This window comes from Strix uralensis, chromosome 1 (genome assembly GCF_047716275.1).
Source record: "Strix uralensis isolate ZFMK-TIS-50842 chromosome 1, bStrUra1, whole genome shotgun sequence".
Lineage (NCBI taxonomy): Eukaryota > Metazoa > Chordata > Aves > Strigiformes > Strigidae > Strix > Strix uralensis.
This window is the reverse complement of record NC_133972.1, coordinates 149,136,578-149,189,600: the sequence shown is the minus strand read 5'-3', so window position 1 is coordinate 149,189,600 and position 53,023 is coordinate 149,136,578. Positions and strand designations below refer to the sequence as shown.

The 53,023-nt window shown below is 43.6% G+C and overlaps 1 protein-coding gene across 2 annotated transcripts; it reads right to left on the bottom strand.

Moving 5' to 3' along the window:
• Positions 1-27,694: 27,694 nt before the first annotated feature.
• PLEKHF2 (pleckstrin homology and FYVE domain containing 2) lies at positions 27,695-49,413 on the bottom strand. 2 transcript variants are annotated; one of them, XM_074884892.1, is made up of 2 exons: positions 49,290-49,413; positions 27,695-31,123 (listed from the first exon to the last, which is right to left on the bottom strand). In XM_074884892.1, exon 2 carries the CDS (start codon positions 31,107-31,109, stop codon positions 30,360-30,362), a length of 750 nt encoding a protein of 249 aa, XP_074740993.1. In that variant the 5' UTR covers positions 31,110-31,123; positions 49,290-49,413; the 3' UTR covers positions 27,695-30,359. The 2 variants fall into 2 exon arrangements, with proteins under 2 accessions (XP_074740993.1, XP_074741002.1); XM_074884901.1 differs by having other exon boundaries at positions 49,260-49,377.
• Between the last annotated feature and the right edge of the window lie 3,610 nt (positions 49,414-53,023).

The following is a 53,023-nucleotide window of genomic DNA, read 5'->3' as shown; positions in this document are numbered from 1 at the left end:
CTCCACTTGATTTTTGTGTGACTTCATCCAAATGGTCCTCAAGTGGTCCTTGACAATACTGAAGCAGATTAACTTTTTTAGCTGCCAGCTAAAGAAGCATAAAAACGTGTGTGTGTGTGTGTGTGTTTCTCCTCTACTAACATCAGTGGAAAAACTAAATTGCTTCAGGATTTACCTTTCACCCTGCCCAAATTAATTTTCCCTGAAAATGTTAAGTAGTTTTGGCAAGTAGAGGTTGTGTATGTTAGGATCTTCTAATGTTCAGTACATAATTTATATGGCACATCACCCAAGACATGAAAAGATTGCAGATCTTGAAATAGTAAAAGGCTGAGATTTAGAAATACCAAAAAAATGTGTCTATGTAGGAAAGCAATGTAGACCAGAGATGCTGCAGAGCAGTCTGAGAAATAGCAGAATCATCCAGAGACCTGCACCCTGCAGTTCATCGGCTGTGAGCCGTGGCTAAGGTTTCAGTGAAGTCTCACGCTCTGAATTCTCTTCTGGTTCTTTGGGAATGCAGTAAGTGTGAATGTATAAAGCAGATTTATAGTGGAGGGGAGTAAATGTGATCTCTGATAATCAGTGAAGTTGTGTCTATTTCTGTAGAAGTGATGAGGTGCTTTTAACTAGCAGCATAAATATATCTAAACCATGAAACTAGAGTTTGCTTATTTTACTGGTAAAATAGGGAGCATCATCTAAATTTAGTCTAGTTACACCATAGGTGAGGTCTTTCACGCTTCATTTTTTACTTCCTTCCTTCCTTCTAATAGGAGAAATAGTTGAACAAAAAGTTTAGTAGAGAAAACAGGAACAAGCAAGGCTGAGTAGCACACTGTGAGAGGTTGCATGCAGAAAAGTTTTGTGAAAACATTTTTTCATGCAAGAAATAAGCCATTGGTTTTTGTCTGCTTCTAAACTAAAGATGGCACACCTAAGTGAAAGAAATAAAAATAGGGAGAAGCTCAAATGCCCACAATTTGCCAAAAGCAAGGAGAAAGCTTCATATGGGAAGTGTCCTTTCTAGGAGCCTTTAAGATTGCAATTCCAGGGGCTGGCCCAGAAGATGGGGGTGAATGCACACCCCCCCCCATCCACTGCCCTTCAGTCACTTCCATCCCAGGAATCTGAGCTGTGTAAGGGAAGCAAAGTGCAGGAGGCGTTTCATCCACAGAGGGTACCTGCTTGCTTTACACATGAGGATGCTGTGGAACACGTGAGCTGAGTATGTTCATTTGGGTTTGGGGTTTTTTTTCCTCTAGAGTCTGTGAGAAGGGTTTCCTGCAGTATTTTGAAACCTGTTTTCTGGTGATAGGTTTTTAGATACAAGAGCTAAGATAGTCAGATATTATATTTAGATATTATAGTCAGATATTTAGATATAAGAGCTAAGATATTCAGGGCTGCTAAAAAACTCTTAGCCAGTGGTTTGTAACTGTTATTCAAATATAAGCAAATGATCTTGACGTTTTTCACGAGAATTTAGTGAAACTGAAACCTTTACAGCCTCAGAGCTTATGCTAAAGAACTGGGAGGCAGAGAGGAGGAAGACATTTTCATACTGGTCAAACAAATGCATAATATTCCAGCTCCAAGTACCTTAAATACATCTATTTGAAAATGTAGTTGTCTACAGAGGGAAAAAAAATGTTACCTAGCTCTTGAATGGTGGTAGGTTATTTATAAAGTATCCATAGAATTTTTCGATCTCTACTTAAAGGCAAGCAATATGACCTTACTGTAAGACAATGCAATATATGTGGTAGTAATGAAATACAGTGAACGTATATCTTTCAGCTAAATGCAAAGAAGCTTTGGGACAGTCAGCAAACTGACCGTGCTTGGAAGCCCATGTCCTGACTGCCCTGATGTAAACAGCATTCACAGGAAGATGGAAGCAGCTACCAGAGACAGGAAGGTTGAATTTAGCATCAAACTTATCTAGGCAGAGCGGGCTGCTCAGGATGTTGGTAAGAAAAAGTGTACAAATTGCTACAGCAGACTGTGATAGCTGCCTGGCCCTTCCTGGGAAGACCATTCACATCGATGTAATCAGGGTACAATCTTGCGCATGCAGATGGTTTAGGAAGAGATTATATCCTGGGGCCAGTTATCCAAAATAATGGTTACCATGGTGTATTACAGTCTCATTCACTCTCAGTTACCGTCACTTGCAGGAAGAGATTGATCTGCATGATGAAGTAGGAGAGTGCGTGTTTTTTAAAACTAAAATTTTTATCATAGTAAGAGTTATTATTAGTCATATTAGCACTAAAGAAATATAAGCCTTTCCTGAATCCTAATACGCACTGCAATATCTGGTTTATATCAGAGGTGGCACAAGTCTGATTCCAACACTTTAGAGATAAAAGCTGTTGTAGCATCAGTTTATGTGCTTTGAATCATTGAGGCATCTTGTTTACAAGTGGAAGATAAACAGCTTCAAAACATTCTTTGCAGTGTTATCAGTTGCTCATTAACGTATGATGCCGTTTCCTTTTGATTTCTGTGTGTATCTTGGGAAATCCATCTGCTCTGAGCCTACAGCGCAGCAAGGCACCATTCAATCAATACATGCTCCTCAGTGGCTGAAATGAAGAGTTAACACAAAATTGTAGTGTCCTCTGTATTGATTTTCCTATGAATGATTACTCATATCTCTGGTCTTCCCTAAAGTATACTGCAAAATTATTTCAGATTTTCTCAAAACTTTATTCAAGCTAAGACTGAGACCTGGAAACACTTTAAAGCAGTCTTTTAGTTGCATCTTCCTACATGTCCGAAACACCTCTTTTCATTTTTATTCTTTTTTCCATGCTAGATATATATTTAGTTCAATTCCCGTGAGGAAGGCTGGAAACAATTAAACTATGAAAAAGGAGAATGGTATAAAGGAGTCTACCCATGTCCTGAAGAGCAATAAAATAGATCTGTCCTGGGTAATTGCAAATTCTGGATTTGAATTGCTGAACAAGTTAAGCCAAAAAGATATTGAGGCCCATCTGTTGTGCCAACTGAATGTGGGTACTGCACATCACCAATCTCCTGAGCACAGGAGGATACGGTGATACAGTCGTCAGCAGTCTTAGCACCCAGAGTATACAGCCAGGTGCTTCATGCCAGGGTTGCTAGTGTAAGCTAAAATCATTAATCGCTCTGTTTTTGCAAAAGACTTTTTTCCCCCATGGTGTATTGGAAATCCCTCCTAAAACCTGGAGAGCATTACTTCTTTGTAAAGAATATGTTTGTAAAGTGGATAATTTCCAGATGTCAAATCCTTACTCAGACCTTGCAATAACAATTCACTACTTGGGGTTCTCGGCCAGTGCTGGGCATGTGGTTACCTTGGGTATTTTCAGGATCCATCGTAAGGCAAATGACACCTTTAAATAGGGGAAAAACGAACAGCCTAATAGGCACCTCATGGCAGAGAGCACCTCATCAGGTTTGTCCCAACACATTCTCACGTCATTGTTCGATAGGGTAACAGGCCATAAAAGAACTAAGCAGCTACTTTCCTTTTCTGTCAGATGTTGCAAGTTACTCATATTTCCTGTTCTGCTATTTAAAGGACTAACGGCTGAAAATGGGAGTTCATTAACTTGTCTGAAATGAAATATTTTCCCATCTTTCTACAGCCACACTTGAATAAATGACATAAACACAGGTCTGGAAGGCATCTCCGAGGAGCGGGTAGTGCCTTCTGCCCTGAGACAGGACTGCCCCTACTGGAAGCTAAGGCTGAACCCTGGTGCAGGTTGCCACCAGAAATCTCCCTCCACTCTGCAGGGCAGATGGACATAGTATACATCAAAGAAAGAGAGACCACAAGCTTCCATGCCAGCTGTCCAGGGTGTCCCAGGACAGACAGAAGGAACATTCCTCTCTCCCTGTTGCTTGATGTGTTGGGTTGTATTTTAGCCTAGAACAGAAGTACATGGGAGAAAGCGGGAGAATTTCAATAAGCTAACACCAGTGGGATTTAGGTACTTAGTGGTACTTTTGACAGTCTTCCCTTAACTGAGCACATTCACACTTCAACCATTTCAAAATAAAACATTTCTTCCCACACTTTTTTTCTTTCCTGTTGGCTGTTGTTTTCTTTACAGACATGAAATTATGCTTATTCATCCTTCAGAAAAAAATCTTATCTCGGTCTGGACAGCCTGGGAAAAGCTCAAGGCATGCTTGCAATGCAAACTTTGAGGAAGTAAATTTAGTTTCTCAATGAGTCTAACCAATTCAACTGCCACATTTGACAACCATCCTTTCAAACTTTTGATGGAGAAAGAGCTTGCTGCTCTGGGATGTGCGGTCTAATGTTGTGGGCCCTTAATGTAGCTTTGGGCCCCAGGAGGTTACAGGCCACATCTGAGAGGCCCGAGAAGGGTAACTAAGAAAAGCAAGTCTGTTGTCAGCAGTCTTAAATTTGCTGTGCTGGAGTCTGTACTGATGAGGGGGAAAAAAAATAGGGCTTTGCAGATTGAAAGAAAGGTCTGAGAGCAAGGCCACAAGTTGGGCAGCAGCAGCTGTTGTGTTTTTGAAATACAGAGGCAGATTCTTCCTGAAATGCAAAGATATTTGCAGGAAAATCTTTTCATTCTAATATATTCTGACTCAGCACCAGTATGTAAACTACGGACCATGAACACCTTTGTGTACAAATATCCTCACATGAGTTGCTGGTGTGGGTGAGCACTGAGGAGCCTGCTCACTGGAAAAGCACATCTGAGGAGCCCCCCTCGCTCTGCTGATTATACTCTAGGAAGTTTCAATGTACAGCACCAACCATCCTGCCAGCCACTGGGCTCCATTTTCCTTTCATGCACTTTAAATGCAAAGAAAGGGGCTCCCAGCAGGAGCTCCTTGGTTGTTGCTGCCAAAAGAGTAGCAATGGGTTTGAAAGGGGAAGGAGATGGAGGAGGATGCTGAGAGATGAAAGTCCTTCTACACAACCTCCTCCACTAAATCCCACACAGGTAGCAGGGATTTGGGCCTCTACCTTGTAAGAAGAAGGAGTCTGCCAAGCCACGAGTGCACTGAGCCTGGGGAAGGGAGATGTCAGCAGCCAAAGAGCGGAGAAAGAGGAGAGGAAGGAGGCAGGCTTCACTTTTTTAGAAGTTCAGGGAGTTCAGACAATGAGTAGTCAGATACATTGCTTACCTTTTAAAATCTCTCCATAAACTGCTCGCCATTAAAACAAAAAAATAAAGATCACACCTTTTAGTGAGGAAACCAAAAAAATATAAAGAACGTAAGAATTAGAATAAGCTACAGCCACACCCTTAAATCAGTGTAAATTAAAACATGATCCTGACGTAGAGATTTTTACATTTTATAGCCTTGAGAAGTTGTCTCCATTTGATTCATAAAATAAATCAACATGATGCAAACAGCATCAGGAATTTATAGTTCTGAGAGGACTTGATGCTAAAATAAGGTATGCAGGCCCTGAAACGCCTCCCAGCAGGATGGCCTGATGTGTGGTTGTGTAATGGGGATAAGTACAGTACTTCTTTGGAGCATGAACCTGAATTAAATGATGAAGTAGCTGGGCAGTGATCAAGCGACACTCCTGGTCACTGCTGAGGCCTTGATAAATATTAGAGAAATTGCAAGACCATAATTTAAATACAGAAACTCACTGAGGAGCGCCACAGTTTTCTTGCAAGGGATTCTTCTCCCTGCAGGATCAGACCATCTCTCAGGGCAGCCATAGCTGGGAAGGAGAGGGGTTCAATGAGGGGTTCAGCATCCCCACCCCATCACGTCTGCACCCAGTGCTTGGAGGGCATGGCTCTGGTCTGGCCCTGCTTACTCCACAGGCTGCAGTGGCTCTCTGCAGAGCCAAGCTGTGCTTTCCAGGGATGGCAGCTGGACAAAGCATTAGGGGCTGATGCAAAACCAGTTTATTGTGTCTATTATGGAGCTGCGTCAGGAGTTACATACCTAAATCCCTGTGCATCACAGCGGGGGAATGCTCCCTTGCAATGCTGCTTGTTGTCAGTAATCCTCTCAACTCACTGCTCAAAATACAGCACGTGGCAGTTGCTGCCGCACCATGGAAAAAATGGAGTATGCACCAAAGTCACGTAGAGCCTGATCTTCATCTGGGGTCAGGCCGTGTAAACCAGAGCAATGCCTGCCACAGCCGGTCAATCCACTGGAGGCATTCCTCCCCATGAGAGCGGAGGCAAGGCCATACACCAACCGAAGGCACTGCTTTAAATCCCAAGCCCTTCAACAGGATTATTCCAGATTTTCCTTGGGGAGCTAAAATCTGAATTTAGACAATAGCACATACACAAATGCCATTTGAGTTAAATCCATCAGCTTTGCTTCAGTTTGAGTGATACCTCCAATGAACAAACCTGTCCATGTGCTTTGTACCTTGAAAATGGATTTTAAGATGCTACTGCCTGTGTAGGGCCTGTAACAAACCGTGCCCTCGCAGAACTGCCTTGTATCTGGCAAACAGCACAGACTTAACCCTCTCATCTCTGTGATAACATACTAGATAGGCTTACTGCAAGGGGTGCCCACCAGGGTAGCCTTTGGTGAAGGGAAGACTGGTCCCTGTTTAAGTGTATTATATTCTGGAGCTAAGAGAAGAACGACAGTCAAAGGTCTTGCCCACTAGACGAGGATTTTGAGGGTCCCAAGTGTTGGCTCACTCTTTTTCCATATTGCACTAGCAGCTCCCAGCCTGTCAGCATTCCTCTGCTGATGATGTTAATGCGGCTTCATGGTTTTGTTGCGGTGAAGTTCATGTTTATAACTTCTTGATGGATGAGCAGGGCTGGCACACACGTATCCCCTCAACCATCATCACTGCTAGCTTTTGGAGGCTTCTGCCCTCAAAACTAGCTCCCAGAATTGCAACAGAAAAAGGCCCGAGTCAAATGGTGTTAAGATGTAATTGCACATCGAAAAAAATCTTCCTTTGCCACTGATTAAAGGCAACATGAAGACATTTGGCTGATGTGTTCCCCTAAACTGATCATGTGTCTGAGCATTAAAACATCCTATAACTAAGCAAGGCAATATGGCTCTAGGACAGCTTCCTGCTAGGACCAGTTTAGTGTGTGCTGGGGAACAAGTGATGGTGCCTTCACTTGGTTTAGAGCATGATGGTTACATCAAACCAGCTGGGAAGATTTTGCATCATCCCTTTCAGCTCTGTCTAGAGTTAGGAAGCCAGAAATAAGAAGAGTCATCCAGACTTTGATACACTCCTAAGAAAACTAGTTTAAGAATCATACCTCAGGAGCTTATCTGAATGTAAAATTGCATTCATTCAATGGAAACAATTAAACTAATTGAAGCTTTTGCAAAACGTTGTACACATACTCCCGCTTGCATTGCAAACAGGTGTCTTTCATATCTGCCTCCACCATCACTTGCTCCAGTGGTTTTCAGTGCATGTTTCCTCCACCTTCAGAGAGGTCACAAAAAATAACTGAGAAAAGCAGTTTGGCAACAGGTTTGAATTCCTCTGAGGTAAGCACTGGAAAGTATCTGGGTGAATGACAAATTTTAAAAGATCAAAAAACCACCAGCTTCTTTAGTTAGTTAAATGTATGTGTAGCTAAAGCCTGGGGATAAAACCCACCACTCCCTCAGACGATGAGGCCTTGGGAGCAGCCTGGCCAGCACGCATGGCAGCAGGGGCACAGGTGCCGCGGCAGGCGCTCGCTGGCGATCGAGTAGCTGCAAAGTGGGATCTCACCCTGTCACTTATTTTCCTCATGCTGGGTGCTTCAAAAATAAAAAATCACAGCCACTCACCACCTCACCTCCACTAAGCCCCGTGCTGCTCAGGTCCACTGTGGTTTCCAGAGCATTGCTGGCTAGCTGCAAACCTGGTCCTTGCTCTTGGGCAACCAACCCCCAGCACACACAAGGCACTATGTGGCACTGCCCTTCCCACTGTCCCCTGCCAATAGATGTGCTCCTACACACAGGACTGCAGAGATGTCCCTGCACCGCTGCAGTGAAGCGTTCCAGGGAGCCCTCAGCCTTGCTGGTGGGTGGCTCTTTGGGGTAGATTTTGCATGTGTGATTTGTTGTTCAGTACTTCTCACAGCTAAAATACAAAACATTGAGGCTGAAGGGTTTAGAGTCTGCATCCATGCTAAAATGCACTGATTATTTTATAGAATTATTACTGTATGAAAGTGCACACTTCAGATTCCCTCTAAGGCAAATTCTGGGGAAATGACACATGGTGGGAAAGACAAAGGCTTACTGGGGTTTCATCCCTTTTCATTCTTTAAACCACATTTTCAAATTATAGAAATCACATCACACATCTGATCAGATCCCAGACTGGCAGAACCATTCCCAGCAGAGCTGTTCTCCTTAAAGTGTTTAACCTTTAGAAATAGAGATAAGCTATAGATAACTTCTGCCCACTGAAATGTCCGTTCACTTACCATACACTCACTACTTTCTCAATTTGACATTTTTTTTAGGAATTGTTTTTGCAGAGGCAAGAAAGTAGCATAAATAATCAAGTAGACTTTCATTGTCTTTACTTGCTTGTAAGTAGCCGAACCAATTGATATGCTTAAATGTAGCTAAGGAATATGAGAAATAGAGGGGAAAATCTATCAAGAAAGAGAAACTTTGGGGTGTTTGTGTATGTATATGTCCTTTTACCAAACCAGTATTTAGATATGTCATAAAAGAGAGAGTCTGGAGCAAGGAGTTCACCCATTCCTGCAGTTCTTTAACATTCATTTAAAGCATCATGCATTTAAAATGCAAGAGGATCAGCTCTATAACAGCAAATATCAACCTGCAGATGTTTCCTCTGGTCAGTGAAAGTGCCTGAAGCTCACAAACTTTTCTCTTGACATCAAAGCAGATGGGCATTAAGGCAGATGAGAGACTTCTTATTTGACACAGAAATAATCTACCAGCAGCTGTGCTGTCACTAACACCTGCATTTCACCCACAGGCACTTTTTGTTGGGAAACAAGTGATGCTGCAATGAGGAAAGGTGACACTGAGGAGCATAGAGCATCACTAGCAGCCAAGTAGCAGATGGGGGACTGACTATAACTAATGAAGAAGCTTGAGGAATTAGCACATAGCAGAGAAGAAGAGCTGAAGTGTGCATTGGAAGCGCAGGACTGATTCATCTTTCCAGAGGAAACACAGGGAGGGATGGTGGCAAATATTTGTTCAAAGGAAACTGCAAGGGACAGTGATGGATGCAGCATGACAAAGGGTGACCCTGCAGCTTGGCAGCACCCACCTTCACACACCACAGAATATCTGGAGATCTGCTCCACCATTAACCTCCATGGGCTGCAGGGGCACAGCTGCCTCACCATGGGCTGCACCACGGGCTGCAGGAGAATCTCTGCTCCAGCACCTGAGGACATCCTCACCCTCCTTCTTCACTGACCTTGGGGTCTGCAGAGTTGTTTCTCTCACATATTGCCACTCCCCTCTCCACTGCAATTGCTCTCCCACAGTTTTTTTCCCCCTTTCTCAAATATGTTCTCACAGAGGTGCTACCACCATTGCTGATGGGCTTGGCCTTGGCCAGCAGCAGGTCCGTCTTGGAGTCATCTGATATTAGCTCTATCGGATATAGGGGAAGCCTCTGGCAGCTTCTCACAGAAGCCACCCCTGTAGCCCCCCCCTGCTACCAAAACCTTGCTACACACACCCAATACACCTTCTTACTACACTTCCTCTCATTTTTTAACTACCACAGTACAGGGGGGCATCAGCAGTAAGATCTGGAGGACTATCCCACCCTCATGCAGGAGGAAGAAGAGGAGACATGTGCTGTTTCCTCTTGCATTAGATATTATGGATATTTCTATTTCAGTGGCTATCAGAAACTGGGAAGGGGTGTTAGCAACTGATAGTGTAGCTGTTGTTCTCTAGCTTCCTGAAAGAACTTAGGTACAGGAATGGAAATTAAGCAAAATTAGACACCTATTCCCAAAGTCCCCCTCAGAGCTCCCTTCTCTCACTCCAGCAGCTGGAGACACACTGCAAGCGAAGAGCATTACCCCAGCGTACACAGGGTTATATTTTACCAGGGCACTGCACAAGTCCAGAGGTGCTTCCCTCCTATGACCCAGCCATTGCAAGGTTTGAGCTACCTCCGGTTGCTGCTTGTCGAGCTGCAGAAGGGCAATGCATAAGCTCTTTCTATCCCACCAAACAGGTTAAAAAAGATACTTTTAAACATCGCAATTTTAAATTTGCAGACATTTATTTTCCTTGTAAACGCAGTAGGGAGGATGCAGTTTAGCTTCCTTTGATGACTGCCAGGTAAGTGCCTCCCTTGTCCTTTTCTCTCCTCTGGGCCCCCAGAAGTGATGCTGTTCCTCTTGGCACTTGTGTGCACCTCTTCTCTTGGTCCTTGGCTCAATGGCTGTCTCCAAACAGTGAATTTTCCATGAATCCTGTAGCCGTGTGGCCTGCACAAAGGGGTCCTCACTAAACCTGACCACAAGCAATGGGGCACTCAGAGCAGAAAGCCCCTTTAGGACACAGCGGGATGTATGGTACATGGGATGCTCTGCCTACCACTGCTTACTTAGACATTGACGCTGCAGCAACTTTAGAAACAGCAGCTTTACGAACATGCTGGATGAATTACGTACAGGTTTGAGCTATTTCTGATTCCCACTGGGAATACCTAACTTGCAGAAGAAAAGCTGAGATACTGCAGGAATGAGAAAAGTTAGAATCCCTAAGAAGCTACAGATCTTTGTTCATTAATTTGGTGCTCTACACTGCATGGAGATCCCATCCCTGCTACAAGCAAAAATGGGATGATCAAAAAATGTGAGGTGAGTATCCCACTAAAAGAGAAAATATAACCCAGAGCCTAGACCTTTAAACCCTACGTGTGCCTCTGGCAAGAATGCCACGGCACTGCCAACCACTGGGAGCAGCAGGTAATACCCTTGCCTGTATAACACCATTTTCATTGCTGTTTTTTTTAATTCAGTCAAAACCTAAGTTCTGTTCTGAAACATCAGACTGCTGAAAAACACCCTCTAGTCCCACAGGGTGTTCCTAACCAGGCAGGTGGGTGTAAAATGGCACCGGGCACTGTGGGGCCTGAAGCGTTCTTCTCCAGTAGATGCTGCCCGCCTGCTGGACCAAAACCACCCCCAGAGGAGGTGCCATGGAACTGGAAAAAAACACCTGCTGGGCTGGGCTGGATCAGGCCCTGCTCCTGGCTGGGGATGCTCATCAATGTCTCTTTCAGAGCAGCAAGTTTAGCCTGAGACACCTGAGCAAACATCCCCATGTTTCCAGGCTATTTGCATGTCCTGGGGTTTCCAGATGTCACTCCTTTGCCTGTGTGGGTGCCCCCAGGTTGGCAGCACCCACCTTCACCCACCACAGAAGCCGACACACATCTTTACCCAAACCCACATGCTTTAGAGTGGTTTTGAAGCAATTTTACCCTCACAGGTACTGACTGTGATGGTCCTTGATGCTTCAGCTGCTCCAATCCACTCAGAGACATGAGCACTGCTTTTTTTCATCAGGGAAATGGTTATAGCAAAAGAAAAACAATAATTCATTTGGTTTTCTTTCCCTCTCAAGAAGGCTGTCAAAAAGCAGAGTTTCTGTGGCTTCAGCCTCAAAGCCTTCTGAGGTATCTTTCAACCACAGCTTCTGCAGTGGCTTGCAAGCAGCACAGGAGCTTGGCAGGGTGGCCTTTGCCAGTGGGTGCAAGGGGAATGCAAGGTTCTGTATTTAGATTCCCATTTTCTGGGCCAGTCAAGACATGACGAACAAGGGACGTTCCTCTGAGCTTGCAGGGCTTGCCCTTCGTCCCCGCTGGAAAGACCCTCACCCCGTGTCCTGCGCTGCCCTGAAGCTTTTCTTAAGCTCATGCCGTTGTCAGTGTGGGGCATCGCTAGTGTAAATACTAAGAGAGCTGCTTTGGTCTGCTCGGAGGCTCTGCAAAGCATCCGTACAGCAGAGCTGCCACAGGTGGGTTGCTCTTAAAGAGCTACAGAATTGATTTTTCTTGTCCTAATATCACTTGGAGGGAATAACGCTGGGGAGGAAAGTCTGCAAGTTTGGAGACAAGTGTAAAATCAGATGTGCCTTTGACACATGTTCGAAATGAGCTTGGTCCAGATAGGCCCAAAGCATCCATAAGGGCCAAGATGGGGGACCGTATTTCCCACACCAGAGAAGGTCTTTTGGGAGGGGGCAGGAGATGCCAGTGAGGGGCAGGAAGCTGCAGTCAGACACTGCTCCCTATCCCATGAGTTTAATAACCCAGTGTTCTGGTTTCCCCAGCAGTGGGGGGGAAGTTCTAGCCAGGTTATTCATATATCATGCTGACATCGGTGATTGCGTGGGTTGGCGCAGCCAGTTCTCTCACTGCTGTATTGGTAGATATTTTGCTCTGTTCATTGTTATTACTGTTATTCTTATTGTTATTGTTGTTGTTTGTTGTGTTGCAGTTGCGCTGCTGTATTAAACCTCTCCTTATCTCAGCCCCGGAGCTTTGTATTTCACTCCCTTTGTGGGGGAGGGGCAGCAGCCGTGTGGTCTCAGACCCTGGCAGGGCCTAAACCACCACACCCAGTTTTCTGGTTATTTTTCTGGTTATTTATTCTGGTCTTTCCCTAAGTGCCATGAAAGACCAAAGACTGAAGATATGCACTTGTCACACAGCCTCATGTCTATTGCAATCTCAGGGGGGACAAACTGCACCCTGGCCCAGCTCTCCTTCCCATGGCTCAGAGCAGTGCCAGGCAGTGCCCGCCTGGGGCTCAGCACCATCCCTGTGCCCCATGGGGACGGGACAGGGACCAGGAGCTGGCACCGTACAGCTCCTCACCCCAAAGCGCCTGGAGGAGGATGGCATGGGCTAGCCCCGTGACACCATGCAACCACCCAGGCAGCTCCAGCTCTCAGCCAGCCCCTGTGTCGCATGTGCCGGACTCAATGGCCACAGTATTTAAAATTACCACCGTCTTCATGCTGAGACTACAGGATCTTCCCTGACATCCAGCAGGATCTTCCTGAGTTTGGAGGTCCATCTGAACGTGAGGTCCAAGAAGCACGCGCCATGCCAATTAGTGCTAATCACTGTTTACCTCATGCGTCCCTTCTCATCTTCCCACTTGCAGCAAGTTAAAATAAATGAATAATATTTAAATGAATAGTGCATTTGTGATTCCTAGTAATTTCCCTTGAAGTAGTTATGACAAGTGCATTAACTGGTAGTAATTCATCATGCTGCTTGTAATTTGGCGGGGATTCAGATGGGAGAACCTGTTTTCATAGCAGCTAATAAACGGTGGTTTATTGCTGCCCTACCAGGTGTCCTGTAGCTGCAGCCTCCTTCCCAGCACAGGAGCCATGAACGTCTGCTTCTCTTGGCACGTGCTTCTGGTTAGAGAGACGATACTTTACAAATAGGCCAGGTTGGTTATGATTCAGCCCTAACCACCACAAACAGTCTTTCTGTTTCATCAAGGGAAAACTGGGTGGAGCAAACATCTACCCATCGGTTCCACCTAATGCCGTGCAGCTCAGGCACATTAAATACCACCTGGAGCCCAGGGATGTGTTTGTAGGCCTTGCCCTAAAACTCAGTGCAGGCTTAGGAAACCAAATTATACCATGACCTTGCTTATGCATCCTGCCTATAGCTGTTTCAGGTTATGCAGGTGCCTGTGCTCTTGGGGTTCCCACTGAGACCAGACCTGCGGTGGGGACTGGCCCAGCAGCACCACAGGCTCTGATCCAGCCCCAGGAGTCAATGGTAAAATGGGTAGCTGAGGGAAAAGGGCTGCAAGAGGTTGGCAGGATCCACAGGTTCACATAGGTAGTCTGGCTCTGTGCTTACCCCATCTCAGCAAGGCAGGAATTAAATTAAAACCTAGCTTATGAAGGCTGCATGGGCTCTGCTGACTCACACCAGATGTTGGATGTGAGGGGGCTTGCCTTGTCAGCCAGAGAAATGGCAAGGCTAGGAGAGGAAGGCAGGGCTGAGATTTCCATCCTGCTCTTGCCAGCACACCCAAATGCTGGAAAGGACCATGCTTGCCTGGCGAATCAGTAGGAACCACTTACAGGGATGGCAAGGGGATTTGCTTGTTAATGAACCCCTGTCATTTGAAAGAGTGTGTCCTGGTGTGGGTGAGGACAGAGGGCATGTACCTCTAGGTGATGCAGGAGAGCTTGTCAAGTCCCTCCTTATGGCTAAAAGATGCTAAGCTTCTGCTAAAACCACCAGTTAATAACAGTTAATAGCTAATAGGAAAAGAAAGAGAATTGGGTTTGGTGGTCTCAGTTGAGGCCATATCAAGACCTGATCAGTGGTGGCCCCTGAGCCAGCAATACCCTGGGGTTTTAGTAGCATCATGGAAAGCCACAGTGGGTTTGCTTTGGGGCTGCCTGTGTCACTGAGCAGCAGCACCATCCCTGCCCCGTGAGGTGCTGGAGCATCCCTATCCTACCCCTCCACTCATAGCAGCCAACTGCACTTCATGTCTTGACATCGAGCTGCCAGCCTGGGGGAAAAGCAGTTCAGCCAGGAGCAGGAGGCATCACAAGGTCCTTGGGTGAGATCTGGCTCTTCTGCCCTGCAGGAACACTCTCACTGATGTCAAATGCTTCTGGCTGTCATGAGAAGTGAGTCCCGGTCCATCCACTTTTGCTCACTGATGATGATGTACCACCCACACAGTGATGGTGAATCTTGTGGGTGTCCAGCCATGGGATCAAAATTTAAAAAGCCTCATGGCTGCACGGCCACAATGGTGAGCATGACCCTCCCCGTGCGCAGTCAGATGAGGAGCCGCCACCACCAGCGGGTGGGGACTGTCCTGGAGGAGCTGCTGTTTGCAGCAGTGCTGGTTCTTTGCTCTCCAGAATTTTGGAAGATGTGCCATGAAAGAAGGTGTTATTTTGGATCCAGTCTGGTTTTACTCACTCAATAATCCTTGCGACTTCAGGAAGATTACAACCAGGCAGAGGATTGCTGGAGCATTACAACACACGTAGCTTTGCCTCGTAAAAGGACAGTCACTCCATGGCCTCAAGCAGTTATTTTGTTTGATACCTCCCTACTCAAAACTTGGGCAAGGAGCTGTGTAAAACAGGCTGTGGACACTCAGACGGGTGCTGCAAGTTTATTTGCTATTTAGCCAGGCACCAGCTTGCCCTTGACCAGTGATCAGTCACCTAATGATGAGGCTAAGTCAATCCTGGACGCTAGAAACTGCATTTTGATTCCCTACATGCTTTGCCACACCATCAGAAACCATGACTTTATCTTTAAAAAAAACACAAAAGCAAACCACAAACATGACTGGTATGTTTTAAAGTGAGTGAGGGTGGTTTATCACACACTAATGCAGACTCAGATTCTTTCTCCAAGATGCAGCTAATTTCATATTAATTATGCTTGGGCATCTCCCCCCTTTCCCAGGCGCAGGTCTCATTTAAAGTCCAATTTTCTGTTAGCAGCACAGAGCAAGGCTAGGGCCAGCCCTGTGCTGGGGGGTGAGAAGGGGCATTTTATAGTCTGAAAGGCTACAGAAACTGAAAAATTTGTGCATTTTCTATCACATTATCCTGATTTTCTGATGTGAACTCTGGAGAGACCTCACCCCTGCAACCTCTTCTATAAGCCAAGTTTTTGCAGCAGATAGCTCACTTGGCCAAATGACTAATGAGCATTTTATTCCTGCAGGTAACAGCACGAAGGCAATCCTGCGCCTCTCTGATGGGTAAGCAGTGTTTGCTCATCTCTCCAGCACCCTCCATCCCCTGGGGTTGGGCTGTGTCCATCAGTAACTCTGTGCCCACAGCAGCTTCATCATCCAGCTATCTCCCTCTCCCCATCTCATCCAACAAAGGACGGTTTATGAGCAGCACCTCCTGGCCCAAGGATTGCCAGACACTGGCACACACCCCAAAATCATACATGATGAAGGGCTAAAAACCACGTGTCTCACCTTAGCAAGGGAGTTCCCACTGGGGTGACGTAGGGTGCAGGGAGTCACGTCCGAGCAGCCAGCTGCCCACATGATTACAAGAAGGGCTGTAAAGTGCACGTTCTTACTGTTTTTGAAAGAGAAAAATCAGATCCCAGAAAATTTCTGTTTCAATCAGGATGTTTAAGTGGTTTTTAAGCTGTCTGGAGGGAAAAGGGCTGCTTGAAGCCCTTTCAGCTTTTGATATGAGCTGTGCTGGTGCTGGCTTCCACTCAGGTACGTGATGGGAAGCTGAAGGACAGAGATCGGCACAGAAAGGAGATGCACTCACGCTTGGGCAGACCCTTGTGCCGGGCAGCACCCAGAGCAGCAGGCCCAGAGCCAGTCCCCAAACACCAAACAGGGATGGGGGCTTGCAGGATCCAGACCTTGGTCCTGGTGGTGCTAGGGACGCCGCGTTGCATCCAGGCACCTGCAGCCAAAGCAGAGACCAGTGGTGCTGGCAGGCAGGGACAGGGCAGGGACACGGCAGGGTCCACCTCAGCACCAGCCCCAGAGGAGCACCAGACCCTCCGCTGCATTAGAACAGATGAGCAAAAGTGCTCCTTAGTGGAGCCACTCCAGCTTCCCTCTCAGACAGTATTTTATATTGGCAAATTAATAGTAATTTCTACATTATCACTTTCTACAAAACTATGACTTTGTTTCCCCCTGCCTGAGGGAGAGACGACCCCACCAAGAGAAACGTCCAGCAGGACAAGAGTTGTCCCAGATCAGCCTGACCACATCTAAAATCATGGTGGTTCTTTTTTTTTTTTTACCCATTTTACCTTCTTGTTCTCTAATCTATCTCCCCATCCTCTTTCTTAACTTTTCTTACCTACTTTCAGGCTTTTCTCTCCCTTTTTTCCCTTTGCAGCCCCTTCCCTGGCTGTCCTCTCCTCCCTTTTTACAGCATTGCAGGGAAAACCATCACCCCTAAACACAGCTGCTGGTATTCAGCAGTGCAGATGATGGCCTCGTGTGCCCTCACTGTAACTCTTACCTTGCAGGCTCAGGAGCTATACTGCAGGCTCACAGCTCTTCCCTGTCTGCATCTGAGCAGGCAGCAGTTAATGAAACTTTCTGCACCTTGGCAGGAGCCCATGCAGTGCCTCCAGCAGCAGTCACACCACCAGCAGCCGTCCGAAAGGAAGAGGCTGGGTTTACCCAGGCCAGCCCCAGCCCTTTGCTGTCAGAACTTCAGCAATGAAAAATGCTTCTAAATTATTCAGCAAGAGAAGTGGGCTGACTTGTGTAAAGGATTTGTACTTTTAGGCCATTATGCCACTTTCCATGGAGGCCAAGGGAGGAGAATGGATTGACCCAGGGAGGAGAACCACAGATGAGGAGAGTGGAGATGTGCTCAAGGTGGTGGGATCAGGCTTTGGAAAGGACTTCAAAGCTATTAGCTACACCGTGGCTTAACCAAGAAAGATACCAAAGCTGCCAAATAAAAGAGAAGATAAAAAGCAGGAGCAGGGTAGTGCCTTGAACAGAATTGCCTCCTCTCAAGATTTCAAAGATCACAACTCAATGCTTAAAAAGCAAAAATTTACGTATAATACACTTGGGGTCTTTATTTCTCCTTCAGATTGGGAGCCTTTAGGGTTCTGTTTCAGTTTTCCTCCCAAACCACTTACTGCATAATGAAACCTGACATCTTGATGTACTTCATGTTACTCTGGGGAGGTGGAGCTTTAGAAAAACACCAAATATATCAAGAGCCAGCAGCACCACTTTCACGGCCCTCTGCAGCCAGCTATGATGCTAACAGCCAGCAAGAGAGTTCCTCTGCTGCGGGCTGCTGGAGCAAATTAACCGTCCTGACTTCTCTGCTGAAGGGGAAAGCTGTGCAGTGTTGCCAATCCAAAAGAAATGGCAGGAAAACATGAGAGGGGCAAAATCTGGTCAGGAAGGAAATTAACAACCAGCTGCATCATTCACTCCCCACAACTTTGTAGGAAGCATCACTAAAGCAGCACGCTGCCTTCACACCGGGTAACATTACAGCATCATCCTGCCCGCCTGCAGACAGGCACCCAGCCTTGCCTTGCGTTAGGAAAACAGCACTGTATTGCTACCCAAAAGTTAGTGGTGCTGGGGGTCTCTGTATGCACAGCCTCCAGCCAAACTCTTGCCTTCTCCAAAGGCTCTTCTCATTCTTGGTTTACTCATCCAGTTTATGTTTCAACACTCAGAGTTACAGTTTCAGGCAGGTCTTCTGAGGAAAGCAACCCTTCTCTCTTACACCACACACTCACGTGCCTAAACAGCTTTTGAATCTGCTCACCATCTTTTAACATAGTATGACAAGGAAAAAAAGAAGTGGAAGTCTTATGAAGGCAGAGCTAGCAAATAAAGATCTTGCTGTCACTCTCATGGCAGGACAGGCTGATTAATGAAGCCAGCTTACAGTGCGCCCCCAGAAACCCCTCTCTCCTGGCTCATGCCGCTGCCTATTTACAGCACTTCCGTAAAACTCTTGCTAGGGACAGTTACAGCATTTCAGAAACGCATGCAGCATCTCTCTCGTCCTATGTGGCAACAGCTTCACCTTGAAAACAGCAGCTCTGGCACTACATGTCACCTACATGGGTACCAGCTGGGCTGAAGGGTTCAATGGAGAAAGGACCCGGAGGATCCGATGACTCTGCACCATGATCAGCAGATGCCCTTTGCGCCACGGAAAACACAGAGTAAGCAAGGTTATGGCAATGAGCAGGTTTCTCTGCGTGCAGCACAGTCTCCCTGTGATGTTCTCCACGTCTAGGTGCCTACTCGGTTTGAATCATAAGCCTCCTGTCTGATTTCCTTTCACGATAAGGCTTTTAATAACTAACTGCGTATACAACAAAGTAAATATTCAACCAACTCTGAGCTAGATTACAGATCAAATATCTTCAAATCTTTCTTCTTTCCCTTTTAAAAACAAAAACCCACACATGCAGCCTGCAGGGGAAAAGATTGCTCGCTTAGCACTTCCCTCAGCTCATCAGATAAATAAGCAACTACGAGTTTTGTACTTCACAAAAAATAGGTGAGGCAACTGCTCCACAGCATACCGTGGTAATGTGATGGTGAAGAGCTGGATGCCTGCCAAAGTCTGGCTCCTCTCCTGTGCTTACTTTTTAGTTCTATCCTTCAAGTCAGTACAGGCTGCCCAAGCTGTCTCTGACCAGGAGAGGAGGTGGCTGCCATCTCCTGTGTGCTTCCTCACTGAGTGGCAGGACCCCATTCATATAGACTCAGACTAAAGAAAAACTCTAGAGAGACTATGGCTACACAGCCCAGGCTCAAAACAGGGAGGAAAGAGTAAATAGGAGACACATTCTCTTTCCTGCTTGTGGACCCTGCAAAAGCAGGTGCCAGTCCCAGCACAGGATGTCCCTGAGAGGACCAGCCAGAAGCCAATATCCACCGGTTTCTGCAAGCCACCAGAGCTCACTAGGAGAACCTTCTGTAGGGCAAGGCAGTGGCTCTTGGTAAGGGGGGTAAACTCTCCTTCCCCCATTACTGGGGTCATTTCACCTAAGGAGGGACACAGTCCCTTGTATAAAACGTCCGCATGGGAAACGGCAGAGAGGGTTTGTGTCCAGCCCCAGCCTGACATTCAACAAGTCACAAGTTTATCAGTGTCCCTATCCCCCTCAAAATGATACCCAGCACACTCTACAAAGTTACTTTATAGGCCTTCCTACCCAGATAAGGAAACTTTTATTTATAGTTAGTGAACAAACCAGACCTGAAAGTGGCACATTTGGGGCTGAGCAGAGGCACTTAATTTGGAGTGGTGCTTTGTTGCAAGCAGCAAATCCAAGATGGCAATGAAGTCTTAAACCTTCTCATCTGTGAGGAGTTGAAACTTGAGAGCCAGAGGAAAAACCTAAAATTAATGCCCCACCGCCTAAATGCAGCTTTGGCTGCCCGCCAAGTGTTAGTGATCACTGTGACTGTCCCTCCACCTTCTACTCTGGAGGAGTAACACAGCTGGGTCTCACCAACAGCTCGGCATCTGCTCCGGTACTGAATAATTTCCCAAGGGGACAGTAACAACTGACAGTCACTTACACCCAAGCATTTTGTCAGGGTGGGAGTTCATATTCATGGGTTTCAAGTAAACTGCATCTGTGTTCACAATAGTTGTATTGCTGTCGGGCCCACAAGGATAAGGATTCCCTCTAAGGGTTTTGACTCCATTTCTATTAAGAATTGTGTTGCAAAAGCAACTGGCAGCGTCTAAAAACTTAAGTTTTCCTCCTTGCCCTCAGCTTATGGGCAAACAGCAAAAACTGGCTGCCTTTCCCTTCCCCTTCATACCTTTCCTGCCTTCCACTGCATCATGCTGCTAGGGAGAGAGCAGCCCATTTTCTTTCACAGGTGCTCCTCTGTGAACCCCTTGGGAAGCAGCCTCCATTTTCACATCAGATGTAAGCATTCCCTTATTTGTGGTTGCTCCCCAGGTTGAAAGAGCTGCCATCCCTCACAGTTGCAAGGAGTTTCATGCCTCCTCCTGAGCAGAGTGCATCGAAGCAGAGGCATTGCACAGCCCCCACCTCAGCACGAGGACAGAAAATGGCTGCAGCCCAGCCACCAGGGAGCTCCCCGCTTCACAGCCACCAACCACAGCGGCTTCTGCAGCTCCCACCACCCCACATTGTTCTTAAGACAAGCTGCATTGGAAATCTATTAAGCACAGCTCAAATTATGGACAGTGCCAAGCCAAGGCGCAAGGGACTGCAGTGTGTGTGTGAGGGGAAAGGGAGATCAATGGTGTCTTTGATAGGATGAATGAATCTGGGTAGAGCAGGGGACTTAAAGATTTGGGGGAGGGTTTCTGAAGGCACTGAAGAGCTTCCTTGAAGGCTGCATCGCACACTGCACTGTGAACTAGGCTCCACTCAACCCCAGTCACGTCCCTGGGAACGGCCCGTACTCAGCCCAGGGACACAGCTGCTGCCAAGCAGGCGGCTGAACCAGGCAGATGTCATCCAGGGGCAGGTGGGCTCTGACGCAGCAGGGATTTAGACCATTTAGAGCTTTGCAGAGCATAAGCTGCACCTTACATCCACCTGCTAAAAAAGCCCTGACAGACTCTAGCAGCCAGCACCACAAGAGCAGACACAGCCTGGGAAACCCTCTCCCCTTCCCTACATGGCCTCTACAACTCCCAGCACAAGCAGTTACACGAATTACAAGAGAAAAATCCCATCTGCAGTGTTACTTTATTATTTAACCTTGGTTCAGCTACCCCCATGCCATTATATGCGAAATGTGCACGTAATTCTGCTTTGACTTCATGCACAAAGACAGCCCCAGTTGCTTGGCCTCCAACAGGAGTTTGCTTTAAACTGTACACACGCTGCCTTCTCCCCACATCCCAATACCCACAAAATGCAGCTCCTAACGCCCACATAACACCATTGTATGGGTCAAGCACCCTGTATAGTGGAGGACTAACACAAAGAGGAGCCTGGTGCAACTTTCCTGGAGCCACCGCAGCGCTGAGCATGCTCCCAAGTGCACAAGCATTGGTACTGGAGGGATGGATTTGAAGCCAGATCCCTGGCCCTGTCCTCCCTCTCCCTGAGATAGCTGAGGGTGCTGCTCCTGTGAGAAATGGGAGGTTGGGCCTGGTCACCAGATCTCTGATCAAGGAGAGGAAGAAACTGCATACAGCAAGGAAAGGGAGTCAGGAGGAAAGGAGCACACCAACGACTCCAAACCCTGCCCTGGGCTTCTCTTGCATTGCCCTGAACCAGTTGCTTCTCTGTGACTCATCTCCCTTTCTCCTTTATCTGCCCTTTTTTCTTCCAAACTTGTTAGAGAAGGCAGGTCTAGGCATTTATATGAAGTGAAGCAACAAAAGAGCCCTTATCTCAGCAGGGATGCAGGGCTGTTTCTGTAAGAGCCAGGGTGTTGCCTCGCAGAGGCATTACACCCCAGCTGGAGCAGCATCCCTCCCTGCTCCCCAGCCTCCCTGCCCACAAGCTGGGCAAGGCCTGCACCAGCACCCACTTCTTCTCCAGGGCAGACACGAGTGCTTAACACCAAGGCAAATGCCCATCCCGGTTTGCTCGGTGGTTCCTTGCTTTGAACACCATATCCTCCCGTCAGCTTCTGGATGGTTACCGCACCAGGCAGAATATTCCTCTGCTGTATTAAACTGCTTTGGTCATTAAGGACAAACACAGTCAGGTGAAGAAAGTCCTCTTCCCACTACCATAAGCTGTCATGGTACCAACACCCACAGATGTGCTATTTTAGTACAGGCAGACCCACAGGTGGGGCATGATGCGCCACGGGCCATGTGGGATGCAACCACCCCAAACACAGCAGGCTATGCCAAGACTTTTGGTCCATGTACTCCAGGCTGGAGCAAATCAAATCATTGTGCTATGCTGGCAAGGCCAAATCAAACCAATGTCAGCACTTCTGCTAGAAAACAGAAAATTAAACTATTTAAGAGGTTGTATAATAGTTCTGCCACCTAGAAAGAAATACAGTATGGGTGAGAATACATGGCAGAGCAAAAGGATGGAGGGAAACATCCTTGTGTGAAAAACCTGGGTACAAATAAAGAAAATACCAGTAACTTTTAGGATCTCTTCCATATTTCCAAACCCAGAAAAATTTAAGCTTTCTCTCTCTCTTTTGGGGGGAGAGGGACACAACAACAGGGACCAACAAAACTGAAATGAAGAATGAAGCTACCAAAAGTTTATAGATGTAAAGCAGCACTTTACGATCCAACTTACATGAGACAGAAATACGCCCTTGCAGCAAAGAAAGCTAACAGTATCCCCAGCTGCAGGAAGGAAAATGCTGCCAGCAGGTGATCCTTCCCCTCTACTCAGCACTGGTGGCACCACACCTGGAGTGCTGGGTCCAGTTCTGGACTCCCTAGTACAAGAGACACATGAACATATCAGAGAGAATCCAATGAAGGGCCACAAGGATGATGAAGGGACTGGAGCATCTCTCCTACAAAGAAAGGCTGAGAGAGCTGAGAATGGTCAGCCTGGAGAATAGTAGGCTGAAGGGGGACCTATTAATGTGTGTAAATAACTGAAGGGAGGGCACAAAGAGGACAAAGCCAGGCTCTTTTCAGTGATTCCCAGTGACAGGACCAGAGGCAATGGGCACACATTGAAAGACGGGAGGTTCCCTCTGAACATCAGGAAACTTTTTCAGTGTGAGGGTGACCAAGCACTGGCACAGGTTACCCAGGGAAGCTCCAGTCAGTCCTGGCCTCGCATCACTGGTCTGACATCCCACAGGACAAAGGAACAGAAGGGACCTTGTGTGGCACTTGCTACTGCAGGCAACCATGTTATATATATTCTGTGAACCAACAAGCTCCCTTTTAACCCTGCTTAGGTTGCATGAATAGCATCAGCCACAAAACCGGCAGGGGCAGAAGCTGGCCTCAAGCACTAGTCACCTGTATGCCAGGCACTGATGCTTGCACAAGCGGGAGAACAACTACATGCACCTCTGATGCTCTTCTGACACAACCGAAACAGCCTCTTAACACAGGTACTGCCAAAGAGCCCTGGATACAAGACAGAAACTGCAGATAAAGCTTCTCAGGCAGCAGCTTCAGTGCCAGGTATTCACTGCTGAGCCCCACCTACCTGACCAAAGCCAGGCGACACACACAAGACATGCTGACTCTTGCTGCTACAAGCAGATTGCAGTCTCTGTACTCACTCTACTAATCAACTGCAAACTTCACCCAAACCTGTCTGTACCCTGGGGTGATCCTTGCCCACACCCCCTCACCAGCTCCGACCTACCCACCCTGCTCAGGTGGGGTTGCGAAGGCACAGCCAGGCAGCATTAAGAGCTCCCAGCATTTTTGAAGAGCTGCTGTAGAGCAGCCGACAGTACTGCACACCCCGTTCCAGGGCGGAGAGGCATGGGGCGTTTCAGACGAGGCATGGCTCCTTCCCCATTTGTGGTTTTGGGACAGCGTGGCAGGAAGTTACCAGTCTCCAAAACTACACCAAAGGAACCTTTGGCATTTGCAGCCGCTAAAGGATCATACGTTGCACTTTTCAGCATTAATTTGTACATGCTGACCAGTGACAGCAGGAACTGTTTGTCCTTCCCAAACTGTTCCTGTCCCTTGAACAAAGGGTGACAGGGACTGTGTTAGCATTGTACTCATCCACTGCTCAAAACCTGCTGTTTCAGGGAGTTACAAGTTGTCTCTCACATCCTGTAAGCCTGAAGCCACCGGCTACCACTACACAGCACACGGCAGCTGCTTTGTTTTAGGCATGAGCAGAACCGCACTCATTTGAATTGTGATAAATATTTCCTGCAACAAGTAAAATGGGTTTATTCACAAAAAAAAGTTTTTCTTGGACTTACCACATTTAGGTTCCATTAAGGGAGGCAAGAAACCGTTTTCGTTACCAGCACTACAAACAGTAGGAAGCAAATACCCCAACAGAGGGTAACTTTCCTCTCTTCCAGAGATCTCATATGAGAGGAGCTATATCCACCACTAAAAGCCAAAAGAGAACTCTATTCAAAATGGACTTTTTCATGTGTTCCTCCTCTTGTATGCTACTGTTTCAGTGCTGTTAAAAACTACACAAAACTCTCCTGTTTAAAAGCCAGGTTGGTCCCTCCAACCTTAAAGACTCCTCTACTCAAAATGCCAAGTTATATATAATAAAGGTCAGGTCAGATGCACACAATGAGTAATACTATAGAGCTGCTACAGAGGGGTTTTTTTAAATAGTAACTTTAGCTTCAGAAGAAAAGTCTCAGAGCAGACTACAGGCCCTCTAAGGCCCATTCTCACTGAAGCTGGTTGCCTTCTGCATCTGGCAGTAAACTCCACAGCACTTTGCATGCTCACGATAGACTGAGGGGCCAGGTCTTTCCTTCCAGACAATGTTAATTTACTAGTGCATACGTTTTCTCAGCATAGCAGTTAGCTCTGATGTCTTCCTTATTCCTGGCACACCCTTACACATCCCACAACCCATGGTAACACAACAGCACTCACATCATCTCTGTCAGACAGGAGAGGCAGCCTCAGCCCTCGGTTATTATCTTCCAGGGCAATATCCTGATAAGGCAAGTATGAAGCAAGCCAGATGGGGAAGGAAGGAAATGACTCTACCTATATATTTCTATATAAAGAAGCAGGTGTCCCAGGTCATTTTGAAGCTGTCATTCTGGAGAGACAGCATAGACCTGGACTGGGGCAAACAGGTACCAGAAGGTACAATTTCAAGTGGACCAAGCGGACCTTTCCTTCGCTGCTAGACAGCTTTCTCAGAGGCTGGGGGTGTTATGCAAATCTGTCACAAGCTCACAGGTTAGAAGTGCTGAACAGCAGCACCAAGCTCTAAAAAAAGCAGCCAGCAAAGCTCTCCTACTACAACACAGACTACATTTAAATTTGCATGCAGGCAACAGTTTTTTGGAGAGAAGAATCTAAACAGTAAGTCTAGCCAGAAGCTAAAATGAACTGCTAGCAAGCCACTCACACCTGTAATAAAGCTGACCACATCTACTTTTCATCAGCAAAATAGACTACCTAAGAAAGGTCAACAGATGCTCTTGAAGATCTGACTGTTTAAAGATTTAGGCCCTTGAACTCGTTAGCATTATGCCTCAGAACATCTGAATAAAATGAGCTCTTGCTTTCTGCTGGTACACTACTTAGGCTGGGGGTATCATCTTGTATGAAAGGACTTAGATATGTTCTTACCATTTAATCCAGTTACCCTCTGTAACTGACTCTCAACAGAACAGGTGGAATCAGATCTCTTTGCATCATCTTAGGTTTTGCCGCTGCTGCTGCTACTTGGTAGCTTTTTATGCTTGCAGAAATTAACCTGCTAGATACAAGTAACTGCAAGTTTTATAAACGTAAAACTTCATCCCAGTGGAAAGATTATTCCATTCAGGCAGGCTGAACAGCAGCTAGATGCACCAAGTGACCCTGAAATGCCTCCAGCTCTTTAGCAGATGATTTCACTGTCAACTCAATTTACATTTTTAGTTTTTATCCTAAATGTGTCCAAGTGTAGTTGCAGCATTTTGTTTTTTACTCTGGGCACAGGTAGTATTTCACAGACAATTAGAAAGTCACTTAGAAAGCAACAAATCTCTAACTCTGAAGACTGAGGTTCAGATTTATTCCTGATTGAGCTTAAGCGTATTTTCAGATACATGCAGTACAGCAGAGCTGTCTGTCACTGTACAGCAGACCCATCATCACTGTGCTGCACTCCCCAGCAGCTCCAAATTCAATCACAGCAAGGGAACAGAGCGGAGATTCTTTGCATTGAGAGCACTGGCTACCAGATGAGTCACGGGAGCTAGAGCTGGCAAGAGACTGGCTGCAGGCACAAACAAGTAGCTCAGATTTCATCAAACGAAAGACAGTAAACGGCCAAGAGACTTTCTAATATTTACTACAATAATTTGCTACTGGGGGTGGTGGTGGGGGGTGAGAAATCAGTACTCCAACTCTTTTCCAGCTGCATCTTCTATCAGGCCAGGGAAATTACAGGAAAATACAAAAATTACAGTAATACCATCCATAATCTCCTTCCACTTAAACATTAACCAGCAACTATGATAACCACCATTTCATTTGCATTAAAAGATTAGCTAAAGCGTATCCCCCGGGAGGAAAGCCCCATGTAAATGCAAGGTTTCTGCATGTCATTTTCATAATATACCTGTTACAGAAGACCTTAAAAGCCCTGCTGCAAACTCAACACTCATTCACCCACTCACCCATTTTGTTAAACTTTAAGCGCTTGACCCTCAGAGATTACTCGTTAGCTACAGGAAATTCAGCTTCATCAAGCCTGAAAGGAAAACAGTCTAATTTTTCTTAAGACAACAACAGCAGTTTAGGTGCAGAGGCTAAAATTAGTAGGCTTCAATTAAAACCTTCAGAAGAGAGACTTTTCCCTTTCCTTTAATACTTTCAAACAAACAAACTATGAAGTACCGGTAAAGAGCATGCAAAACATGAACTCAGCTAAAGCAACTAAGTACTTATTTCTTCAATATAGCATCTTCTACAAAGCAGAAGCTGACTGCAGAGCCTTACAAGAGACACACTGCAGGCACTGCTGTTGCTTTCGGTCCATTGGATTGGAAAAGTTATCAAAAAAAGAGTGGGTTAAGTCTATCACAAACAAAAAAGTACATAAAATATACAGAGACTGACCCTATTTAATCTCTATTTTAAAGTCTCAAAAGTATAGAAGCTCCAGGAAAAGTACCAAGTTACTCTCCAGTTTGATACCACAAGAAGTCTTGTCCCCAGTGGTGGTTCGACAGGGCCCAGAGCCAAGACCTGCAGTGCTGGGGCTGGGCTACCTGGCACCCTGCCACACATGGGACATCCTCCAGCCTGTTCCAGTGGCTCAGCTGACACTGGTTCAACAAAAGTCAAATTTTGCAACACATTTGGTGATCCCTGTTTTAAACAGTTACTCAAATTTGTATGTTGCTTCTAAATCCATAACTACATTTATTTCTAGTTTAGTCTTAAATCTCCTCCTGTATGCTTATACTCTAAGTTTACTAATCCCTCCTGACCCTGAATAATAAACTTGCTGCTAAAATACTTATCAAGATAAAAAACAGCCACCCTATTTTTTGTCACCCTTGAAGGTCCACACTTAAAGAAAATTAAACACATAGGCTTGAAGCTACATCGTATATTTGTAAATAAAATAATTTGACAGAACAAGATTACAAAGTACGAAACGAGCCCTTTCAGGAATTTGTAAGTACAACAGAAGTTGATGTTGAGTCCATTTTGTAAAGTTTTAAACAAATACCACTGAGGGATAGGAGTATTACCATAAAACACTTTTTTGTTTTTTTTAATGCTTTCTCAAAAAGCTTGGACCATATACATCAATTTCAGATTAAAAGTCCCACACGCACACATTGGTTTGGTTACAGCTTCAGGGATCAGTGCAGCACAGTGCAAGTTTCATTCACAGATAAAAAGATATTTGAAGTAGGTACAAGAACATTCTGCAAAACATAGGATGTGATCTAACTGTTGGCAACCCTCCTCCCGCCCCCTAAAAAGTGCTGAAAAGTAGAGCACAACATATAGAATCACAAGGAAAAGTACACAGGGAGATGGACTCTTTAACAAGACAAGTTAATATTTGACAGCTTAAGAAAGAGGAAACAATTGCATCAGGAAGAAAATTACTGTTAGTCATTAGAAGGTATGTACAAGGGAAGTCTGTACTTTGATTATGTAGAAAAACTGAAGCTGACATGTCTCCATTCCTGAAATACAAATATTGAGTAAGTGAGGTACAAGAAGTAAGCACTATTAACTGGAAGTGCCTTCTCAGAATAGCCCGTTTTCCCCTGCTGCAGGTCACCATTCCCTCATCTTTCAAGGAATAAGTGTATGCAACTACTTATTTCAGCTATTCTTTGAGTATATATGATTCTTTATTGCTTATCTGGCAATTTCACAGAATCTTTCTGGTCCCTAGTCTCCATCAGAAAGCATTTTCCATTTTTATGCTTATTTCAAAGTAGATCAAATACTCTTCAGTGCTTTTCAAAAAAAGCCTTATTTTTAGAAATTGTCCAAGCTAAAAATATTAATGCAATTTTCACCTGAAGCAATGTATCACAGACTATTAACGCAGAATGCCTGCCCTAAAGACGCTAAGTGCATCTTTACCTATCAGAAATCTCAGAGGGCTACAACTTTGAAGTGCTCTGCTAATTCTTATAAAAAAAATTATGACTGACATTTACAGCATACAGAATGGGAGACTAGTGCAATATGCAGCATTGATTGTTTATTCAATAAATATTTAACCCAATTATTGCCAACCAAGGCAAACAGTGCAGAAATTGTCAAAGAGATACAAAAGTTTAACTTTGTTTTTATAAAGTCAGTTGCTACTATATTCAAACAACTATTTCAAAGAGGTTTTTCTGCTTCAAAATTGACACTACTATTATAAAAATATAGAAACGTAGTATTTGGGGGTTTAACATGTCTTTGCAAGTCTAATTCTTACATTTATACAGGAACATGACACTTCTGTATTCAAGAACTTGTTAAAAATAAAAACGAATACTATGGTAGAGACATTTTCTGCACTGACAATTTCATTATAGTTCTTAAATACATCTTTCTTGGTCCTGGGTATACATTTAGAATGAAGTAACTTGCATCTCACATTTATCCTGAGGTCAGCTGTGTAAAAAGGAAAGCCAATTTTATAAGGATACTTGCAGGCTTTTTGTTGACAATATGAGGTTATTTTTAAACGAGTCAATAAAACTCCTGGGGGGAAAAACCCCCAACCCTCTCTCCAATGTTTTAAGAAACAATTTAGTGTAATTTTGGGGAATTATTTCAAAAAATAGATAGGCTATCACATCCAAATGCTTTATCACCCAACTAAAATTTCCGTATACATTTGCCAAATTTGAAACTTAGAAACTGTTCTGAAAAGAACAAGTATAAATCCCCATGAAGAGTCACCCTAAGCTTCTCATCTCAAGATCCCAACCCGCAATGAAATTCCTAAAAGAAGAACCCCGCTGAAGCCTGTAGGAATCTGCAGAGTCTTCAGGTCTGCCTGCACGGGGGAGGATGTGTGATTCAGGTCTTTGTCACCCACCGCGGGGTACAGTTATGACCTTGTCAAAGCTCCACTTTGAACACAGCAGTTATTTTCAATAGCACCAACAATCTCTCAGATACCAGCATCAGGCAGATAACAGACGACATAGAATAGGTTTGTTTCTTCCTGAATCAGCACAACTGGTACAAGGCACTGCTTGGCATAGGAAGTCATAAATAAGAGCAAAACAAGACAATTTCCAAGTTTTGTGACATTTAAGTTTGTAAGTTATGTCACAATTCAACTTATTATATACGATGGTTAGAAAAACAAGATCGTCTAAGGGATTAACCAAAACATCACTGTTCCATGCATGCTTACAGTTTTTCTCCCTGTATCTGAAAAAGCCCACTTAACATATCAATATGAAGCATTAGGAAGTATGGGTTGTTAAATTAAGAAAGTACATTTTGTTCTCCAATCTTCCACAAAAGTCTAACCTAGACACAACTCAAGTATAAGAAGTTGGAAAATATTCTGATAACATTTGCAACAGTCTATCCCTGCAGAGGAGTGAAAAAACTATTGTCTAGAGAATTCATAGATTGAGGCACATCGCAATTGAAGATATTCAGGCATATTTTATGGCTAGAACAGGATTTTTCTGAGGAACCTCACTACAGACTTCCCCAAAAGCAGCTCCATATGGTTTGAAACACAAATTGCAACACATGGAAAAAACATTTGGTCCTTAATCACTACTGTCTTCATCATCGTCATCATCAGATACATCATTTAAAGATGATTTAGGTGACTGGCTGTAGGAGTCTGATCTAGTGGACTGACAAGCAGTCATCTCCCCAGTAGAAAGAAGATCATAGCAGAAATCGCAAATTCGCACAGGCTTGGAAGACTGGCTCGGGAGAAGAAACCTCTTTTCAGAGCAAGGCCCGCACACAACAAAGCCGCACTTGCGACAGTGGTGACGACGGTTGACAGGAGTAAATTTTGCTTTTTGACAGCGCATGCACACAGTGGCTTCTGAGTCTGGTACCCAGACAGCTGCATGTTCATTGCTAGGAGTCTTCCCGCTTTTGGAAAGCAAATCAGAAACACACTTATTTATGTGGTTCATCCACTCAGACTTCTCTGTAGCAGTGGCAGCGTAAACTGCAAAAGACTTTGTTGGTGTCTTGATAAGCCACCCATTTCGTAAATCTCCCTCATCCTGGATGGAGTCAATAGTGACGTTTTCCAGTGGGATTATGTGCTGTTTATTGTATTTCTTCTTCTGGATGACAATGTTACCATAAACAAGAATGTCATTGAACAGGAAGAACTGCCTCGCTTTGGGCTTCTTCCTACACAGCTTTGTTAGTACTCCCTCTCCGATCAGAACACGACCAGGAATAGTCAGAGGCTGACCAGCTGCTCCAAAGCAGTTTTCCACTATACTTATTCTTCTAGTATTTGCCTCGCTGTTTGCCAAGCGATCCACCATCTTTCACAAGTATCCTAAAATTAGAAAAAAAAGTTTGTTGTTAGAACAGGACTGATTCAACAGCAGCCATCCCCAAGGAAGGTACCAACCCCGCATTTCTTAAAATATCTAACAGAACCCGCTGGCTCAGAGGCACCGACTTGGACTAGGTTTAAATAAGTATTAACACCTAAGAATTTTTAGCAACCGATTAGTCTTTTTTTCAAAAGCAAAAATGTTCCATCCAGCTGACAGCTATCTTTATCACACAGACTGCACCTACAGCACTGTTCTTGAGAGCCTCTGGCAACAGACTAGGAGGCTTCCTCTCTAGTAAGGTTACTGCATCCTGGTTTAATGCTTGTATTTCTCTGTATATGCTCCTGCATCTACTCTCTGGATATCAAAAGAAAGTATCATCCATCATTCCAAATTCTAATACTGACAGAAACATCAACTTAACTGAGCAGCCTGGAGACCCATGTTAGTGTTAACACTATAAACAAAAATTATATAATTGATGTTCACATAGGAAACCACCATTCCCAAACTCAGTATTGCTCTATTTTCACCACGTAAACCTTAAATCATGGGCCAAACCCATGAATCTACCTACTAGAAACATTTTGTACAGGCCACAGCTTGCATCACCCACCACCTGCTTTCATGGCAAACTCGAGCCAGGAGCAGGGAGCGAGTCACTGCTGGTGGCTCACTCCCTGCTTGCTGCTGCCTTCTTTTTGCATGGTCCCCCCCTCCTCGCACCGCATCTGCATCCATCACGATCAGGTGACATACACAGGCAGACCAGCACAGAGGACATCTCATACAGCTTGCAACTGCTCCTGAGAAAGATTAAGTGACTTGCACTGCCTTAAAGTTTAGGCAAGAAGACTTCGTGTTTCAGGAAGTGCTGATGTAAACATAACGAGTACATATGTTCCAATTACATACAGATTAAAACCACCCCTCATCCTTCCCCAAGTAGCAAATAAGATTTGTCTCTTGTAAGGGTAAGATTCCTGAGACATCCAACAGGGAACTGAAAATAAGAAGTCACTCTAGTGATTCATACCTCAGCAAACCACTCTTCAGCCTATCTTATACCCTAGAGCTTCCTGGGCAGAAGTCAGGCAAAGGAAACTCCTGCCAGTTTGATCCAGATCTCTGCCCGGCAAGCCCCTCCTGAGTATGGCCATGAACCTGAACCGTGTGCTTGCCAAAGCCATGAAACAGCTGGCAGAGTCAAGTACCAAGAACAGACCTGTCTCTCAGCATGCAGAAGCAGTGCTCTCCTGTGCCTTCCCTTCCAGCTACCGCAGGGCTGATGCTCACAACACCCTTTGGTACAACCACTGCTTTGAACAGGCCTGGAGGAAAGCAGAGTACCCAATACTCCAGTGCCTAGTACCTGTGCTTCCCAACACGATCCCAGTTTGGGAAGTCCTCTGTGTTCACCTACCTTTTCTTTTAGATCGACACTGTCTGCTATCAGTACAGCATCAGCCTATAATCAAGATGAAACGAGGCTGAAACAAGACTCAGACTTGATGCTGCTCAGACTCTCTTGCTCTGCCATAACCTGATCTTCTTCCTATGAATCAAAGCTCAGATACTTCCTTACAAAACAGGTATGAAGCTTCCTGATAGAAATTTGGTCTCAGAGAAACCTCTCATGAGGCCTCATCTAAATAAGTATGTGACCCCTGACTACACAAATCCACATGCCCAATGTTAAGTATGATTAAAAAAATAACTTGTAAGTTACTGCTTTGAACGTTTAATTAGTTCCACACTAAAATAGTTTGACAACTGGGCTTGCTCAGATATAACTAAACTGACCTTTTTTTAAGCTCTGCACATGACATCATCTCGTATCAAAGACACTGAAGACAGAAGAATCTATAAGCTTTGTCCATTGTTCCCTTTAAGAGATGCCCACAAGTGGACACTGTACTAAATCCCTAAATCCTTCTGCAACACCGAACTTAGCTGATACAGTTCTGCTTTGTTTCCTTCTGTGGCGACACCAATTTATGCTATCTGACCCCCTCCCTGCTCCCTTACACCATTTACAAAAGCTACACAGTGAATTAGATCAGGGCTGATCAGATGAAAACAAACCAGAGAGTTTTAGGGCACAGGTTTGCAGGATAGCTGTGGTGGAGGGAGACGATGGAGGGATGGGAAGTGCTTAGACAGTTCCCTGCATCAGAAGTACACTGGCTTAAACTGATCAGTAAACAGAAGTATTACATTTTGTAGGGTTTTCTCCTCCCACAGAACAGCCAAAGACTCAAATTACATCACTGTGATTAATTTTTTTTAATGCTATGACTACAGAGGCACATCCAAAATACACCTTTCAACAGACATCTTATTTCTTTCAGGCATTCCAAGCACCAATACTAACTTATATACAGATGGGGACACACAATAACAACTCTTTACATGTTTTATTCAGCATTAAGATCTAGCCATTTTGGGGTTTTTCTTTGGGTTTTTTTGGTTTTTTTTAAATATACACCTTCCAACTACCTACTACCACATGGCAAGGAGGCACAACACTGGCATTTGGGAGTTATTTCTGGGCTTCACTTGTACTACAGCCTTGTCTAATGCAGAGATGCCACTCCACAGAAACGCTGTTGGCTTGTCCCAACTATTATCACTCTCTTTAGCAAGGCAAAAGTGCTAAGAAAGGAATGCAAAAGATAAAGTAGGAACTTTTTGATGTGTGTTTGCTGTAGTCCTAGGCTCAAAAAAATCAAATTCAGGTGCCTGACTGACAAAGCCCAGGATTTGGAATGAGGGTTAATTGCCGTTAACTGCCATTCCCATCTAACAACATACTAGCAATAAACAGCCTTTGCAGGTGCCAAAGCTGAACAAGAAAGCAAGGAGCCAGTCACAGGGTCAGTCTGAAATTATTCAGTAATCCCACGATCTCTGTGAAGTGGGGAAGGAAATCAGTCAGCAGAGTGCAAAGGGGACAGACCAGAAAAATACGCTTTTCTGAAGGTACAAATCAATACTTCTAAACTACTTCTAAACTTCCACTTTTATACGAATTATCTGCAAATTACAGCAAATTAAATGCTTTTGCTAGTCCACAAGGGGGACCCCCCTCCCTCCCAAAAAACCCACAATCATACTGATGCGTTTCAGTGAAGCAAGCTCTTGCTGTAAAGCTGCAGCGACCTGTAGGAAGTACTCGCTGCTCCGCAACTCCAACTCATTGCGCTCTGCACTCCCTGCCAATAAACAGCAAACTCGGCTGAAGGTCACCATGAAAGCTTTCAAAATACAAGTCACTGGGAGAAAAAAAACAGGGGGAGAAAAGGCTAAAGGTTTTAATTAACTGTTCTCTAGGATGACCCAAGAGAAAACAACACCAACCAGGATCGTTTAATGGCTTCAAACCAAGACACATGACTCCAGAACTTGTGCTGAAGACTGTACTGTCAGCTTGTTGTGAAAATACCTACTACACTTAAAGCAAGAATCTGGGGCAAGGTAAGGACTACTAAGACACACAAAAAAAAAAAAAAAATCACATCTCTTCTAAATTGAAACAAATTCTCACCTATCAGCCTCAGTTAAGACAGTAAAAGCCACAGACTGCTGATGGATTATTCTACCTTTCCAGAGCATGAATTGTATTTTCCCACACTAACAGATTAGACTTTTTAAAATAAGCACTCTGACGTTTTTCTCATAAGTTTTTAGAGAACTAAAAATTAAAAATCCATCTGAAATCCTATGCACACTAATGCTCATTCACCTTCACTAGCCTTTTCTGAGAAAGGAAGTAAGTTCAGAAATGGATAATGAGAAATTACCCAGAAAGTATCACGATTACACATAGTAATGAAGCATGGAAAAAACAGACCAGGAATACAAATGAGAAGCCATCCCATAAGTCACAAGAGGTAAAATCAGGAGAAGAGGTGCACCTCTTCTTCTCATGAGCACAAATACCAAGGAGATAATAACTTAAAATACCATCTGGACACACAAAGGAACTCTTAACCCCAAGGTGTCACAGTCCAAAAGCTATACAAACTACCAATCTTTTGAAGTGACAACAATATTTTCTTAAAGTATATTCAGATATATTGTAAAAGATAACAGATTATACCCTGGAACTGGGTGGCAATACCCTCCCTCTCTGCCAGCTAAAATTTTCTTCTGAAGTTCTGAAGTTTCTACTGTTGGCCTCTATAAGAAGAGATACTGTATTACTGTCCTCAAGATGCAGGATCTCAAGACCTGATCAAACAAAGCAATTCCCAAGCAATGGCAAATTGCTGAAAAGATGCCCCAAATCTTCCCCAAAGCAAGTGAGGAACAAGCCAGAACCATGGGCTCCAAAAGGATAAGAGTGCTTAGGGATATGGTGTAGTTGAGAATGGTCAGTGTTAAGTTAATGATTGGACTAGATGATCTTCAAGGTCTTTTCCAACCTTGACGATTCTGTTATTCTGTGACAGGCTAGACAGCTCCACTTAAAGGGAGAGTGGGTGCATTTTATACATAGTCTGGGTTTATGGCCACTATTAAGTCAAAAAACTCAAACCTATTTCTCAGATTTTTATCATGTTTGACTCCAGTTTCACACTTTTTGCATACAAATTCCCAAAGGTCCCCAGGCCCTTATGCAAGGAGGACTCCATCTGTCTATAAGGACCATCAGTCCAGCACATCAGATTCATTTTTTGTGTCCAGGCTGCAGTGTAGTACTAGCTGCTAGTCAAAACATCACAAAAATAAACATCAACTTGTAAGAAAAATTAGCTACATAAAGTTGCACCATGAACAGAGTTTAGCAGCCTTTCCAAATAAATCTCAGCTCTCAAAATGTTGCAGTACCTTCAGTTTGTTCTCCTTCTCACATACTGCTCTCAGTAAGGTCATTTCACAACAAAGATGCTGGGGCAAAGGCTTTCATCTCTGTAGTATAATAAGTTATGTAAAGGTGACAAAATATTCCTCTACCATATGCAGAACTGTCTTTGACACTAAGTTATTTCTACTTTACTCACAAGAAGCTTCTACAGAAATAACAATTTTGTTATCAAGATATCAAAATCACCTTGCTCCTCTATTTCACTCCAGTTTTGCATTTGTATCCTGTTGGTGAGAAGAGTCATCTTCAAAGTGAGCAAATGTAGATGTTACAGAAACCTTTGAAGAACTAACAAGTTACCCATTTACCTAAAACACAACCCATGTTGAGGAAGTCACATATTTATTACAGTTATTAACATTCCAGGCTACCACAGCAGGAAAATGATTCTGTTAAGGTTGCTGTGCACTGACAAGTCACCTCCCACATAATTGTTTCTTTCTGCCGCTGTATCCTGGTGACCAAACCAAAGATCTCCCAGGACTCAATGCTTCTACAGGTCTTGTTTAAATTAGGAGAATTTTCATTTCATATGCTAGCTCTGCTCTTGATAGAGGCCAGACTAAACTGCACAGAAGAACAGCTGAAGACACACATAAGGAGTCAACTAAGAAGAAAGAAACCCTGACTGACATAGCTACGCTTAATTCAACACTGCCAGAAAAATCTTCTACTACTACACTAGCCCTGTAGCAGCTGGCATGATCACCACAGAGCAGAACCACAGATAACACAAAGGTGCTGGAGGGGAGAAAGGAGATGAAAAAAAGCTATAATGGCATAGTGATGCAGACTGCATACAGCTCAGCACAAAAACATTTTCTCACCCCAGCTCAGAGCATACTACCATCAGAACCAGCACTTCCCTTAGACTGCCAGACAAGCACAAAAGGTATGCAGGAGAGGGAAACAACCCAAATTCCCAAGTTTCTTCAGCAATACAGCAGAACCAGCAGTGCTCCATTACTTTCTGGCCTGGGCAAGAACAAGTTTTGTCCAGTACACAGTCCCTGCTAACAAGCATTAATTAATAAGCAACTAATTTTTAGCATTATTTTTCTTCAACTCTCCTTCAAGGGAGGAAAATGCTAGTGGCCTTGCCATAATTGCCAGTTCATCTATCATCATCTTTACAATTAGCAATTAGACTGTTAACAATTACATTCAACACACTGCATTAATACAAACCAGGCAGTCTAGATTTCTCAGAGCCATGGTTATCAGGATGCAGGCAGCTCATCCATTACTATGTACATTCACAGTTAAGCTGACAGCTTTAAAGAAAAAAGTGTATTTAAGCTACTAGAAAAAGTACAAGAGCTCAAAACTAAACATACAGAGGCCCATCCAGTCCTAAAGCAGTAGCAGATCCTGGATGTTTCCAAACCAAATTCAGTAACACAAGTCCAATAAAAAAATTTCACTAACCACAGTATCTGATCACACCATTAGAACAGACGAAATGAGATCTAGGTATTGTTTCAGTGAAGCAAATGTAGAGAATAGAGAAGACTCAGAAATGGAGGAATACAAAAGGCATAAAGAAAGAAAATTTGAAACAGCAGATCTAAATGAAAGGATATTACACTTTGCCATCCAATAAACTTCTAAATAATTATCCCGTTGTCAGAGCCCTTGCTCTCACACCTGCATTTGCACATACAAAGTCAGCAACTGTGTTCCACCACATACATTCAAACTAAACCATTTTCTTTCTCACCTAAGGGTAACATACATGTTTCATAATAAAAGTTTCTGTTTACAGTCACTTAATAAAAGGCGAAAGTTAAATATTTTATCATGTTTGACTCCACAACTCGAAGACTCTGATTAAAATAGAGATTTCAAATAGAACTGAATCTTGTTTTATTAATCACATAAGTTAAATATATATGAAAGGTACAGAAGATCAGTAAAACTTTTACAAGACAGAAACAAGACAAGGACTATCTGCAGACCAAATATCTAACGTGTGTTAAATGACTGGTTTTCAAGATGACTCACCTTTTGGATCTACAGAGAAAAATATCACCTTCTCCTTAAAAAGAGTTCATCAGGCAGAATCACTCATTTAGTACATAATTACGTACTTGTTTTTAGTAGTAGGTTTCCAATAATTGCTATACGTTATATTATCACATTAGACTCATTCAGCTTTCCTCTTGCACTTTGCCTATGCAAGGAAGACACACTAATTTGACTTACAGTTGAACAACACACAACAGAACCCTCATACATCCCTCTGATTCAAAGCTCTGTCCAAAATGGTAGTATCACTACTTTTTGTGGACAAACTTCCAGGTGTGAAGGCATTTCAGGGCTGTAATACTGTATTCTAATCTCAATATCAGATGTATTGCTCTTAAGAGCAACACTTGACTTTTTGCACCACTGCCAAGTAAAACACAGTGTAAATTTCTCAAGTGCAACCTGTTTAAGGAAACTTAACAATGTCTAATTCTTTGAAAATAGTTTTAGTACAGAAAATTGCTGAACTAAACACATGCACAGCAGATGTTCTAAGTTTCTGATACGGGTCAGAAGAGAAATCAGCATAAATTTTACATCTTACTTTGGCCTCACTAGTTCCACCTCCTACATAGTCTCCTTCAATATATACAGAGAAGGATGATACCGTCACTTGTCCTGAATGTTTCACTGCGTCATCTTTGTTGGCAAATTAAGCTTTCTATGCACTTAGATCTCATTAGCTGTAATCAGAATCCCAACGTTCATGCACAAGTCAGCACTAGCTGTCAAGGACCATAAGGGTAATAACAAGAGCTGGATTAAAGATGATACAGAAATACCAGCAAGAGATATTTAATTAAACTTTATTTCTATCATTATGTAGAACATTGAGGAAAATGAAGTTTTAAATATCCAGTAACCCATTTATTAATTCATTAATATTTCATTCTATATTTAACACTTAAATACATCTGTAACAATTAACTGCAGGTGTTTTGAATACTGATTATATATTCGCCAGTTGCTTTTTATGAAACAGCAAAAAGACCAATTTAACCATAAAGTTAAATGAAATTAAAAGAAATTTCACCCCCAAAAATATTATGCTGAGAGGAGATATGAGTGACAAATGCTTTCTAAAGGTCTTTATCACTGCTAAAAGCTGACATGACAGTAACTAAGTGCCTGTACTGTGCTGGAGCTAGCTGTCCTGGATGCTATTTAAAACATAAGACAACAACTGTCAATGAAAGAGAAATACAGCCTTCTAACAAGCAGTTCTCTAATAAATCTCTTCACAAAAGTACTCCCAAAACTGCTGTATTTAACAAACTGTCCTGCTATCGCTACTGTAACCAGCTGCTAAGGAGGCAGAGGATAACCCTGATGACACCTGAAAGATGAGTACCAAGAATGACAAAAAGCTACATCACAATACTGCAAAGAAATTGTAAGGACCAACAGATTAAAGAGACTACATCAAGGTAGAGATGGCAGCAGGAAAGGAGGCAGTAAGATCCCTCTGAATTTCTTCAACATAGTCTTTATCCAGAATCACTTTTGACTAATCTGGTTAACAGCTGAAGCAATCAGAAGGGTACCAGTAGTGGGATAGAAACTTTGAGTCCATTTACAGACAAAAAGATTACCTTTTCCTTAAGGCAATGTATGCTGTTGCCTCTGCACCATTTTCACACCCTTATTAATTATTGGCATTTAATAAAACCAAAAAAGCAGCAAGATAAAAAACTGGAAGAAGATGGTGGCAATACCACAGCTGCTTTGGATTACTCTAAGGAAGCAAAGATGCTTGCAACATTTTCATACAAACACTATAGAGAAAACATAGTATAAGCATCAATCAATACTACACCGGCAGGAAAGTGGAACCGACGATACTGTGGACCTCTCCCAAGTCTCATTTCTATGATGCTCAGAGTAATGTTTTCTACATGAATGTGGTTTTTCATTTTTTCTTCCCCACTGTGAAGACATGGCTTCCTGCATTGCGCAAGCCTGTGAAGCAATGGCTGTGGTGTGGGGAAACACAGCTGAGCTAACTCCCTCCCTTACTGGTATATCCAGTACAAACGAGCAGTCTTAACCTTTCATTTGTCTCAATGTGTTGGCTAATGTTCTGGCATCAGCCATGGACTCACAGAAACCATGCTGGAAATATGCTAACAGCAACCACGTTACTTCATACTGCATGACCTGCAAATACTCTGCATTGCCAATATTTTAGAAATCTTTAGATTATTTCTCAGCCCAGCATTTAGTCATGTCCAAATACACCACAAAAGCAAATCCCTGCATTTGTCTAGCTGGATGTCATCATAAACCTATAGTTACCATAATAACCCAGACAGATCTGTTTGGTTTTTGTTTATAAACTGCTGCAAATGATTGTCTTAAGTCTAGTCCCACTAGAACTCTTCTTGAGGGTAGAAATCCCCATTTTAACTGCCTAATATAATAATACATTACAGTTAATTTTAGTATACTCTAATTTCTAACTTAGAAGGAAGGATTTCCGTTTCACTTTAATTGACCAGTTGTGTAAGAATTGCTCATTAAATGTAAATGATTCTAAATTAAGAACAACAACAAAAAAACTTTATTATCAAGCCTGCATGGCAAGTGCATTGCTCTTCAAATTTGCAGTAGCCATTATTCAACAGAGCTAGGAATGCCTAGAAAGGTCAACTCCATTTTGGGGATGGAAATCATTTCTAGGTAGATCTTTCAAGATGTATGACCTTACATTCCCCAACCCACTCAGAAGCTAGTTTGGGTACAGAAAGCTATTTTTAGCAATAAACTCTCTGTTTTGCCAAGCAGCATACGTATTAGCACAGCAAGAGCAGAACAATGCTGTTTTACTATCCAGGCTACTCTGCTGAACAGCTAGCACACTGCCTGAGCTGCTGTATGCATCTAAATCCTGCACATTAGCTTCTCACAAGGTTTGGTTTTTAACGAAATAAACCTCAGCTGGAAAAAGAACACCAATTTAACCTGCTTGTAAAGAGAAAGACTAGCTCCAACATCCCAAATGAGTTGTAATGCTAAATAAACACAGAGGACACCTGAGGAAAATAAAGGTATGCGGAAGCGGGATGCCCCACCAGACAAGTTCAGCCAGTTTACAGCAGCCCTGCACAAAGGGTGAGAGGAACCACCCTGGCCTTAACGCCACGTGCCATAATGCCAGCACCCCTGCTCCGAGCAAGAAACATGTGGCACCCTTTAAGAGACACAGAAATCCGGAACTGCTGAGTCCCAAAGCTGTTCCCACTATCTTCTTCTCCTCCTTGGCAGTAACAGAAAATATGAAAGATGCAAACCCAAACAGTACTAAAGGGTTCCTACCACAGGGAAGTACACAATCAGGAGTGCCTCAATCCACTCCTAGACCAACTGCAAGTGGTTGTATTTCCCCTCTGTCCCCAACTTCACTGGAAAAAGTCCCCGAATGCCTCATAGGGGAGGAGAAACCTCATTGCATAAGCCCAGGAGCAACATTCTTGTAAGAGATCCAGCTTTTTCATTAAATCAGCTGCTTATTACCACTGTCAGGCTTCTATTTATAATAAACCATGGTAGCCGATATTGTTTTTGTCTCCTGGCATGACAGAGACAGAGCTGCTGCTGGAAAGAAATACGCAGTTCTCCACCCCCCACCTGGTAGTCAAGGGTTGGAGCAACAAAGGGAGAAACTTCCTAAACTTGTTTCATCTCTGTGTCCTTACCCATCTGTGAACAAGCTGAGTACTCCCCAAGCACCAATACAGGCTGACATGGCTCTGAACTGCACTTGCGAAACATGGTACTGCCAGCTGAACTGTTGCCATTTAGATGAGAAAATTCTTAACACCTTTCAAGATGTGAAAGAAGAGGTAGCCAGCACGTGCATGTGCAAACCTGGTAATGGCTAGAACTAAAGGAATTTAAAAAAAAAAAAATCAAAACCAGCACAACCCTGAAAGCTTGAGTTCTGCAAGAAGAGGTGAACAGGCAGGCCTGACCCACGATGAACAGTTTTTGACATCAAACTCAACTGGCAAAGCACAGAAAGCAAGATTAAGGCAACTATGGGCATATAAAATACCTCCAGCTGTCAGCATACTGAAATGGGTATAGTAAAAAGGCTGAGGCTTTGTACACTTTTATATAAACTATGTATTTATAAACTATGCAATACACATGTGCCCTTTTAAATTAATCAACAAACAATTAACTGAAAAAAGCCCAATATTCAGATCAAATCTATTCTGTCATGGGAAAATACCCTAGCATTTCGACTTGCCATTTGCATGTGTTTAGGAGCACTAGCAGTGGTTAGCTTAGCCCCTGGTGCCAGCAAACTGCATCTTTCATCTTAACCAAAACACTGGGAATACACACCAGAATATGGTTTCAAAACCACAGATCTTGAGCCCAAAAAAGTTAAAGTTCCTTCCAAAGTTCTCCACAGCTCTGAGTAGCTAAAAGCCATCAGGAGAACAACAGACCAACACCTTACAAATGTGCCAGAAGACTCGAGGGCAGAGGACAGGAGCCTGGCATTGTGCTCCAGCTCAAAAAGCTCCAGCAGACGTGGACCCTGCATGCTGGGCCGATGCCTAAAGGACCACTCGACTGGGCTGTGATACTAAACACTGGAATACGTTTTTCTGTTTACAACTTAATGTTTCCCTACTCCAGTTGTTTAGCTGTTTGAAGAGTCTCTCCCAGCAAATGTTATTTTCCAGTTTGGCAGCAGTGACTTACCCCTCCCTTCCAGGCTGCCTGGACAGGCGCCGGGTGTGCCCTTCCCATCTGATACGTTGCCTGCGAAGGAACAGCTTAACTGATGACAGCCCGCCTCACCAGCACCGAGGCACCCATCTGGGTAGCTGGGCTAGCAAATAACTTGACATATAGAAATACCACACTTAACATTAAATGGACATTGGTGAGGGATGTGAAAAAAATCAGTCAAAAGGGTTTGACCAATTTCAGAACAAACTAGATCTTGCCTTAAATTTTGCCAACCCAGCACAATGAAGAGAATCCACAGCATCAATATACCTTTTAAATCTTGAAATAGACTTATTTAAATTCTTTCAGGGAGGGGACACAGCATCATTAATATAGAAAAAACAGATCCAGATACAGTTGTTCCACAAGAGGTGCTGCCAAATCCATCTTGCAAGCAGTTCTCCAAAACCAGATTGGTTGTGTGGCTTGTTGTTGTTATGGATTACTGTATTTAGAGCACACACGGAGGCAACTTGCTAAGGGCTAGCTAGACCATCTCTCAGTCAATGTGTAAAAGCGGATTTGGTACTCAGTGACTGAAATAAATAGTATTTGCCAGCATGCTTCTTGCAGCATCTTTAACTTACAAGTAGAGAATACTTACAGAAGGATTTCCGATGTGTATCTCTTATATGCAAGTATAAAATAAAAATAGCACCTCTTAGCTTTCAGAGTACCTGCATGTTTTAGCACCTGACAGCTACCAGAACATCTATCTACATGTTCAAATGAGCTTCCTCAAGTTAACAGAATTTTGTTTTCCCTTTCTTTGTGAATGCACACCTATGGCACACCTGACTTTCTTCACTGGCTTATGTCTTTTCACTATGCACAGGTACTTAAAGTGGCCAGTGTTAAAAAAAAAAAAATTCTGTTTTAAATTTTCGTTAGTTTACTTCTGTTACCATTATGAGAGAAGTCTCTGAATTTTACTAACAGTCTAACAAGGACTGGACTAGAGAGTTATCAAGTAGTCAAAGCTAGGAAAGAGCTGTTAACTTCCTACAAATAACTGCTACACAAAAGGACTTCTGTTTTTAGCTAGCTGTGTTTTAAAACAGAGCAAAGTTTTCCCATGCAGTCTCACAATTTATAGGCACAGCAGCATAACCACATCATCACTATTTTTATTATATCAATATTATTTTCACATGCATGTGAATTTAAAAAATTCAGACACCCTGTTATAGAAAAAGAAGCTGCACAACAAAGAGGTTTCTTTTACCAGTTCAGTAATTCCAAGCATTTCCACAAATTTTAAAAAAAATACAAGCCAAGTAACACCACTCAACCTTCTTCTCTGACCAGGTGCAATCACCTCAGCTTTCTGCTGCTCTTGACCCAAGTTAAGAAATCTACACTTCAGGGGGCAAACCAATACTATATTATACTGCAGAAATACTTTCAGGAGGTCAGGCAGCTGGCCACTACCTAAGCAGGGTCAGACAAAGCACTGCTGCAGCACATCTTCAGTATTATAGTAGGAAAACCAGAATATTCAGACATACATAGTCCCTTAATATTTAACTCCTTAAAAGAAAATAAAACCCCAAACAAATTCTACCACTAGTTCTCCAGCAAGAATAGACTAAGGGCAAGTATGGCAGGCTGCAAGGAATCTTTTTCCTACTATTTAAACCCCCTGAAAGAAGTTGCTTAAAGTGGTACCAAAAAATGGCTCAAGCCCCAGTAACCATGAGCACAGCAGGGCTGTCATCAGGCTGCAAACCACCAGCCCAGAAGAAACCAGGGGCTTGCAAGCAGCCGAAACACAGCTTGGGGCTTGGAATCAAACCACATGTTGTGATTTTCGGGAAGCTTGACAACACCGAAGTGCTGCAATGATGGACCTATCATTGTTGCCTCCCGCTGCAAGATTTAAAATTTATTTATCCAGCAATATTTAAAATACATAAGCCAAGCACTGAATTGCTCTTTCTTGAGAAAGGGACATAAGCCCTTTTTTATAGCCAATGCTGCTACTTCGTGAGATACGAGCAGACAGTGATGGTCTAGAAAACTGACATCTGACAGCTATCGACAAAAGCCAAAAGGAAAGCTTTAACAATGATACCACAAATAGATTTTGTCAGTCTTCAATGTAAGCAGCTTTTCAGCCATAACCTGTGTGTTAAAGGGGCAGTTCACTTGCCTCCATGCTGCTAACCTACATCAGAATTGGGGTGGTGGGGAAAGAGGGGTGGAAAAAACATTCACTGTCACACACAGCTTTCAGAACAGAAGTACATTGCAAATCAGTCTCAGAAGTTTTACATTACCAAGTATTGACAGCTAAGTCAGGAGAAATTTAAAGCAGAAGGAGAAGGAAAGGAGTAATTTCCTGAAAGAACCCTGTAATCACAGCAGCTTATTGTAGGTGGCTTTCCTGGGAAATGCACTCACTGGCCTTTTTGCCCTTTTACTGCTCGTCAAATGTGTTTGATGCATTTTAAAGACATATGGAAAGCACTTGGAGCACAGACATTAGAGCACTCAGCACAACCCAGTCCTCTGAGTGCAATAAACAGCCTCCAGAATATCGTGGTCCACGTGATTCTCATCCAACAGGCCATTTTCCTTTGCTCTTAGGCTCTTATTGCTGCAGCAAAGATAACACGATATAGAGGAAACTTTGAAAACGGCACAAAGGTTTGCACTGAAGTTAACGTGCACAGCTCACTGTTCTGAGAAAGATGCTATCTGACAACCTGAACAGCAGCGTGTACAGTACACTCTTTAATATTAATTTGCATTAACAAATTATGCGTACACTTTAGAAATGCAAATGTCAAAAAACATGCTGTAACTTTTGCAGAAGGCATACTAAGTACTTAAAAGCAAAACTATTACCTTTAGATGATATGTCTGAAGTACAAGAGGTATCTAGTGAAAGCTAAAGCTGCTGATAGAAAAATCAGATACCCCACTATCTAGCAACTCCCCTGTATCTGTCTGAATCAGTCCAACTTCTCAAGAGATTGTATCTCAACACAGTAACTAACTGCTTGTATGTTATCTTACTACATACAGGAATGGGGGGGGGGGGGGGTGTTGAGAGAACATTCCTGTATTTGAAGACCTTAACTTTCAACTGTTTTTTCTTTTTACACTTATACAAAATGCCAAAGTCCTGCTATATTACGTACAATAGAACAGTGTTAAGCACATTGTGTAAAACATAATGATGCAAAGCAAAAAATGTCTCTCTTCCAAATAATTTTTAAAATCCTTATTTACAATCACTAGTAGGCTTAAAAAAAAAAAAAAAAACACACACCATCACTACATCCAAGGCAGCAGCACTCTTACCTATTTATGCAACTTCAAAAAACCAAAGTAAACATATGAGTGCATTTTTGACTACGTGGTACTAAAGTGGCAGGCTGAAAAACATGAAGTACTCTTCTGTTCAATAACACTTCTGCACAATATTATTTATTTTCATGAAAGAAGAATCTTTGTCCTACAACTCTCAATCAAGCCACTTCTCATGCAAGCAGACTCATTTATTTCAACAGGACTACTCCTGTGGCTCAGAATTTGCAGGACTCTGCTTGCTAACACAGTTGTCATCACATCTTATAGCTTATGACAGTGCTAAAATAATCTTTAGTATGGTAAATGTGTTCTACCACATCTATCTACAGAATAGCTTTTCATCCCCCTCAACTGTAAAAACAAGTCCTCCGCTAAATCATGAAAACAAAAGTTATTCTACAATAGCCAACTTTGCATTTGCTGCATAGAAAGAAAGTTTTAAATATACGGTTCTATTTCAAAAGCCTATTTGCACCTTATATATTGTCTTTCAGAACAATCCCCAGATTATCACACTTCCATCAAATTACTGAATTAATCCTTGAAAGCAGTAAAACATATACACAAGCATCATCTACAATTTTTTTTAAAATTACATAAATGAAAGAGCAAGCTTAAGTATTAAGACAGCTTGAAATAAGTCACAAATGCAGTATCAGAACTTGAAGCAGTACAGAATAAGGTTCATTTCTTAACACAAAAATCAAGAAGCTAACTAGCTTTCTTACATCTAAGAAACATACCCACTGTTAACACTGGGGTTTCCTTATTTGACATCACCAGCTAATAAATGGCCTTTAAGAACAAAAACCTGCATGCCATTTGTTTGCTTGACCACCACTTCAAACATTCGAGCTAACAGACACATTTTCAGAAAATCACATCTGCACATGATAAAAATTTCAACTCTCCCTCATCCACGTGCCATGCTTTGACGCTAACCTTTCACTTTATCACCTCTAGCCCTCTTGGTGAAGACAAGTCACCAAAACCCTGCAAGTGTAACAAAACCAGTGCTTGTGCCCTGCCTTTATTGCTGTCACTTGGCTCTTTGCAAGGTAAATGAGATGTGCTAAGTTCCGTCGTATATCATGCCTCACCTGAAACTGCAGTTCCATCTCTCTTTACTGCTCTGAAACCTTCCCACATCCACTAACCACAATGGTGAAACCTAAAAGTCACCATGCCATTTGAATGTAACAACCATTTTACTGATGATAATTTTTGTAAACCAAGGGGCTTCAGGATGTTATGGGTAAATCTTCTGTTAGTCCAAGGATATATGTAATGCTAGAGTTAAGTCTCAGCCCATAATTTAAGGGAAACAGAACGCTGCTCTTGCTAAAGAATGATTTCATCACTGCACCTAATGCAAGCTTGCTTCTAGGTGAAAAGACACTACTCTGTCTCTTGCTAGAGCATACAACAGAGGAAACTGATCCAGCTTCTCCAGCTCCAAATTTCTACTCACTGGTTTTCATTTCACATTTAAGGGACTTCCTCTACGTGGATTTCTGTGCAGAGCAAAACTCACAGACACACCAAAAGGCACATGGCTGATTTGCATTCAGAAGCAAGAATTTGGGACTCAGGTTCACAACGCTTCACTTTCACTGTTGTTTTCACCAAAAGCAGCACAGCATTTTATTATTTAACAAGCTGAGCAGATACACATGACATTTAACTACACAGGGATTCTTACTTCTCACTCGATTGGTCAACAGTATTTCGATTACGCAGGTTAAAAGGAAGAACGTGGCCTTCTGAGCTGAAGAACCGATTCCTTTCTGCATGTTGATGACTGAATACAAAGCAAATTATCAGTAGGATCTCAGCACTGATTACACTGCCATCTTTAAATACTTCCCTTCTTTCAGACAGCCATCCCTAAAACAATTCAATACACAAGTCTTAGAACTTGAAAGCTTAGTATTTCAGTTCTCTTTATTTTGGGAGAAAAAGAGGAATTAGCAATCTCAGTTCTGAAACTGATTCTAGGGTTTGATTTTAGACCCACTTTACCTACTGTATTAACCTCACCTGAACTTAAGCTGTTAGGCACATTGCAGCCTCAGATGTAGTATTAAGTCAAGTAAGCATCAACCCCTACAGTAACTACTCAGCACACCTGACAGCCTGAGTTAGGACTCAGTGATGCTTCTGGAACCACTCTCATCAATTCAACCAGAAGACAAGGAAGAAGTCCTTGATCTCTGGTTAAGAATATAACAGGTCGTTTTGGTTATCGACAATTACTGCACTGATGCTTCACACCAAAACTTGAGCTCCAGCTGTTTCTCTTAGCAGGGACAAAGACGATGCCAAGACGCACTGCTCAGCACTCACTCATCCCTTTCTTGCCATGATGAGCAGTTTTACCATTTATAAATATCAGTGCCTATATACACAGTATTTCAAATGAGGCGAGAGGAAAAACATGTGGCTAGCTTTTCCTGAGCCGCTTTCAGACAACAGCTTATGTACCATACATATCTTAAGCAGACCAGTCACGTTCCTCTCCAAAAATATGCCAATTTCACAGAAAAAAAATAGCACCTTATGATCACAGCCGCACCACTCGCGGTTCCGCTGCCTTTTTTTTTTTTCTTTTACCACAGCATCAAGACTTTTTCAGGCGGCTCGCTCCGAGAACGACGAAGAGTTTAAAGCGGCAAGGCGCTGCTCCGGCGGAGAGCTGCCCGCGGGGCCCGCCGGGGAAGGCGGCGCCCTCCGCCCCAGCCCGTCCCGCCGCCCCACGGCGAGCAGCCGCCGCCGCACGGGCCCCGGCCGAGCTGGGGAGTTTCGGGCACTTATGTAACAGCGCGGGGCCGCTGTCGTTGTTTTCCCCACCCCGCTCCAGAGGACGAACTCGTTTCCAAGGCCCCGCAACTCCCCTCAGCGCCCTGGGACAAGCCAGCGCCCGCCGCCGCCACCCCTTCCCTCCCCAGGTCCTTCCCGCCCCGCCGCCTCCCTCCCGGCGGGAAGCGGCAGTGCCCCCGCGGACGGCCGGGACAGCCCCGCACGGCGGCCGCCAGCGGAGCTCCTTCCCCGCCAGGCAGCCCCCAGCTCCCAACATGGCCGCGGAAAAGCGGCCAGAACCCCAGCGGGGAAAGGCTCCGTGAGGAAAGTTTCCCTCCCCGACCGACCCCGGCGACCGACCCCCTCGCCACCTGGGAGGCGGCCGGGCCCGCGCCGCTCACCCAGCGCTGCTCCACTCCGGCTGCCGCCCCAACACCCGGCTGCCACCAGCCCCGCCACCCTCTCCTCGCCCCGCCGCGGTCATACACCCCACCGCCGGGGGACGGGCTCCGGGACACCGCCCGCGCGGGGCGGGGCCGCCGCCATCTTGGGAGGAGCCGGACGGCGGGAAGGGCTGAGGCGGCGCCGTCCTCCCCTCCACGGCTGGAGGTTTTGTCACGGGCTTGGCCCCGAGGAGGCGCCCTGCGTGGGGAGAGCAGGGAAGGGCTCGGCGCTTCTCGACCCACGAGTGGCACCTCGTGGAAGAGGGATTGTCAGGACACGAGAGCATTATTTCAAGTTTTTTTGAAAAACCCCACGTTTCCGTTCTTTGTGCACCATCCCAGGTCCGTGTTTTATGTCCATGGCTCCAAGCATACCCTCCCAGAAGTAAATAAGGATGGTCACGTTTTTCATTAACTCTACATAAACCTTTTATGGTACACAGAAGAGAGTTACTAACTTGTTTTAGTTTGAAGAGTTGCCAGTCAGCTTGGAGAAACTACAGCAGGTCTGCTAATACGACTCCCACCAGAAATGCTGCTGGAGTTGTAAACACAAGGAGCCCCTTCCCACCTTGGTATTACCATTTTCAGTGTCTACACATCAAATCATCCAGAGCAGCATTTTCCAAATCTAGCCATCTGATCAGCAACTGACTTGGTCCTTCCAAGATTTCGAGACGCCGGTGGGTGCTACCAGACTGGGAGGGTGGCTGGAATGTTTCAGGGAGCTGTGGAATGGAGGGAAGGGGGCACAGCTCCCCTGTTTCAGTGGCAACACCATGCACTGCTGTGGTGCTGCTCCAGGAAATGGCCCAAGGGGCTTTTTTTAAAGAAAGTTTTACTTACATACAATATAGCAGGGTTTTATTTTTTAAATTTCACATTATTTGGCAATAATGCGGCTGGCCTTTCTGAGGAAAAAAAATAGAGTAGTTAGGTGGTGGGGCTTTCCACGCAGTGAACCCACTGAAGTTCCTGAATTTCATCTGAGTTTTTTATCCCAGCTCAGGGAATACAGATAGGCGAGAGCCACACCATAGAGCTGGATCTCTCCCACAGTGGGAGATGAACATGGGGAAGGGGGCAGAACATGGAGGGCTGAGCACACATGTCCTCCCACCCTACAGTACAGCGGCCTGGCTGTCTGCTCCTCCCTTAAAATCCACCCAGCGTGCAGCTCCAGCCAAATGCTGCCCTAAGGGTTTATTGAAGGACAGAAATGAAGGAATGGCACTCTTTCACTGTTGTGACAGATGTAGCTTCTGGACATGGGGCACATTTGAAAGCTTCTGTGTGGGGGTGTGACAAGTGACATGGACAGCTGTAAAAGACCACTGACATATGTTCAGATGTGCTCCCAGCTCCATGAATGAATCTCCTACAGAACCAAAGCAAGCAGGGCTGCTGAACCCACAGCCCTTCTGCAAGTAACAGATCAGACCCCTTCCAATGGATCCTGATAGAATGAACAGTGCTAAGGAGGAAGCGCCTGGTGAAGGAGACAAAATCTCTCACCAAGACAAGAAACCCATGGTGAGCTGCTTGGATTCTTTGCAGAAAGCAAAGAGGATGCGTGAAAAATATTTTTTATTAATGCTTTTTCTTTCTCTAAATAATATTGTGGTAGCTTTTTAAGCCCTGATGTCAACCCATATATGTTGCCTGTCAACAACAATTTATTTTTTTAGAGCTTTTCTGCAAAATACGTAAGTTTTCTTTATCACTCTAATCTCTTCCTTACTCCTTTTTGAGATCGGTTCATTTTGTTGTAGACAAAAATAGAAGGAAAAAAAAAAAAGAAGTTCCATAACGCTCAAAAGAGACCACTCTTCTCTTGAAACTCAACAGCAGCCATAAGAAGTGGTGTTTGACATCTGTTTACCTTTGTGCCCTGTCCCCAACAGTGACCACTACTGGAGGCTTAAGAAAAACAAGTAAAAATAGAGCAATTGCGTATTTATCTCATTAACTGAGCTTCTAATAAGTCTTCTTTTGGTGCAGGGGGGATGAAAGAATGTGGGCTTCACGTGATAGAGGTTGCAATTAATATGCTCCTTAATAGACACAGCTGATAATGAATTCCTAAATTTATCTAATTCCTTTTTTCACCTTCATAACATCATGTGGCAATTTATTTATTCTTTGAAAATTCATTATTCAATGATTGAATGATTCAATTCATTAATTCAAAATAAATTATGTATAATCTATAAACATACATTACTAAATTTTTGCTGCCATTTATTTCTATTCATTCTATAGGATCCAGCACACCTAAGAGTATAGTTTGTATTTGGAAAATTATTACACCTGCTTGCTAACCTTTGAGCAATTAGTTCTTGGAAAACCCACCACAGTCAACTAAGCAGCTGACTAGAGCCAAGGATGAACTGCAGAAACTTGCTGTTAATCATTTCTGAACACCTTGATTCTCTAAACAGAACCCAGGCCAAAGAGTGTTTTACCTTCAGTTGGGTCATCGTGGGCTTAGAATTTTACTCTTGGCATAGGAAAAAAAAAACAACTTAGCAGCAAACAGACCACAGCTGCAATGGAAATAGCCAAGTGACAAATATTCTCACACCATTTTTATGGAACTGCATCTAACACTCATTAAAATGATATATTATGGTTCTTATTTTCCATGTAACATTAATGAGAAGAGGCAGTCAAAGAACTTAATTTAGTAATTGGCTTTAAGCATTTCCCTTTTAAAATAAAAACATGTAAATGTATGGACATTTTCTTTTTTTGCTGTGAAAAAGCACAATGTTTGTCTATCTCATGTATTATAAACAACATGTCCAGTATAACAGGACCATCTGTAATTTTATATCATTTTAAAATATTTTGTCAAGCTTATGCTAGTAGCATGAATTTCTGGCTGTTAGATATCTTCCAAAAAAATGTGTTGCAAAGGTTTTGAGAGTTGCATTAAAATTACATATACTGTTGCATAATGAAGAGCTTGCACTGATGTGTATTATCATGAGAGCAAGTATCTGTACACATACCATAGAAACTAAACCTGGGGACTCAGATTCAAGACCGCAGACTGATTCCCAACCTCTCTGGGTTAAAATTGCTTAAGTGTGTTCTGTAAATTTAGCCCCAAGCTGTGAACTTGAATCCAGACGGTTATCTGTAGGTTTTGTCTCAGTCTTTGGTTGAGCTCTGTCCATGTACAACTATTAACAGAGTTTAACATTTTAACCTACCTTAAAAGCTAAATTGCAAATTGGTAGGTTATTTTTGAAGTGAGATCAAAATAGATGGCAAAGCAGTGCTTCTTCTTTCTGCCCCTCTGTTGTACATACCATACAGATGAGACTCAGCAATAACCATTTAACACTGTATCTTAACAAATAACAGAGCCAGAAAGGCTCAAGCCAAGCTCATTTTCTGATGGATTGCTTCTCTGACACTGACAGAAAGGGATCGCTGGTTCTGACACAATAAAGATTTCTGCTCACCATCTGTATATTTAAAAGCTCTTTGGAACTACTTGAGGGCAATTTCCAATCAGCCAAGGGAAAACTAACTAATCCATTATTTTTGCTCTGAGTTTTCATATTATAAGAATTTATCATAAGTAAGAGGCTGCACTCATTGTACACCTAAGGTATGAGAGAATTTGGCAAAGAAGAAGCCACAAGAAGCATAGCCTTTCCTTAGAAATAATGTTTATAATA

Excerpts from the sequence above, each read along its gene's own strand:
- PLEKHF2 (XM_074884892.1), bottom strand. The coding sequence starts at position 31,109 with ATGGTGGATCGCTTGGCAAACAGCGAGGCAAATACTAGAAGAATAAGT.